Consider the following 72,089-nt stretch of genomic DNA (forward strand, 5'->3'; position numbering starts at 1 on the left):
TCCTGATTCCACCTCCATGAACATATATCTTACATCCTTAATGGTACATATCTTTTGAATATGCACAGAATGTGTTAATGAAAATTCTGGCTAGCTTCTAGTAAGGTCTTTCACTAGCAATAAATAAAAAATCCCCTGATCCTATCTCTTCGTGGAAAATAAATTTCCTTCTTTATATTCAGCCCTTTTCTTGCCTTAGTTTCCTTGTATTAAAGCCTTCTACTTTTTTTTCTCTCCAAGTTTAATAATTAAATATCCAGTCTTCTGATTTTTTTTATGGTATGCTCCCCATCTCCAAATCATACATATTTATTTTGTTCCTAATTCACTTTCTGTGTTTCCTCTCTTGTTTTATCTTCTCTGCTTACATCCCACCTACACTACTCCTATTATTCCTATTGCACTGGGTCTTCCTATTAAATCTCCAGAAGTGCTCTACTTCATTTCTTTTCTTCCCCTGGGGACTTCAGACAAAGCCTCTTCTTCAGAACTTAACATTCTGTTCCCTCTTTTCAGCAAGAAGGCTCTTCTCCATGCTGTATTCTTGTTGCCCCTCCCCTGTGGTCACTTGATTTCTTCAATTTCTTATTTCTTTACTATTCTCACCCCCCTACCACCAAATGGGCTCTTTCTCCCACCCATTCCTCTATTTCTTTATCATCATATGGTTTTCAGTAATTTGAGAAATAGAACATAACACACAACGTGACACTGACTTGCCTCTCCTTCTTACACGTAAAACATTTTCTCTTACCAGTCATTATGCTCAACCGTTTTTGTTCTTGACATGTATAGCTCATCTTTGGTTTTCATATATCCTGGCTATAATTCTTTTCTTTTTCCAAAAAGAAACAAAAAGTTCCTGGCAGTTGGAGAACCTCACCTTCCCCTTCCCACAACTATTACACAAATGGGTTGCCTCGTACATATCTAAGCTGGCTTGCCATATGCCAGAATTGCTAAAATAATGCAGTATTAGAGGTGAAAGTAAACAAATTCTGCATTATGCAAGAAAATCAGCCTACAGTTCTCAGGTAACATAGAACTATTTTATTGTGACACAGTTCAAAATAAATCAAACGTCTCTGATGATATAAATCTAACGTCAAAGCCCTCAATTTCCAGGGTCTGGATTTCTATCTATATTACACTAGGTTATAAAGCCATTTGCTTTTATTCTATTTGAATTAATAATTATAGTATTTTGTATTTCCAAAATCCTTTCAGATATTTGAATAGTACAGTACTCTTTAAACCAGGCAGAAAAAAAAAAATATATATATATATATATATAATTTCTATGCTACAGATAAGAAAAACTGGAAAAATGTTTAGTGACGTTCAAGGTCACAAAGAAGTGGCAAAATCAGGATTTAAATTTAACTTTTCTAAGATATTGCCTACAAGGGGCGCCTTGGTGGCTCAGTTGTTAAGCGTCTGTCTTTGGCTCAGGTCATGATCTCTGGGTTCTGGGACGGAGCCCCGCATTGGGCTCCCTGATCGGCGGGAAGCCTGCTTCTCCCTCTCCCTCTTCCCCTGCTTGTGTTTCCTCTCTCGCTGTGTCTCTCTCTGTCAAATAAATAAATAAAATCTTAAAAAAAAAGATATTGCCTACAAAAGGAGTTTCAGCATTCTCGCCATATCATATCTTCCTAGCAAGATTCCAACACAATTTGAGAAACAAATTAACATGAAATAAAAAATCACCATTAGACATTGTTATAAAACTCTTACGAATTCTTCTGGAAAGCTACTTGGCAATGGATATCAAATATCGTAAATGTTTTCTTAGTCTTCAACCTAATTATTCTACTTCCACAAATCCATTGTGAGAGAATAATCTGAAATACAAAAATGATTCATGAACAAATATATCCATTGTAGTTTTTTATAACTGGAATCAAACTATGGCTAAAAATGGTAGAAAGTTAAATAAATACAGTAAATCCACAAGGTGGAATTATGAAAAGCTGTTAAACTAAGTCCCATTATGAGTTTATACTATCATGAAAAATTATTATTCTATGAATGCTAATTGAACAGGATTCAAATTTATACATAAATTATGAGCCCAACTACCACATATAGTCATCCAATATATCTTTTCGCTTACATACATATTTTTTTAAGATTTTATTTTTGGGGCACCTGGGTGGCTCAGTCAGTTAAGCATCTGCCTTCAGCTCAGATCACGATCTCAAGGTCCTGGGATTGAGTCCTGAGTAAGGCTCCCTTCTCAGTGGAGTCTGCTTCTCCCTCTGTCCCTCCCCCTGCTCATGCTCTCTCTCTCTCTCAAATAAATAAAAATCTTTAAAAAAAAAAAGATTTTACTTTTAAGTACTCTCTATACCCAACATGGGGCTCAAACTCACAACCCCAAGATTAAGAGTTGCATGCTCCACCAACTGAGCCAGCCAGGAACCCCTCAACTGTATACATTTAAAGTGGTAATTTTTAAATTTTGTTTTCTGAAAATGTATTATTAAATTAATGTTGCTGGTATAATCAATGGCATTTTTTACACTCAAGGAAAAATACATCGTAAAATTCATTAAAAATTCTGGAATAAAAGTCAAAAAATATTAAAAGTTATTTGGAGCGGAATTGTGGATAATTTTCTTCTTTTACTTGATTGCAAGGCTATAATTTAGTAAATAACAACAACAGAAACTCTCCCAGAGAAGTCTCCTTGTTGTCTATTCTCTTACATAAACCAAATATCTTTTTTTTTAAGATCTTATTTATTTATTTATTTGAGAGAGAGAGAGAGAGAGCCCGCATGTGCATGTGCAGGGAGAGGGGCAAAAGGAGAGGGAGAGGGAAAGGTAGAGAATCTTAAGCAGACTTCCTGTTGAGCACAGATCATGACCTGAGCTGAAACCAAGAGTCAGATGGTTAACTGACTGAGCCACCCAGGTGCCCCCCAGATATCTTTTTTTATCATTGACCTTCAGTCTGACATCCTTTATTAATGTAGTTATTACTGAAATATTTTAGACCAACAATATTTTATTTCTTTTTATTTTCTTTTTATTTCCCAAATTTTTTCCTCCCATTTTTTTCAATTTAAATTCTCATTTTTTGTTTGTTTTGTATTGTTCTTACATGCTTCCCAAGGCTGTACTAACTCTTAAAATCTTTGTTCTATGTGTCCCTTGCTGCTTGCTTCATGGAAGCCATTCTCTGGTCTGGTCTCCCAGGTCTCCAGATTCTTAATTTCTCATACGATCTCAAAAACTGACATAGCAAACTCAAAACTCTTTAGTGCCAGACCTCAGTGCCTGTCATCCAATGAGACCAAAGCACCAGGAATCTGTTCTCCTGAGGAAATGAGGAGTCTCCCTGGAGGATGTTTACATTAAGTGAACAAAACTCCTGCTTGTCTATGCATAACAGTAAAGCCAGAACTAGTGGAAATCACATATTTGTCACTCAGAAACATGTCTCCTACTTCAGTACTCTTCTGTAAGAATGCTAGTAATAATAAAATTACTTTTTCTCTATTAAACATTCATCGTTGTACACAATGCCTCTCTGAGAAAGAAAAAAAGGTGTTTCCTAGACTATATATATATAACTTTGGGTGAGTAGCAAAGAAGAGTTTTACCTAGGATGTTAACTTAAGGTTTGGTAACTAGCCAAACCTCTAATTAAACAAAGTTAAATGACCACAGTTAGACCCAAAGCTAGAGCACAATTTCCATTACTATAAGACTGCCTGGGCAATGGTAACAAGTGAGAAGTGCTGATCAAAACCCAAACTACAGTGTATAGAAGAGTCAAAGTGGTAAAATAGGTAGAATGCGCTATACGGCTATGCTGTGCTCTGTGAGTTCACTAATTAAAGAAATGTTTTTAAATTTCTTCAAAAGATAGATGATTTGAAATTAATATTTCTTCAACCTCCACAGAAACCCAACTTCTTAAGAAATTGGAATATATCTGCACCCAGCAAGGACAGCATGGTATAGTGGTTAGTGCATTCACTCAGCAACCAGACTCAATTCCTTCTTGGTTCTGCTTCTTGGGCAAGTTGCTTAACCACTCTGTTCCTCAAAAGGTGAAATGGGACTAATAAAGGAACCTACCTCAAGGTATTACTATGCCAATTAAGTAATTATTATAATGTGCCCAGAAAAATGCCTATGAAGGGTAATGTGCCATCCCGAAATATGACTCCTAGGCATAAGGATTACTTTTGAGCTGATTATTTTTAAGAAACAACAGACACAGTAGGAGCTCTGGAAACATGGTAGAAGTTACCCTTTCTTAAGGAACATTTACACTTACAAAGGGAAAAGAGAAGGACATTCTAAATCACAAGAAACTCTTAAAAATGGAGAGGACTTAAATCTACATAACAACCTTACTCTTTCTTAGTGTGCTTTTTCTGATAACCTCACTTAAGTCCTCACCTCCCAACATCTTTCTTTTGTCCTTAGCTGGAGACAGATATTTAAGGTGGTGGCTTGGGCCATTTCAGTTTTCCTATTTCCCGTGGGGATATCCCATGTATACATAAGGTATATACGTTCTTAAACTTCTGTTTGTTTTCCGCTTGTTAATTTTTTATTACAGGAGTATCTCAGCCAAGATCCTAGAAAAGTAGAGGAAAAATTATTTTTCTTCCCCTATACCCAGGACATAATGAGTACCAAATAAGTTTTGCTAAAGAAAGAAAGAAAGAAAGAAAGAAAGCTTGAAAGAAGGTCAAGGTTTTGTTCTAAATATATTTTGTTCCACTGGTTGAGGCCGCCATCCACCGGGGTCTGGGCCCTGCAGTGGGTTTGTATTATTGGTATAGTCTACTACCAGATATGGCAAGATGACTATTGTAATGGTCAGTTTTATGTGTTAATTTGGCTTGACTATAGTAACCAGTTTTAGGGGAGAAAAAAATAATTTTCCCTTTATCCTAATTCTCAGCTGGGAACCCTGCAACAAAAGACAGATTAACAAGAGAAAAACAAATGGATGTTTATTAATACATCTACCTCATATATATATGGAAGATATTCAGGGAGGTGGCTTAACTCAGGCTTAAGTACCATCTTCAGCTGAAGACAAGGAGAGAAAGGTGTAGGAGAAGCTAGTGTGGATAGAAGACTGAAAATTATGGTAAACTAAAGTAAGGTTAATGTGTTTACACACACACACACACACACACACACACACACCTACTGGTTCTCTTATCTGGTGGAACCCTGACTAATCAGTTGCCCAAAGTGTTGAGTCAAAGAATGCATTTTTGTGTCAGACACAAAATCCTTTGCTAGAAGAGTAGAAAATGGACCAACTCAGAGGCAACTGTGCCACAGCAACTGAAAGATTACAAGGACATAATATGAAGGTTGTTTGTGGAGTTAATGATCAATGTAACCATTTTTATGCAAAAACACATCACCACCCTTGAATAATTTATAGCCATAAATGAATTCATAACCATCAATGGGCTACTTGGAGAAAACTACTACAGGTGCCATCCATGGGGTGACAGCTGATTGAGTTTCCTATGGGCAGGGAGGTGGAGTGGAGGTAGAGGATGAAAAGGGTCAAAAGTATATCACCACTGTTGAACTTCATGACCCTGATAAATCACCTGAATTATACTCTTTAGGAGAAAGTAATCAAGCTGACATGCATCTGTAAACTTCTAGGAGTCAAAATAACAAAATACACATCTAAGACGCAGAAGTAAATCGAGAAACCAGCAACATTTCAGTTTTATCTCTACCCTTAAAAGAAGAACCCAACAAGTGGGTCCCAGTGGGTGGAGTTAAATCCCTATCCTAACCTAGACTAGCCCAAGGTCAATTTAAGGTCATTTGCCTCTAAATTACTTCTTCTAGTGTGAGAATTGACCATAGGTATAAATTCTCTTACTAAGAACTTTCCAAGTATAAATGACACGCACTCAAAATAAAATTATTGTAGAATAATATTGTGATCAGGAGATTATGGGGGAAAAAATACACTTTAGAACAGAAGAAAATTCAAGCAAATAACAACTAATTCTTATGACTTGGCATATTTTCAATTGCAGGCTTCTGTAGTCTGCTAAATTTTATACTATAAATCATTTTATATTTATCATTTCAACTTTAAAAATCAAACCCAATGTTATTCAATGTAAGGTAAATTATTTGATAAAAATTGTGATAATTCAAGTTTTTCCTGAGTATATTCTATCATTTCAAACTATATGTGTATAAAAGTAAATTCACTAATAATGCTGACTTTTTCTTAACAGAAAATGCAGACTCTTTCCCACCAGAAAAACAAACAGAAAACTAACTTGCTTTCTTTGATGGTAGAAAAAAAAAAAAACCTACATTAAGTTTAAAACCCCTACCTTATGTCACAAAAAAGAAAATAAAATCTAAAATGGAAATCAAATGAAAGGTATTTGCAGAAACCTTGAGTCTTTGAAATATTTGGATTCCAAATGAACTAGACTACTTTAAAAGAAAGAATGCAAGATCAAAGTCATGAATAAGACAGAAGCCAAAATATCACCTCATATAAAACAGGCCACCTGAATTAGTATATCCCCATAGTTTAAATCTGAAAGAAAAAAAAAAAGACAAGGACATGATGCCAGCTACAAAAAAATTCTGGAAGAAAGTTGCATTTTGCAGGTTTTATAGAAACCCAAAAAGGGCAATTTGTATGCTTTGTAAAGTATGCATAACCAAAAGTTACTTTCACAGGTATGAAATGAAACAAATCCAAAGCATTTTCTGTCCTACAATGAAAAAAGAAAAAAATTTTTGGTCACTGTGAGCTATAGTTTTTTATTTGTAATAAAGCATTATGCAAGAGATCCTATATTATAGAACAGTCACTGAATAGCAAGTGAAGGTTGTATTTATAGCTGAAAATATACGACAGTAGACAAAAATTTTTGAGTGAATAAATTTGGGGTATGTTTTGATGAAGAACCAAACTTTTTACCTTTGACAAGGAAATAATGGTAATTTAGTTTATCTCACAATGTCAATGGTTTAGAATTGCCCTGTGATTCATGGATTATCTCATCTTTTCAGTGACCTGACAGGTGCTCTCAGTCAGAGGGTAAGCTAATTGTAAAATGTCACTTTCACTTTTTCCCGGTCTCTATGTGGTCAGAATCTTGCATCAGGAACTTATGTTTGGCTAAGTAAGTCCATTTCATGACTCTCTGATTCACTATACTTAGTCTGGTACTCTGATCTATTTTGGTCCCTTTATATTTTTTTTAGATGTAACATGAATTTATGATTAATATATCTTATTATATGTTTAACAAAACAGGATGATAAGGTATTAAGGTTAGAGAGCTAACTTCTGTCTGGTACCTTCCTAAAGACTATGGTCATTTTTACTGCACCTTCTATAATGCCAAAAATACTATCCCATTCTCCTCCACCAGGATTGCCTGTGGTGTGTGTCTCTCTGAGAGCTCCTATAATCACCGATGTTCCTTGCCTGCCAGAAAGTAACGTTCTTTACCCCCTCTAAGGACTGAAGTCCATAAATACCAGAGTAGTGATAAAGGAAATTTGTGTATAAGGACCCACAAAATGGAAGATGCCTCAGTGGCCTGGCCCATGTCACAAATCTAAACCTAAGTCAGCCCACACTTACGGGAACACCTGGTTATCTAGGAAACCTAACACACGCCAATCATAGTCCTCCAATTCAGCGTTGGCTAGCTCACCTCACCCTACAAAACAGGACCTGCTAGTCCTACCAGGAGATCCCCAACATCCTAGCCAATTATGCCCTGTTTCCAAGTGGCTGCTTCCAATGCTCTATAAAATTCACTCTTACCCAAAATCCCTCAGGAAGAGTGCTCCACTCCTTGTGAGGCACTGGACTCCCCTAAACCATGGATTGTTTTCCCTTGAATAAAAGACATCAAACTTGTTACTGAATTGTATTATTTTTGTCATTTGGCAGTAGATATCAGATGAGTTGCCTGGAAGGACTTTGAGGCACTGTTTCCAAAAGTGAAAAACAGTCCTGTTTCCTGTAACGTCTTATTATACTTAATTTAATGATATATTTTTACATTTTTTTCTTGTGGTAAAATACATATAATATGAAATTTGATACACTAACCATTTTTAGGTGTACAATTCAGTGGCATTACTTATATTCACAATGCTGTAAAACCATCAGCTCTACCTATTTCCAAATCGTTTTCATCATCCAAAACAAAAATTATACTCACTAAGCAATAACTCCCCATTCCATTTTCCCCTCAGCCCCTGGTAACTTTTAATCTACTTTCTGTGATGAGTTTATTTTTAAATGTGATATTTCTAGAACAGTCCTGGTTATAAATTTTGTTTTATCCAATTAAATTCTGATGGAAAAAAAGAATAGATTTTCACTGAACCTATTCAAATAACTACATTGCCATAAAAAAGTATTTTTTATAATATTTCACCATTCACCTAATTAGTTTCAAAGATCAAGCTAATCACCATAAAATCACTAGTTTCTATTCACTAACCATTCTTAAGTTCTGATGATGACCACTAGATTATAAACTATATTAAAAATTTTCCATAGAATCTTCTTTTTCCAAATTCTGAGATATTGGTTGAGGCAAGACATCTTTCAAAGTGACTTTTATTTCAATTTACACGTGTGGCCCATTAAACAGAGTATTAGAAATAGGCCAAGGAGAAAGAAAATTATTTTATAATATGTCCATTAGAAAATATAACATTAACTATAGTTAAGTATCCTTTATGTCAGTTATAATCAATCCTACATAATTAATTCTTTATAGCCAGGACTTAGCTTAATAATCTGCTTTCACTAAGTCATCTGTTTCTAGACTAAAGATCTGGATATCCTAATCCAGCCCCTTGATAAGAGTTTGTTCATGGTGGTAATATCAGCTGATACCTGGAAACCTGTAACTTCAGAGTAGGAAAGTCAGTATCAATGAGTTATCAGAAAAGATCAGTCATCATGTCAAAATCTAAAGACAAAAATGATTGTAGTCTTGAAAACAACCATAACCAGACTGTCAATGTTTCAAAAAAAAAAAAAAATAGCAGAATGTCACACTAATTATAAGGAATATGAGTTTTTTCAGAGAACTACTGATTTTGACTTTGAAAATGTTTCATAAGCATGACAAGTCAGCACAAAAGCACATAAAGTTACCAGGTCTTCAAATGAAGATGTTCTTTAACATAACTAAGACCAGACTAAAATCATACCTATGATCCCATTACAGAGAAGTTGAGCTAATCACTGGGGATTTCTCCAACTCCTATAACCATATAATAAACACACAGAGAATAAGAACAGTTCCAATTGTCATCTGCTGGTGCAGCATACTCACATAGTCCCTAAAACAAAATTAATCCAGAAATTCATGAAGCAGAAATAACCAGAAACAGACTGAGGAAGAGCAAAAGCTCTATTACCATACATTAAAAGTCACCTTAGAGACCAAATAAGAAGTCTGGACACCAGATGACCATAAGGTGCATTTACTGAACAACTTATTTTACTCAGTTTCATTGGGTAAATCTTCATGAGACAGATTCTTGAGAATGATAAAATAGACAAACAACCAACCAACCAAATAAGTAAACAAGCAAGCAGGGAAACTCATAGAAAATTTAGGTCAATCAATGAGTGAAGATCTTCTTACTTGCAATAAAGCGTTATTCAAGTCAGATCAGCTTTCAGAACAAGTAGCTTCCTGGAATAAGGAGTGAAGCTTGTATTTGTAGTATATATTCTTATATCCCAGTTGACAGTTCTGATTGGCTAGCATTTGGGTCACTGTAGACAAAAACAGAAGTTACAGTCTATCACAAGAAAAAAAAATCATAGCATATTTCAGGAGGCAGTTTTAAAAATCACTAAGAGTAAGAGCCAAATGAGTCAAAGAAAAGGAGAAATAAAGCAAATTTTAAAAAAGAAAATATATATGCGTATGTTATATAAAATATGTAATACATATACACATATATAATAAAATGTGAGTACACATACTCTGTGTATATGCATGTAGACTTTTTTTACAATTCAGTAAAAATATAAAACAAAATCTGAGCTAAAAAAATCTTAGATTAAGTGTATTGTAAAAAACCACAAATCTGTCTAGTTATTCTAGCATGAAAATATATACTGAGCATGAGAACTTTATCTTGATTTTGGAGATAAGTACATGTTTTTTCCATGGTTGTTTACAATTCTTCCATTCAGTTGTCCCACAGAACAGCTCTGGCTCTGAATGGAACCTGAATTCTAAAACCAAACTGAATTAATCAAGCTTCCTAATCACTGGAGTAAAATTAATTTTAATGCTCACTTTTGTTTTAACAGTACGTCTACTTCATTACACACTTTCCTCTAAAAATGTAACATAAGACAAACACTTTTCTAAGTATGAATTTGTAAAGCATTGATTTTTTAAAATATTCCATTCTTCTAAGAACAGAAAACCTTTTTAACACAGACTGTTCAAAGGGACAGCAATCAAAACACAAAATATTTACAAATACACAAGTTTTCATTTAGAGGACATTTACTGAGTACCTATTTTGTGCTGGCTATTATGCCAAACACCACTGATATGCAACTATGAATCTATGAACACTGTCCTTGAGCAGCTTCTTCATAGTGAAGAACACAAATACAGCCAAGAACAACCAAATTACACAGAAGGTGCCATAATGATGCCAAAATAAAATGCTATGTACATTCAGAATGATGAACAACTAACTACCCCAGCCTCATAAATTTGGAGATAAATTTGTAAGGTATTGGCGAGTAGGAAGAATACTGCCATTCAAGAATGGGGAAAAGTATTCCAAGGAGAATCTTGAAAAAAATGAAATGAGCTAAATATTTCCTCATAAAAAAAATACTTCCAGTGTATACACTCCTGCCCACAGCCACTGCCCACAGCCACTGCCACTGGCCTAATCTAGGTTACCAGCCTCTTCACCAGGGCTTCTGTGATTCTCACTAACTCATCCTTATCATCCAGTCTTGCTTCCTTCATCCCCCTGCCATGAATCCTCCATGTAGCAAACATATTTATTTTTATTTTTTAGCATAAATTGGATCTTGTCACTACTGCTTAAAATTTGTCATTTTTCCATTACATGAAAAGAAATCCAAACTCGCTTATCAGAGCCTAAATATTCTGCCCAGCTTCCCACTTAAAGCTCTGCACCAGTACCTAGCTGTGATATATTTATACGCATATTATCTTTAAACTCTTTCCCCTAACCAACTTACTAACTTGTGAAACCATATTTTTAGATGCTCACATACATTTCAGAACCAGAATCTAGTCTGAATAATATTTTTGAAGTTGGTAAATTGTCTGGTACTTTCTTTTTTATTCTATTAAAAACATACAATTTCAGAAAAAAATGTGTGTGATTTATAGCTATATGGAAATACCTATTTGTTTACTAGATGTGCTTCTGAAAAACTGAAATAAATAATTGTTCTTTAAACTTGGAACCATATTTGAATTGCAAAAGAAGTCCTGTACTCATGGGCTAAATAATTCAGACAGACCTTTCCAGTGAGGATAACTAGAAACACCATTTAAAAAAATCATAGACAGATGCTTGTAGGAAATGAAGAGCTAAAGGCCATGCAGAATTACTGAGCCAAGATTTGGGAGACAATGGAAATGCAGAGATGTGAGTCAGGCATTTGAAACTGCTTTCCTCTGAGATGTTAATTATTCCAGGGGCAATAGGGCAATGAGGCAGTAGGGAGGCTGAAAGTTTGAGCAGGAGACTCTCCATGTCTCTCTTTCCTTTCTGAACGTTCCAGGGGACCAGGGAGACAAACGTGAGTCCAAAGCAGGCAAGAGGTCTCTAACCTCTCATGCATGGGTAGGAGCTGAAAGGTTATGTAATAGGTGTCTACCAGGTGCTTCACAGGGACTGCTTCCCATCTCTGAGTCATTCACTCATTATAATTGGATTAAGGAGACTGCCCCAAGGTTGTCTGAAAACTATTGGTGTCGGGGCAAAGCAAACAAGAGAGGTCTGAAAAAGGATAACAGCATTCTACATCTCAACATTTCTATAAATATTTTTTCAAATATAATGTTAAAATGTTTGATTTTTTCAAACCCAGTACAAAATAATCAGGCTTATGAAGAGACAAGATACCTTGATTGAGAACCAGTAAAAGTAACAAAAATTAGAAACAGATCCATTTTCTGGGAATAGGGCAAAAGTACCAAAATACATTAGCCTTTGATAATAAAAGATAAATGTTGCAATTTCTAAGATAATAACTAAAGAAACAGTAAAAGCATATACATTTGACCCTTGAACAACAGGAGCTTGAATTCCATGGGTCTGCTTATATGTGTTTTTTTTGTCAGTAAATATATTAGAAAATTTTTTGGACATTTGTGACAATTTGAAAAAGGTTGCAGATGAACCACGTAGTTTAGAAATACAACCTACAAAAAAATGTGTTGACTGTTTATGTCATTGGTAAGTCTTCTGATCAACAATAGGCTACTAGTAGTTAAGTTTTGGGGGAGCCAAAAGTTATAGGCAGATTTTTGACTGAAAAGGGATTGATCAGTAATGTTATCGTTCAAGCCCCTGTGTTGTTCAAGGTTAACTATAGAAATTCCAAAGTTTATAAAGGCAAAATTTAGAATGAAAGGAGAAAACATCAAACAAATAAAACAGAAAACAAACAGTAGTATATTTAAAATAAAATATATCTGAAGCTACAATTAATGTTATAATCCATCGAAAAAACAAAGCTTGTCAAAATAGATGCAAGAAGAGAGCACAGCATGCTGGAAAAAGTGGGAGGTAGACTAGAGGGCCAGGGTTAAAACGCTTGAGAAAATTATGGCCTATGTTTCCCTTTCCCTTCTGTAAAATAGCAAGTATCATACATAGAATTCATGTCTCTAGGGACAGTTAGGCAGTGAGGTCATTTAGGTAAGGACCCTGATGTAGTACCTGGCACACTATAGGGCTTTGCCCTCCTTCTCCTGTAAGATAAACATATTAGATAAGGTTAAGTTTTCTTATAACCGGATTCACTTAGAGTGAAGTACATCTTTAATTTTAGAGTGACTTTACATTATTAGATCTACTTAGCTCTAACAAGGAACAAAGCTATTATAATATATTAATTGGGTCACTGAAGTCCATGGCATGAAGCTTGATACATAATTAAAGTAACTAAATATGCCCTAATACATCCCTTTAAATGTTTTATTGATAGTGTTGGCTGAATGTGAGAAGTAAGTGTGATTTTGCTGTCTTTATGGGTCAGATTTCATTATATAAACATCTTAATTTTAATCAGGCAGTTATTATGTTAATATATTCCATTAACAGTGGATATTTTTTTCCACACCTAACAATCTACAATCTTGAAAACTAATTTAAATAGATCTTTTTATAGCAAGTCTGTGAAAACTGTGTATATTCATTAAATTAAAGATCACTTCGCATGCCAGCACAACCAAATTGTATTTTGAAATGATGCAGGATAAACAACAGATGTGTCCAATATATATTTTTCTTCAGTTGCTAAGGCAACATTGTTCAGTCTTTAAAAGAGTGAGATGGTGCAGAAACAAGACCAGAAAATAATACCTTTGGGCACTTGTTTCAGTAAGAAGACACCCTTCACATTTACCATTACAATGTAGCCAGCATGGTTTGACACATTCTAGTATTATATTATCTGTGCTAGACTTTATAAGTTTCATTATTCGTTTTTTTAAAGATTTTATTTATTTATTTGTCAGAGACAGAGAGCACAAGCAGGGGGAGCAGCAGGCAGAGGGAAAAGCAGGCTCCCCGCTGAGCAGGGCCCTATGTGGGACGGGACTCGATTCCAGGACCCTGGGATCATGACCAGAGCAGAAGGCAGATGCTGAACCGGCTGAGCCACCCAGGCATCCCTAAGCATTTCTCAAGATAATGGTATAATTCTGATGGTGACCAAGATAAAATATTGAGAATTGTAAGCTAGATTTCCAAATATAGGGAGAACTAGACTGGCAACAAGATGCCTATTACCTCATTCTTTTCTAATTCAGGAAATCCCTCTTCTATCCATTCCCAATTACTGTCCACCCTTGTTAATATGTATTTACACTCTTCCATTCACACAAGTTCAAGCAGTATTTTTTTTTTAACTCTTCTTGGACCAAACAAGAGGAGGATCCCACTAGTAATATTTATAATAACATGGAAATCACCATTTAGTCACTATTTCCATTTTTGTTGGTGGGATTATATGAGATAATAAAAAACATGGGACCTCCTCAGAGTAAAAATGTTCTAAGAACCAGTGTGTGGCTCCAAGTTCTCTAAAAATATCAGCACTACTTGAAGAGAATTCATGAGAAGAGAACCATCTCTTTTTAAAAAAGCAGTTACAGGGCGCCTGGGTGGCTCAGTTGGTTCAGCGACTGCCTTCGGCTCAGGTCATGATCCCGGAGTCCCGGGATCGAGTCCCACATCGGGCTCCCTGCTCAGCAGGGAGTCTGCTTCTCCCTCTGGCCTTCCCCCCTCTCATGCGCGCGCTCTCTCTCTCATTCTCTCTCTCAAATAAATAAATAAATAAATAAAATCTTTAAAAAAATAAATAAATAAAAAAATAAAAAAGCAGTTACAGAGCTAGGCAATGTCAGTCAATAGAAAAGCAGAGAAATTAACTGTAATTCTAGAAAGAAGGTTGTTAGCTAACACATTTGGCCTCATTTCTTTAGGTTATTTTAATATTTAATAAATGGCATGTTAGAACTATAATATGTGAAAGTGGTAAGAAGGAATTTTGAAATGGTGTGAGGAGTCAATGTGCTTATACATATGAAGAACACTTAGGGTTAAATGTCTCAGAACACGTTTTAAAAATTACTTTATTGGGATGCCTGGATGGCTCAGTTGTTAAGCATCTGCCTTCGGCTCAGGTCATGATCCCAGGGTCCTGGGATCGAGCCCCGCATCAGGCTCCCTGCTCCGCGGGAAGCCTGCTTCTCCCTCTCCCACTCCCCCTGCTTGTGTTCCCTCTCTCGCTGTCTCTCTGTGTCAAATAAATAAATAAATCTTTGAAAGAAAGAAAGAAAGAAAGAAAGAAAGAAAGAAAGAAAGAAAGAAAGAAAGAAAGAAAGAAAGAGAAATTACTTTATTAAGGGGTGCCCAGGTGACTCAGTTAGTTAAGCTGCCTTTGGCTCAGGTCATGATCCAGGAGTACCAGGATCCAGTCCTGGTTTGGAGTCCCACGTCAGGCTCCCTGCTCAGCAGGGAGTCTGCTTCTCCCTCTGACCCTCCCCCATTCCATGCTCACTCTCTCTAAAAAATAAGTAAAAAAAAAAAAAAAATCAATTATTTTATCAAAAAAGAAAGACAGCTTCTCACAAGAGGTATTATTTTATGTGAGACTGTGTGATATAAATAGTTCTTTTCTGAGATACTTAAAACTTGAAATAAAACTGGAATGTTTTCTCAACCTGTACACATATTTAACTGTGTAAAGTCAACTTTGAAGATTTCATTGTCAGACTAAATGATCTCCTTTGTTCTTAGTAAGTAAAAAATATAAACTTTTAAAAATGCCCCTTTCTAAAATGTACGTAATGCTAACAATTTTAGAAGGTGAATATTACATTTCATTATTAAGACATTAAGAAACTTTGAATGTTGTGATTCAAGCATCACATCACTGTGAGAATATGTAAACATCTTTTCTTCATCACATATGTTTTAAATGTAGAGACTGAGAAATGCACAGCATATTTTGAAGAGTTCTCACTTAAAATGTCCAATAATGGGAGAAGAAAAATAATTTCTCTGTTCACACGGATTTGAGTTTTACAGATGGTTTAATGTGAGATTAGAGTGGGATTTTAACCCAAATATTTATGATTTCTTCTAAAGAAATTATTATTTAAATATTTGGCATAAAACAAGACATCTGGGAATAATTAAAATAAAAACATTATTATGGCAGTACTAGCAAAGATAGTTCTAATTCCTCGATAAACTATTTTGTGGGTTTAATTCCAATAGAAAAATAATTGATATCGACTAGAGACCCAAAAATACAAGAAGTCATTTCTTTGTAACAAATGAAAATAATCAGCAAAACTATATAAGAGAAAACATAATGAAAGAAGTGGGATTTACATATCTATTTGGAGGGTACTTTAAAAATTCCAATTATTGTGATTCACCTGGAACAATTTAAAAAAAACTCTCAAACCTCATCAATTTTGAAAAAAAAAAAGGTCTATAAACCATAAAGGAAATTTTATCCTTATTACTCTTGAGCTACTATATATTTAACCCTAAAGACTTGCTGGAAATATTTTAAAGTAGGGGTAGGGGAAACACTTTGGGAGTTAGTGCACCCAATTAAATCCCATAATTAAATCCCCTATTCCCACTTATAAAGGAGGAAGAATATAAGGAAGAGGGTCAAATGGAGGTGAGGGGGTAAAGGTGAATGGGCTAAGAGAGAACATGGAGAAAGAGCAACAAAGAATGTGATCATGACTTTCTAGAATACAGACTAGCTCTAGTAACCACTAGGTAATAGAGATAAACCTTCAGCAAATTTGATTTTTTTTTTAACACAGAGGACAAGGAGAGACCACAGAAAAAGGCAGACGACTCCAGATCAGCTGGTGGCAGGTTTAATGAGCAAGGGAGCTTACTTACCTACATGGGTTGTCTTGGCTGGCTGCAATACAAGTAGATCTCCACATCTTCCTTCCAGAATCTTAAAAGTTTATATAGAGACCTTAACTCGGTTCAGTCATGTATGCCTTCCAGACGGTCTCAACAACACGTTGCTCTCTCAAGGCTGAGACCTTGAAAATGGCTCACACTGTGTCAAGAGTGGGCAGAATGTACATTCCAAAACGGGGAAGGGGTGAGAAGCCTCCAACTGCCTGAGTACAGCTCACAAGTCAACTGTTGGTCACATCTTCTAGATGACCTCCTTCAACAACAATTTAGGAACTATAGAGAGAACTATCTATATTCAAAGATTTTTTTCCAAAAAATATATAATTATCATGTATAACTTTATATCAGTAAATCTGAAATTATATCTAAAGTCAAAATGTTTAGAAAAATAAAAAATTAGTCTCATGAAGAATAAGCAATCTACTCACAATGGAAAATAAAAAAGCTCAGATAAACTCTCTCAAAACCATGCATAAGAATGCAAGTTATTACTGTTATGTTCTACCAAACCTTCAGAAACAGATGTATCCTATATTATGTAAACTGGTCCAGGCTAGAGAAGTATATATGCCCTATGTTGAGTTCCAGAAGTGATGTTAAGACTCAAAGCTAACAATAAGAGGTACCAACGACCTTCTATTCTAAATTCAGAAACCTTCAAAGAAATGGTATTTGTCACTATGACATATGCCAAGGCAATAAAACCAAAAATAAAAACCAAAAAACACGTAGGCAGAAATAGTGGAAAGAAATAATCTTCTCCAATATGTTTGTTCTATTTAACAAATCTAAGAAAATTGTACATCAAACAAAATAGAATTAATGTAATATTTCAATCAAGTAACTAACTTCAGAATAAACATAAAATTGGTGAGTTTCTTATGCAGTAAGAATAAATTTGTAAATACATTACTAAAAATGAATCCATTTAAAATAGCAACAAAATATATTTAAAAAAACTTAAAGCAATACATCTAAGAAGAAAGATTCAGTAAGAATACAAAACTCAGGGGGCACCTGGGTGGCTCAGTAAGTTAAGCCTCTGCCTTGGGCTCAGGTCATGATCGCAGGGTCTGGAATCAAGCCCCACATGGAGCTCCACCTGATCAGTGGAGAGTAGGCTTCTCCCTCTCCCTCTACCCATCCCCCCACTTGTGTGTGTGTGCTCGTGTTCTCATTCTCTCTCTAATAAATAAATAAAAACTTTTAAAAAAATACAAAACTCAAATGAAGGATACTAGGAAGGTACAAAATAAATGGAGATACGAATATGCTCTGGAAAAATATTCAATATTTTAAAGATATCAATCCTCCATGCAAACTCAATGAGAATCTGAACATTTTTAAAACAAAACTTGGCATATTAATTACCAATTTTACTCCAAGAAAACCAAATAACGAAAGCCAAGCCAAAAAATCTTGAAGAGAAAAAGGAGAAAAGATTTGTTCTACTAAAATTTAAAATGGGTTATAAAATAACATTTTTAAACATATTCTGGTTTTGGTGAATATCAGACAATATATCAATGGAGCAGACAGAAATATACTTGTTGTTTATTTGAAGTTAAGAGATAATAAAAGCATTTCACATCAGTAAGAAACATAAACATAAACTAGTCAATCAATGCATTTAATAACCTGGCTATTCATATGGGAAAAAATAAAATTAGATCATCTCACTATTCACAAAAGTAAGCTCTCTATGGATTAAATTTCTAGACAGAAAAATTTGAAAGGAATTGTAGAAACCTTAAACTTAAAACATAGGTTAATTTATTTATGTCATTTATGTCAAGAAAGCCTTCAAAAAAAAACATTAAATGCAAAGTCACACAGAAAAATTTTAAACTGTATCTAAAATTTAAAAATCCACATGACCACATACATCCTAAAGAGATAAATGAAAAACAAGGTGAAAATATGTTAAACAGATAAAGAAAATACTTCCAGAGTATATACTCCATCAAAAGGACAAGCAGCAGTTAGACACTCTACTGTGAGTAAATTCACAAAAGAGGGAATATGAATTAGATCATAATGAGCTATTTTTGCCCATTGGATTGGCAAAAATGATAAAATTAGACTATATCAAATGTTTCTGAAGCTGTATGTAGTAAAAAGAGTACACACACTAATATCCTGATGGTAGAAGTTTAATTAATATAGCCACACTGGCCAACTCTGTTAATACCTAAAAGGCGTGGACCCAGTAATACAGCAGGATCTATCCCAGGTAACTATGTACATATTTGCAAATGGGAGCAAGTACAATAAAATAAAAAACAAAATAATCAAAATGCCTATCAGTAAGAATGGCTAAACAACCTATAGTATAGCCACATGTCGAAGTACAACACAGCAGTAAAAATATGAAAATGTATTAAGATATAGAACGATTCCCAAAGAAACTGTAGAAAGTTACAGGAAAAATGTATACAATATTATGCAAATAGACACAAAACATTTTTCTATATGCATTTATAGGTCTCTAAATTACACAAAAAAATACGATAAGGTGGTTCTCTTGACGGATGAGACTGGGATTTTTAAGTACTTACGTAGTCTTTTGGTTTAGTATCTTTAAATGGAAAAACAATATTCAATGAGCTATTTTTGTAGTTAAAAATAAATTTTAAAATCATTTTTTTTTTAAATTCAGGAGCCAGGGGGAACAATACAAAATTAAATCCAGCAGGCATTTTTGAGCTTATAAATATAACAAATTATATCTTACTACTTAAAGAAAAATATCAATTCATTTTTATGTAGCCATCCACATAATTCAAGTTAAATCGAGGCCATATTTTTATGCCTGGAGACTATTCATAAGTGTTTGAGGCTATTATCTATACCTCCATTTGGAGTAGACACAGCACATCTGGGACTCATCTTTAATGCTATAGCCGGGCTTTTTGCAATTAAAGAGAGCTAATGAAAACAAAATCGAACTTAAACGACTTTAAATGACTCTTATCTTTACTCTGAAAGACCCAAGAGAAAAACATACAGTTAAAAACGTTACTCTTTGGGCTAATTGACTATCGTAATATTGTTAAACAGCCCAAGACACAAGTTTGTCAACTACTTGGAGTAAGCGACTTACTTGAAGAAATGTGATTTTACAAATAGAGGTTGTGTTCCCTGAGGAAGCATAAAGGAGGGTGAAATAGGAACAGTGACAGCATCACTTGAGGAAATCAATTTTTTTTAGTGTGACAGAATTTCCCCCAGTCTTTGCCAAAGATCTCTGGGACAATTTCAATTCAAGCAATATTTATTTAATGTATCTCTATCAAGATACACAGAATTCTTAAAAGCTGGAATTTATAATCTGGCTGGAAAGATGATGCCTACAAGTACAGAACAGCTAAGGAATATTCCAACATAATAGATTCTCAAGTGTTAATCGATGTGATGAAACATAATGCTGTAATAGATCCAGACTGGGATGGGTCATTGTCATCTGAAGATATTAATTCATTGAATAAATTGAAATGAGATTTAAATCCTCAAAGTCAAATCATCTACATAAATTTTTGTATCTCTGCAGTATCCCTGCCAAGAGGACACCCATCTTGAACTGAATTTAATGTGTATCAGGGAACCCACAAACTGTTATGGGCTGGCTCAGAAGATTTTTACCTAAGACAAAATCTGCTTCTCTATGGCTCTCAGCCATATGGCCAAGGCTACCACCCGAACAGACAGAAAAAAAAAAAAAAGTGTAAAATCTTGCTTTAATAGGATAGTCTTCAAATGCTTGAACACTTCCCCACCCCTGGGGTCTTCTAATCTCCAAGATAAGCGTGTGCTCTATAATCTTCCTCAGGAGAACTTGATTTGAATCCACTCTTCATCCTATACATTCTCCTCTCCTAGGATTTTATTCTTTTTGTACCTGACCATGTTTGTTAGGACTCCCTTCACTATAATCAGTAGAAACAAACCTGAGTTTTACAACCAAAAAGGATGTAGGGGGAGTAGTTAGAAGAATGCAAAAGAATCCATTTGACATCAAGGTGTAGAATTCATCTTATGCACGGAGGACTAGGTGGAGAGACCAGAAAGCCATCATGAGCCAAGCTCTCCTGCTTCTTTACCTCTGTATATCAGCTATGTCTTCTACCTTGTTCTTCTCTCTTTATTTACTAATATGTTCTGCTTCCCAACTTTAATCTTGGACTAAAGATTCTTACAGTTCTAAGTTTAGATATTACAATTCCAGCTCCACGGGACTTTTTCACGCAGTCCTTCCCTGAAAAGGATTCAGACAGGGCCTGGTTTGGATGTGAAGGGCAACCTCTTGTCCAGCAAACCGGCTCTGGCCCTGGGGGTGGGGTTGTGTTGTTTACATGACTGCTAGAGGTGCAACCTGGGACCATGGTACAGATAAGAGAAACAAGATGGGCTGATAGCTTGAAATGTGGAACTCAGAGGTAAAATATAAAACTTCAGGACTCATCTAAGCAATACCACAGTACCATGACATGACACAAGAGATGAAATGACTGTATTTCATTTTACAGGTTAGGAAACTGAGATATAGAGAAACTGAATGTCTTAAAATTGTGTAGTTTATTTTGTGACTGAATAATGATGGCAACACATTTCCTCTGAATCCCTCTATATCCCCCTGAAGGGTCTTCATGAAGAGTCTTCTCTTAATAAAATACTTCTCCCACCAAAATCTGAGAAAAGGATGACCATTAGACTTAATGTAAAGGAAGGCCAGAGAAAATACTATGAAAATTATTTTATGGTGAAATATTACTGCTAAGACTATTTGTCAGACACATGAAAACTTGCCTAACATAAACATAGAACAAATTCTAAATTATGTTAATATTTTAATTAGATCATTGTCTCTTCTCTGCTATAGGCATTGTAAATGAATAACCTAAGTAGAAACATCCAATTAATTTTCAAAAGATAAAGGTTAAAGTGGTTTTAACCAGTTATTATCTATACCACTTTTGAACTTGATTTTTAGTTCCTTCTTGCATTGTGTATGTATTCTGGCATTTGGGGCCTTGGTCCTGGAGGGACTGCCCCTCCCAGAGCTTAGTTAATTCTCAGAGATAACAAAGTACTACCCCATGAATATGCCTTTAATATACAAATCAGTCAATGCAGAGCCCACCCCCTTGACCATCTCCTTTATCACATTCTTCCACACCAAGCTAATATTCCCCCTGCCTAATCATGCTAGGGCCAGGTACTAGGTAACTAGGGACCACCCCCACAGTCCCCACTGAAATTAAGCAAAGTATCCAATCCTAAATTTGTTCAGCATACCAACCCTGCCTCAGCCATTCCTTCCTGCAAAACTCCAATAAAGGTTCAGGCCATACTCTCCCACTCCCTCTTCCTCCTCCCAACCATTCCTGGTCCTTCCCCATGTGAACCTGTGCAGCATGGCATTCCTTTTGTCTCTTTGGATCTATGAGCATAAACTTCTTCCTCCATGAGAATCATTTTCATGTCTGCTGTTGTACCATACCTGACTGGAATAAATCCCAAGCACATTTTAGAAAACTTAACCTTAAAAATTTGAAATGAAGAAACAGTAAAATTAAAGTACTCGATGAACATTGGTCTGAAAAATATATTTTCCTGGCTTATAATTGAAAAACTCTCGAACACATTTAAAAAATATGTATCTGTTAAGTTTTTTAGGACCTCTAGAAAAGAAATTGCACCACCTTTCAATATGTTTGAAGTCTATTGACCTCTCTTTCAGATAGTGTGCTTTTATAGTTAATCTAAATCCCTCAATCTTCTACTTGTTTTTTTTTTTAAATTGGTTATGTTAATCACCATACATTACATTACATTACACGTTCCATGATTCATTGTTTGAATATAATACCCAGTGCTCCAGGCTAAGCCTTCCCCCCACCCCACCTCCAGTTTAATTGTCTCCTTCAGGCCAGAAGGAGTTTGTTTTCACTGTAAACTCTCTGATGGTAAGAAAAAAAAAAAAAAAAATCAGTTCTTCCCCTCCCCCATTTCTTTTGCTCTCCTGAGGAGCTAGCTTGAGGCTTGTGTTTTAGGGAGACAGAGTTCCTAGATGTTGATAAAAGATCCAGCCACCCTTTCAAACAAATCATCTGAGAGACTTTCCCTCTAATCACATAATGGTCAGCATTCCACCTGGAAACCATGACAGGGAACAGCTGTTCTGTGTTCCTAAGACCTGAACACATCAGAGTCATGTCAACAGGATTCTCACTCATGTCGTTACTTGGAATAAAGCTACAACACAATTCACATTAAAGATGAAGAGAAAGAAAGACTTACACAGATCAGAACAGATTTTTCTGCCCTAGCAAAATAATATTTGATCTATAAGATGTATTTTGAGCACCCATTTGATTATGTGGTAGTCCACTTGTACATTTTGAGAATTTTTTAAATATTCATTTTAAATAAAGGGAACATTTAAACTTATTTTTAGTTATTTTTTAAATTAAAATGTTATTTAGATATATTTAGGAAATACTGTAGTAATTTTTCTAAGCTGAAATCTTCCTGAGAATGCATGTAAAATTACTTTGGTAATTCTAAAACCAAGCCATGGGTCCCATCCTCATAAAGAATCCGGTCCAGTAAGTAATATGGTAAGGGATGCGAAGCATGCTGTAACAGCACACAGGAGTGGCACTTAACCCAGTGACGGGGGAGAGAAGGGACGGCAAAGAAGACTACTAAGAAATGACATTGAATCTGAGGTCTGAAGGTTAAGTAGCTGTTGGTATGGGGATGAGAAAGTAGAGAATGATATAAAATTATAAGGCATGGGGAAAGGCCCAGAAGCAAGAGGGAATGTATGGTAGATAATTGTATTAATAATCCCAATTTTTCAAGCCTCTCTGTAACCACACCCTTTGATAGTGCCCTACCATACTGAGCCTGAACTTGGACATGCAGCTTGCTTTGGACAATGGGATACCAACAAACCCAATGTAAGCAAAAAAAAAAAAAAAAAAAAAAGCAAGTGTGCATTTTTGCTTCCTCTCTTGAATCTCTGTGATCACCCGGCTATCCGGCTGGAGGATGAAACATGTGGAGAAAGTCAAGGACATCCTAAATGAGCCAGCAGCATGGAAACTGCTAGATTTGTCAGTGAATCCCAACCCAAACCAGAACTATTCAGCCCAGTCAGCTGATATTCAGCACTGCCCAACTGCCTGGTTGGCAGAACTAATATGGGAGAACTAATAAATGGATGTTTTCTTTAACCACTAAGTTTTGAATAGTTTGTTATACAAATTATTAAGGCAAAAAAATTTATTAAGCAATAGGTAAATGATAGAAAAGATGACAGAAACTGACAGGCAAAAAAAAAATATAAAAGTGTGTCATTATCTCAATGTGTATTATTAAGGCAAAAAAATTTATTAAGCAATAGGTAAATGATAGAAAAGATGACAGAAACTGACAGGCAAAAAAATATATAAAAGCATGTCATTATCTCAATGTGTTTTCTTAAATCTCTGCAGAGACTGAATCTTCTTTCAGAATTATGACACCTCTTTTGGTGCTGTGTTTCCTTGTGTCCTTTTATTTTGTTTTTAAGTTTTGTTTGTTTACATGTATTTGCCCTTCCCCCATTTATTGAAACTTAAGTAGTTCTCTTAAAAATCTTGCTAAAGCAGACTGAGTATATAGAGCTACTACCTTGGCCCCACACTCCAGAGCTATCTTCCTCTGGCTTTTCTACCATGTATGTAACCTTTGGGGGCAACATTTTATAGCTTAGTACCTTCCCTTATTCCCCAAGTTTGATTCTCTTCTATGCTCCCTTGATTTTATCTTCCAGTAAGAAATCTACACCTTCCAGTAAGGAACACACTCCCTACCTATTCCCTTGGCTCCACAAAGCCCATTTGGCCAAGCCACCTTTCAGACTCCACTCACCCTGCAAGGCCCCATCCCTTGCTAGGTGAGGAGACTGGGCAGTATAACTCCTCGGATTCTGTATACATAAGTTATTGATTTTTATTTTTGGCAAATAGTTTCCTCAATCATTTTTAATAATATCTTAATTTGGTTTGTATTTACATTGTTGGGGGGGGAAATCATATTTTAATCAATCTCCTCTGAGTTGTTTTTCAAGTTTTGAAGCTTAGAAGGCCCTCTGTTAATAGATAGTACTATTCACTATTCACAGAAAAGTAAATTCTTAATTTTAAAATAACTTTTGGCCCAGTAATACTGCTGCTAGTAATTTGGTGTTTGCATGCATTGGCTAAAGTAATCTGGAAACAATCTAAATGTTCATTTTTAAAATCAGTACTTAAATAGATTAGGTTGTATGTAATATAAGTATCATTATTTACTGTTATGGAAATATCACTATCATATCAGAAGTACACACAGCATGCACACTATGAATACATGCATGTAAAAATTACAAATTACATATAACTATTATTCATGTGATGTATAATTACATTTTATACATATGCTGTTACATGCATATTTTTTTCCGAGAACTTCAGAAAAAGAATAGCAGCAATAGTTACCTTTGGAGAAAGAAACTTGTGAGGGATAAAAATGGGAAAGGGAGGGTTGTCTTTATCATTTTATACTGTCTTGTGAAGACTGAATTACTTGCTAAATACTTGTGATATTTTATTTTTGTATTAAATTTTTAGAAGTCTTTCTATTATGCAAATATTTTATATTTGTTTTTTTCCAGGTTATTTATATAGCTTGATTTCTAAAGTTTCAGTCTAAAATCTATATTCACATTTACCAAGTACAAAATAAAAAAAAAAAATTTCCTCGGAAAGGATATCGAAACATTTTCAGGGGCATAGAGCTCCATCTATGATACATTTAAGAATGTCTTCCCAAAAAAGAAGAGACAAATGGCTAAGAGTTAGAAATACTATCAAAAGTAAATGGAGGGAGGTACAGGATTCTGGGAAGGTAAAAGAATAGGAAGCACTAGGAATCTGTCTCCTCCTGGACAAAAACTGCACTGGCAAAATCTGTCTGATGTAACTATTTTGGAAATCTGGAGTTTACTGAAGGCTAGCAACTTCCAGGGAAAGGCTTGGGTAGCAAATTTTAGTGAATTTTAGTCAATTTAATCTCAGCACAGAAGCAGCTTCCCAGCCCCTTTTTCTCTAGCCTTGTGGTAGATAGCCACACAGTTATTCCTGGAGCAGCTTGCACACAACTTGAGGGAGCCAAAGTAGACAAAAAGCACCCAGTCCTCCAAATAACAGGGATGTGGTCTCTAACTGATGGTCCTGATGACAAAAGTGCAAAAAGATGGACAGTCATTGTTGCACACACACTCTTCACCCTCCAGTTGAAGTGACTTCTCGAAATTTTAAGGGCTGGCATCCTTTTTCCCCACTTTGTTTTTCTTTTTTCCCTTTTGAAAATGGGACATTAAAAGCTAGGACATTAAAGAGCAATTGCAAATATGGAGAAAATTAGAAAGTGATTGTGCATGCCCAGGGAAAGGCTCAGGCTCAGAAAAGACTTGAGAAACCTTAAGTTTATGCCTCAGCTGACCCTTGGCACAGAGGCAACCTATATATTTACAAAAATAATATCCCAAAATCTCATCATCAGAAAAATGAAAATCAAAACCACAATGAATTATCAACTCACACCAGTCAGATGAGCTAATATCAAAAAGACAAGAAATAACAAGCGTTGATGAGGATGTGGAGAAGAAAACCCTCACGCACAGTCGGTGGGAATGTAAATTAGTGCAAACACTATGGAAAAGAGTATGGAGTTCCTCAAAAAATTAAAAACAGAAATACCATATGATCCAGTGATTCCACTATTGGATATTTACCCAAAGAAAACAAAAACACGAAATTGAAAAGATATATGCACCCCTATGTTTATTGCAGCATTACTTATAATAGCCAAATATGGAAGCAACCCAAGTTTCCTTTGATACATAAATGGATAAAGAAGATGTGTCATACGTATATATACAATAGAATATTACTCAGCCATAAGAAAGAATGAGATCTTGCCATTTTTCACCCACAACATGGGTGGACTTAGAGAGTATTATGCTAAGTTAAATAAGTCAGACAGTGAAAAACAAATACCATGTGATTCCACTTATAGGTAAAATCCTAAAAAAAATTATGAACAAGAAACTAGACTCTTAAATATAGAGAACTGGTGGTTGTTAGAGGTGAGGTGGGTAGGGGAATGGACAAAATAGATAAAGGGGATTAAGGGATACAAATTTCCAATTATAAAATACAGAGATGAAAAATACATCATAGGGATTTTAGTCAATAATAGGGTAATGATGGATGGTGACTACACTTACCATGGTGAGCACTAAGTAATGTACACAATTGTTGAATCAAGAAGTTATACACCTGAAACTAATATAACATATGTTAATTATATATCAGGAAGGAAGGAAGGAAGGAAGGAAGGAAGGAAGGAAGGAAAGAAAGAAGGAAGGAAATCACCAAGGACCAGAAGTAAAAACTGTTAAAATTAAACAAAACAAAACAAAAAGTTTGGGAAGGGGGAGAATCTGATTGTGAGAACCACCACATTATTAGATTCAAATGTCTAGTTTTCAACAAAAAAAATCACAAGGCATGCAAAGAAATAAGAAAGTTGGCCCTATTGAAGGAAAATCCATCAACCAATCAATCAACAAAAACTTCCTGAAAAAGACCTGATGGCAGATCTACTAAATAAAGACTTTTCAAAAACTACCTTAAAGATGTTCAAAGAACTAAAAGAAGATGTGGAGAAAGGAAAAAAAAATCATGTGGGAAAAAATGGGAAATCAAAAAAGATAGAAAATTTAAAAAGAAACCAAAACTAATTCTAGAGCTGAAAAGTACATTAACTGAAATGAAAAATTCACCAGAGGGATTCAGAGGCAGTTTGCACAAGCAGAAGGAAGAATCAGTAAACTTGAAGATAGGACAATGGAAATTTAGCAAGTCAGGAGAATAGAAAGAAAAAAGTTTAAAGACCAACATATGTACTGTGGGAGTCCTGGAAGGAGGAAAGAGAGAGAGAGAGCAAGAACAAGAGCGAGAGAGCACGTGAAGGAGGGGGAGGAGAGAATATTTGAAAAATAATGGCTGAAACTTGCCAAATTTGATGAAAGGCATAAATATAAACATCTAAGAAGATCAAGGAATTCCAAGTAAGATGAACTCAGAGACCCACAACAAGATACATTTAATCAATCTTTCAAAGAACAAAGGATCTTGAAGCAGGGAGAGAAGCAACTTATCACATACAAGGAATCCTCAAGGAATCCAGTAAGAGCATCATCAGATTTCTCGTCAGGAATTTTGGAGGCTAGTAGACATGCACCAAATATGTTCAAAGCACTAAAAGAAAAGCTCTCAACCAAGAATCCTATATCTGGCAAAACTGTCCTTCCTAAGTGTGAGAGAAACTCTCAGATAAACAAAATCTGAGGGATTTATTACCACTAGGCCTTCCCTGTCGGTAATTCCCAAGGGAGTCCTGCAGGTTGAAATGAAAGGACACTAGACAGTAACTTGCAACTATATGAAGAAATAAAGATCTCAAGAAAAGTGAATTCATGGGCAATTACAAAAACTAGTATTACTGTAACAACAGTTTGTAACTGTTATTTTTTGTTTCTACATAACAGGAGACACTAATGTAATTAAAAGAATTAATAGTATATGTTCAGGGGCATACTATATATAAAGATGTCATTTTGTGACATCAACAACTGAAAAGCAGGGGGCAAAGCTGTAAGGCAGCAGAATTTCTGTATGTTTTTGAACTTGATCTGTTATAAATTAAATTAAGAGAGTTATAATTTTAGATTGTTAAATGTAATCCCCCTAGTAGTCACAAAGAAAATATCTATAGGAAATACACAAAAAGAAATGAGAAAGGAATTTAAATCTTTCACTAAAATAAATTAAACACAAAGCAGGACAATAATGCAGACTATAAGAGACAAAAAAAGCTATAAGGCATATATATACATATAATATATATATATAAGGCATATATATATAAGGCATATATAAAACAAATAGCAAAATGACAGAAGTCCCTGCTTATTCATTTACTATAAATGTAAATGAATTAAACTCTTCAATGAAAAAATGAAGATTGGCAGAATTGATAAGAAGAATGATCCAAATATATGCTACCTATAAGGGATTCACTTTAGGTGCAAATAGATTGAAAGTGAAAAGATAAAAATAGATATTTCAGGCAAATAGTAATCAAAAGAAAGCCGGTGTGGCTCTACTAATATTAGATAAAATATTCTTTAAATAAAATATATTATGAGACAAAGAAGGATATTATATATTAATAAAAGATGCAATACAGAAAAAATATAACAATTATAAACATTTACACACCTAATAACAAACCATCAAAATACATGATGCAAAAACTGACAGAACTGAAGGGAAAATAGACAATTCTACAATAATAGTTGGAAACTTCAAATGTGCCACTCTCAATAATGGATAGAACAATGAAACTGAAGGTAAGTAAGGAAATAAAGGACTTAACACAATAAACCAACTATATCTAAACCACTCTCACAGAACATTCTACCCAATAACATCATACACATTCTTAAATGCACATGGGAGACATTTTGCAGGATAAACCATATGTTAGCCAACAAATTAAGTCTCAATATATTTTAAAAGGCAGATATCATACAAAGTATCTTCTCTGACCTACAAATAGATCAAATTAGGAAAACTAGAAAATTCACAAATTTGTGGAAATTAAATAACATACTCAAACAACCAATGGATCAATGAAGAAATCACAAAGGAAATTAGAACATACCAACAAATGAAAACAAAAACACAACTTATGGAATTCAGCAAAAGCAGTACTAAGGAGGAAATTTATAGTTATTTATTTATTGCTTATGTTAAAAAACAAGAAAGATCTCACATCAACAACCTAACTTCACAACTTAAGGAATTAGAAAAAGAAGAGAAACTAAACCCAAAGCTATCAGAAGGAAAGAAATAATAAAGATTAGAGCATGAATAAATGAAATACAAAATAGAAAAATAACAGAGAAAATCAATAAAACCAAAAGTTATCTTTTGAAAAGATCAACAAAATAGACAAAACTTTAGCTAGGTTAACTAAGAAAAAGAAGATTCAAATTACTAAAACAGAAATGAAAGTGAGGACATTACTATTGATTCTACAGAATTGGAAATAATTACAACATAGTACTATGAACAACAGTATATCAACAAATTGGATAACCTAGATGAAATAGACAAATTCCTAGAAACACAAAACCAACAAGATTAAAACATGGAGAAATGGGAAATCTGAATAGACAAATAATGAGTAAAATACTTAGGAATTAACAAAGGAGATAAAAATCTTACACAATGAAAACTACAAAATACTGTTGAAAGAAATTAACAAAGACATAAACAAATGGAAACACATCCCATGTCCGTGGATTAGAAGACATAATATTGCTAAGATTCAGTACTATACAAAGTGATGTACAGATTCAATGCAATCTCTATCAAAACCCCAATGACAATTTTTAAAGAAATAGAAATCCAAAATTCATGTGGAATATCGAGAAACCCTGAATAGCCCAAACAATCTTAAAATGTAAGAACACCCCAGAGGACTCACACTTTCTGATTTCAAAGTAACAGTAAACTTTACTTACTACAAAGCTACCATAATCAAGACTGTATAGTACTGGAATAAAACCAGACATATAGAACAATGGAACAGAAAAGAGAGTGCAGAAAAAACCTTCACATATATGGTCAAGTGATTTTTAACAAGGGTGTCGAGACCATTTAATGGGGAAAGGACAGTCTTTTCAACACATGATGGTAGGAAAACTGGATATCCATATGCAAAAGAATGAACCTGAACACTTACCTAACACCATATACAAAAATTAACTCAAAATGTATCAAAGACCTAAATGTAAGACCCAAAACCCTAAAATTTTTAAAAGAAAATATATTACAAAAAAACTTATGGCATTGGATTTGTCAACATTTTTTTGGATATGGCACCAATGACAAAAGAAATTAACAAAAATAATAATTAACAAAAGAAAAGATAGACAAATCAGATTTCATGAAAATTTTATTTTACTTCATTTTATTTTAGATTTCATTTATTTATTTGAGAGAGAGAGCATGAGCACTGGGAGAGGCAGAGGGAGAGCAAGAAGCAGACTCCCCCCTGAGCAGGGAGCCTGATGTGGGGCTCAACAGTAGGACCATGGGATCATGACCTGAGCTAAAGGCAGATGCTTAATCAACTGAGCCACCCAAGAGCCCAAGATTTCATGAAAATTTTAAAACTTCGTGCATCAAAAGACACTACCAACACAGTAAAAAGGCAATCCATAGAATAGGATAAAATACTTGCATACCATGTATCTGCTAAGAGATTAGTATCCAGAATATATAGAGAATTCCTGAAATTAAAAAAAAAAAACCAAAAACCCAATTCAAAAATGAGCAAAAACCTTCTATAGACATTCTCCAAAGAAGATATACAAATAGCCAATAAGTACATGAAAAGATGCTCATCATTAATCATAAGGGAAATGCACATCAAAAGTACAATGAGACACCATCTCACATCCATGAGGATAGCTACCATCAAAAAATCAAAAGCTAACAAGTACTAGTGAAGATGTGGAGTAACTGGATCTCTTGTTCTATGTTGATGGGAATGTAAAATGGTTCAGCTGAGTGGAAAACAATAGGGCAACTCCTCAAAAAATTAAGAATAGAATTTCCATATCATCTAGCAATTCCACTTCTCGATATATACCCAAAAGAACTAAAAGTGGGGTCTTAAAGAGATATTTATACATCCACATTCATAGCACCATTATTCATAATAACTAAAATGTGAAAGCAACCAAATATCCATCGACAGCTGAATAAACAAAATGTGTATATATATATATAAAATGGAATATTGTTCAGACTTAAAAAGGAAGGGCATTCTGACATATGCTACAACATGGATGACCCTTCGGGGCATTACACTAGGTGAAACAAATCAGCGACAAAAAGACAAATACAATGTAATTCTGCTTATATGAGGTAATGAAAGCAGTTAAAATCATAGAGAGAGAAAGTAGAGTGGTGGCTGTCAGGGAGAGGAATAGCGAATGGGGAGTTATTGTTTAACGGGTATAGATTTTCAGTTTTACAAGATGTAAAAGTTCTGCAGATGGGTGGTAGTTATGGTTGTATAACATTATGAATGCATTTAATACCATGGAACTGTACACTTAAAAATGGTTAAGATGGTAAATTTTATATTTTGTGTACTTTACTACAATTTTTAAAAACTAAAAAAAATACAAAATGATAAGGTTTAAGTTATGTGAGTACAAAACTCTGCAATTGTACACCTAAGATTTGTATGTCACTGTTACACTGTTATACAAATTTTACCTCAGAAGAAGAAACTACATCAAAGACTGAACTCTAATTAATGATACGCATGCTGAATTATTCAGAGACAAGCCTACTAATACCTGCAGTTACTGTGAAATGAATTTTACAAGATGTATGGATGAATGGATAGTGGGATGCATTGATGCACAGACACGTGAGAAAGCAAGTGCACTGTAGAGTACAATGTCAACAGTAAAATCTAGGCTTTGGGGGTATGGGTGTTTACTGGAAAATTCTTTCAACTTTGTTATATGTTTAGAATTTTTATTAAAAATTTAGGGGAAAAAGGAATTTAAAATAACAAATGGAGTCATTCAAACTTATTAGCAATTTGGGGCCATTTAGTTTAGGAGTAAATAATCCTTCACACTTTAATAGTTCCTGAAGCTCTGTTTATAACAGAATATACTCATCAATTTCATAATCATGAGCCATTTTATAATGATGTGTATAAAGTGCTCTCTATTTAAGAAGTCATAAAAGAGCACAATATATTTCTGGAATACTGTTATCCATAATAAAAATTAAAGTGTTGGTCCTCTAAAAAGTTCTAGTTATTAAGAAAATTCAATTTTGGTGAAACAGTTTCTTCCCTGTGATGCTGACCAAATTAAGTGTATTTCTAAATAAGAAACCTTTCATGCATTACTCAAACCATACCCATAGAAAGCTTAGTTTATTTCCATGCTTTTCAGAACCTCTGTTTCCTTAATTCATTTACATTTCTAATAAATTCAACAGCCAACTTATTTGTTTCTAATCTTTTGCTAGGGTGGAAAAATTTTAATGTAATCTATTTCTTTTTATTTTTTGAGAGAGTGTATGTAGTTAAAGGGGGAGGAAGAGAGAGAGAACCTTAACCAGGCTCCATGCCTAGCACGGAGCCCCATGTGGGGCTCGATCTCACAACCTTGAGATCATGACCTGAGCTGAAACCCAGAGTCGAATGCATAACTGACAGAGCTACCCAGGTGCCCTAGTGTAATCTATGTCAATATCATTAGGAATTAATTCAAGTTTAGATTAAATCAGTTATGAAGAATAAGTACTCTAGGTCTAATTTGGTATCGTCAGAAATAGGACAGTCTTAAAAGTAGTATCTCAGTGTATCTAATGAATTCTAATAGTGAAACTAATGAAAATCTAACATGTTTAGTTGGTTCTCCTATTTGTTGGCCTTTTTAAAATTAAATGCACATTTGTGTGTGAGTCTGCTCTGTGTAGACAGCTGCAAGTGTTCTTTTTAACCCTGTGAGAAAAGAGCAGTGGAAGATGGGTGAAAGCAATCAGGAAATAAGATAGAATTAATAAATGTGGGTAGAGGTGATGCTCATTTCACAGACCAAATAGTGTGTTTACAGATAAAATGCTTTCAGGTGATTTGCAAAACTAAATATTTTCCTACTTTCATTTCTCATTGCTCTGTAGTGAAATATCCTACTAAAAATGCCTGCGGCACTTTTTAAATGCAATTTTCCTTTCCATTAGAAACAAAAGCACATGCATAACTTTTCATTTACTTGAATTTCTTCACATGATGTAAAAACAAGTAGACCTATTGCTTATTAGCTGTGTGAGCTTTAGCAAGGCATTTAATATATCCAGGACTCAGTTTGCTCATCTGTAAAATAGAGATAATCAGATAATTAAGAGATATTAATGGGAAAGTGTATATACAAATGCTTGCAAGCTTCTGAATATACAAATGTGAATTCATGTTACTATTACTGGCTTTTCACACAGCTAAAGGGCATATTCTTGACTGACTTATAAAAAGAATCAATCCATATGTAAACACAGGTAGGTACTCACATACCTAAGCCAAGAACCGCAAAACGAAATAAGTGCAGTATAAAACAAGGCTCCTGATAACAAGTACCCTGTATTCAACAATCTCTGTAACAAGGTACCAAAGTCAAATGCCTTTGGATCTAGAAAGAGCACAACGGTATAAATGCCCAGATGTATAATGATAGTGTATGGAGAAAGTTCAAGGAAAGGGAGGAGAGAGTGTATTCCTTTTAAAGATGTTCAAATTCAATTTTAAACTGGTTGTGCTGGCAAACACAGTTCTGGCTCTGTCAGAGTGTAGCTCACATATGGTTAAAAACATAAAATGAAAACATATGAAATGATTAGAAAACAATGAAAGGCCCAGTTCAGTAGATGACTAAAATTCAAACCCAAGAATAAGCTGGAACATTCAGTAGTCAGATGGCAGAGAGGAGTAGCCAGTAACCCTGAAGACTGAATAATATCCAGATGGGATGGGAGGAACAGGGAGCAACTTCTGAGAACTCATGCACAGAGCATGGAATGAATGAGTTCTCCTTAAGGGCCATCGTTGCTTATAAGGCTGAAAGATGATTGAGAATAAGCAAGAGATAAAGTTGGAAGATAGAACACAAAAGTAAAGAAGACTGAAATGAAACTTGAACAATATGCTATAGGGTATAAGGTGACACTGCATATCTGGGGAGAGATATGCAAATGCATTTTTCTTGCTAAAATTTTTCAGTAAGAAAACTGTTAAAATAAAAATGTAACTGATTAAGAAGTACTGAGGGCTGAAAACCAAAAAGGGGACAAATATCTCAACACAGGAATTTATTTCAAATGAGTAACTTATGAGTAACTGATTAATCAATTTTCTGATTTTGATTAACTTATGAAAGGTGTTGAAATGACTAAAGAAATCAGGGTGGGCGGTTAACTGTTTACCATGCCCTTTGGGTTTACCCCAGTCTATTATGACCTGTAACTTTTCATCCTCGAGCTATTTTACAACTCTGTAAATTGTAGAAAACTGATAGTAATGTAAATACTTCTTGTTCAGAGAAATGCAAATGAATTTTATCTAGAGAGGAATTTATTCCCCTTAGAAGAAGTCACTTTTACATCTATTAAAAAAATAATTTCAGCATTGCATTCTTGACTATCTAAATAGATGTATGTGCTCTCTGCATTCTCCTTTGAATCGGTTTTTAATACTTTACTAGTTCCCTCATGTATCAGTTTGCTAGGGCAGCGACGACAAAGTACCAGAAGATTGGTGGCTTAAAATTTATCTTCTAACATCTTCTGGAGCCTGGACGTTTGCAATTAAGCTGTCAGCAGGGAGGCTCCTGGGCTCTCAGTCAGTTAAGCATCTGACTCTTGATTTCTGCTCAGGTCATGATCTCAGTGTTGTAAGATCTAGTTTGTGTAAGTCATAATTTTGCTTTTTTTTTTAAACCTATATTTCAACAAGATAAACATTTTATAAAAGAAACATGCCCCCATTCCCATTATATATTTTTCAACAGCTAAAATTCAAACTGTGGGCCTCCTGAAGACAGGTTGTCTTTCATTATTTCCTCCCCCCACATATAATATTTGGTACAATAGTATGCACTTGATAAAGGTTTGCTGGATTTAAATCAAAACATGGGTATTAAGAGTCCACTAACCCTTTTCCTTTCTTTGTAACAAAGTGTTTGGCTGGATTGGTCAGGCCCTAAGGTTACTGTAGGGCTCCAGCTGTGAAGTGACAGGGTCTGGATCTAATCAGAATGGAGGAGAAAGAGCAAAGCTGAGTAAAATGTCAGAGAAAGAAAATCCAGAATTTGGTGATAAACACTAGAAAATGTGAAGAAAGAATCTAGCTTGACACCAAAGTCCAGGAAAATTGTATCACTTTAATGTTCTGGGAGGTTAATCTTCCAATAATGAAGGAAGTCAGCATTTTGAGGGAGACTAACAAAAAAACCCAGGACATTCTAAATCTAGAGGCTCTCAGAATCCAGCCGCTTCATTTCACACCATTTTAACTGATTTTCAGAGAAGTTAGGTAGCCAGATTATACAATCCAGCTAGTGAGAGTATAAAGCATCTGTATTCTCTGTCCAGTGGTCTTCTTCCTAAATCATGCTTTCTCCCCAGGAACATATCTTTGAGTTTTATGCTCTTAAGGGACTTCCTTCACATCAACCTCTCCCAACTACTCCCAAGTAAGAAAGAGGACAGGAGAAGCAATTATTCCATACCCACCTTGTCACGCTATGTTATGAACATGTTTCTGACTAGAATGACTATATTGGTGGTGGAATCCTTCACTGCCCTCCTTCTGCATCAGGTAAGCATGACTTCACCCATCAACTCTCTGCTGGCCTGGATCAGTAGAAAAAACTGTGTTGACTCTGAAATCACAGTGGTCAATCTCTCTGTCTCTCTCTTTTCAAATCTATTCTCTACCTCTGTCTTACTGTGTGCCCCAAGCAGCAGACCCTTAGAGAATGTATTACCCAGGTTTTTTTGTTTTCTGGTTTCCAGTGGATTTGGCTAAAGGAAGGCATGGCAAGAGATCAAAGATCAGGAGGAGAAAGGGGGTACTGGGGTAATTTTTTCCTTTCCCTATAACCACATTCCAATCCCTTCCCCCCTCACTCCCCCCACATGCCAGGTCCATGTTTTGTGGCACTGCCTGCATCCCTTCATGACTATGGCCCCTAAGAGTTGGCACTTTATCCACTGCTCTCCTTACAAGGCTTTAGTACATTACTCCCCAGGACACAGTGACAGCTTCCCATTGTTGATTATCTTCGGCTCCAGCTTCCTTATCCCTGCCCACACCTCAGTAATCAGTCCTTTCAGTAAAGTCTTCAGCTGAGCCATGTGAATGGAACTGTTCCATGCTGACACACTGACTGGGGCAGTCACCATTCAATACAATTCAACATTAGTCAGCGCTGAATTTAAAATATAATGATGAACCACTTAAAACTAGCTATTTGTGGAATAAAAGGTTAAAAGGCTAAGTCAGTGTTTTCTGACAGATTTAATCACAAAATCCCAAGGCCTCATTCTTACTCCATTTATATCTATTCCTTCAGTGTTCACCACATTCGTTTTGCTTTCTAAAATCTTCTTTCATCTTTTCTATGACAACCTGATGAATCACACATGTCATTATTACAGAGAACCTCTGTAATAGGAGGTCTAAGAATAGCATATGTAGTAACATAGCATTATACAATACCCTGCCTCTTTCAGGACCATGCACTCACATACATCAGTTCATGTAAGTGGTCAGAGGACCACACAGACTTCCATTCCCACGTAGTAACTTTTTAGTGAACCGCCTACATACCTATAATATGTATCTCTGGAAATAGTATTAGGTAAAAGCATCTATAAAATACTGAGACACAGAAAATCATTTTTCATAGCTATATGCTCTGATAAATGAGCCCGTTGAGTCTCTGGTCAGTTAATTAGAAAATCAACAGACTTACTTCTATTACGTTCATTTCCTTCTTTTTCTTTTTCTTTTTTTAATGGAACAGTATTTGTTTCTCAGAATCCAGCATGGATTTAATGCTCAAGTAAAAAATATACATACCCCATGGGGATTTTAAGAAGAAGAAGTAATTTAAATAACAAGGAATCTAAAACCATTTTTGTTCAGAGTTTTTCCACCCCACTTTGTAACTTCTCAAGGGTAGAGGATATTATCCTGCAACTGGAATAAGAAATGAATTCTCACCCTGACTCTCTCCTTAACTGTGACAATGTATAAAATACTTTTGGGGGCTAGTATTTTCTCTGAGACAGTTGCATTAGAAATGAATTAAGATCGCTTTCAGAGTTTGGATTCTATATTCTGCCTATAAATTGACATTTTTCTCTTTACTGTCCCAGGAGAAGAGCCTAAGGGTTTCTTATTTTCACAGGAGGGAACTGCCTGGGGACAAAGCTATTTTTCTCTTTACTGTCCCAGGAGAAGAGCCTAAGGGTTTCTTATTTTCACAGGAGGGAACTGCCTGGGGACAAAGCGGGGAGGGGTTGACTGACAGGAATGCTGCTTTAAATCCTTAGTGTGCCCAATAACTACACTCTCTCTCAGTAAGTTAACACCCTTCATTCAAATAGTTGTGGGTGGCCACATGCCACAGAAGGCATGATGAAAGACCTTTCAGCGTCTATAACTTCAGGTCTTCATTGTGAAGACCTTCCTCAGACTAGCTCTGTTCCCTCTGTCTTTTTATAATGATGGAGGAAGTCTCTCTGCCTGTTAATGGAACTCTGAGCAAATACCCACAGCTGTCCTCAGATGGTACCTGGATCTCCTTGAAATCTCCAAGGGGTTTATGCCCATCTTGGACCTCATAAAACATATAATTACTTCACCATCCCCTACACTTTAGTCCCTTCCACATCTGGTAAATTTTCTCGTAAAACAGCTACTTTTGTTGAGTTTCCAGCCATCACTTTGACTAACTTTAGTCATCTGTGAGCGTTCATTTTTATAGTGCTTCTAGCTGCTCCCCACCTGGAAGGCCATCAGTTGTTGGTCTTTCAGACCACGGCCCTTCAGTCTTGTAGAAATACTCCTTTCTATCCAGGAATTCTAGTTTCGGTCTTCTCGTGCCCACTGGGGTAGGAAACCAGGGATGACTACGTAGTTTTGCAAGAGGAAAAGGGAATGGCACACAACCCTATCTCCACCGGAATGCTTTAAGGTGAGCAGTTACCATCACTCTTCCTAAGGGCGTTCTACCTCACTAGTTTCTCCAAATCAGACGCGAGCCCGAAATACAATAGGAGTGTAGGAAGAACCTGGTGAATCTTCACAGAGCAGTAAGTCATAGAAAACAGCAGTAATTTTAACATTAACTCAATTTTTGGTCACCTACCACAGAAAGGTTGGCTATAGACCTTGGCAATTGGCAATCATAAAGATCTTTTTCCTTTCCTCCTTCCTCCCTTCCCCCACTCACTTACTCGCCTCTCCCTTTTTAATTATTTCTCTTCTTCCCCCTTCTGCCTACGGAGCTCCTTTCCCAAACCCTTTCCTTGGGAAATTTCACTTGGCTTGCCTTCTCTTTTGTTTTACAAATTCAAGCTCCCCACTCTTTCTTGGATGCTAATGAAGTTCACAGGAAAAAGAGATAACGACTCCTATGAACATCTAAAACACTACCCTAGGTGAAAGGATCTTCTTCTTTTGTCGGGAATGAGTAGTGAGGGATCCAATAGGATGCTTTCTCATTCTCAAATCACATCCCCTCCAACAAACAGATGGTGAGATTTTCACCCTCTAACAAAAACGTGGTGATAGTGATCCTGACACAGGGAGCCTCCTTTACTACTACTCTTTTCTGACACACACAAGCATGGTGGAGACCAATGTTCCAGATTTTTCAAAAACAAATATAAGGCCTGTTAAAAGAATAAAGCATTTCCTTGATGATAATGGAATTTCCATTAAACTCACAAAAATATAATTATTTGCAATCCAGAAGGATGAATTATTTAAAATTCTATGAAACCTCATAGCCAGCCATTCACCTTATGAAGATGATCTGTGAAAAGGAAAAAGCAGACCGTGTCTTACTCATCAAGAAACATAAAATCCTCTGGGGGAAATAGGATATGGAAGATCAAAGTTACATGTAAAAGTGACTTTTATGATCACTAAAGTAAAAAGATTTTACTAAAATAAAATATAAGAGGTGTTTTGCACATCCAAAATTACTAATGAGCCATTAAAATTCATTTCTATCCTATTCATTTACTATCCTTTTGTTCACTAGATGATAGCCTTAGATTGTCTCTCACCAAAACCTTCATCCAGATTTTTTATTTTTTTTATCTTGGTTGCAGAAAATATATTTGCTTAGAAGTGTTTTCATTTTCCAGGATCTGAGATTCTACCCAAATGTTAATGGCTGTTTGATACATGGTTTAGTGTTATTAATATCCTCTGTAGTCTCTCCACAGTCCTGAAAATGAGTAATTTGTTGGAGATGGAAAAATGGAGATATCTTTATGTAATATACTCAGCTCTACTAAAAGCTATTTTTCAGCAGCTCTCCCCAACATTTGGAGTTACAGAATCTCAGCTCAGCTGAGGCTGACTTTAGACCAAAAGGTTTATTTGTAGTCTGTTTTTCCACAGAACACCCTAAATTCAATTTCTAATAATCTCAGGGCGAAGATCTAACACTCTGGTTGACCTTTAGAGCTCCCAGACTTAATTGCAAGATTCTCTATTCTTAAACTCTATTGTCGGTTTTATTCCCCATTTCTATTTCCAGTTTTTCTCTTTTTCTAATTGTTCCCCGACAGAAATGAGTCATGATTTTGGTAGAATCAAAATGCTCTCAGCCATGGAAAAGTAAATAGAAATCCTGGAATAAATGTTTCTGCTGAGTGGAGTTATATAACTGTCACTCCAGTCTGTGCAGGGACAGGGAGGTTAGGACAGCCCAGAAGGTTTAGAAAGGAGCTTTAACATTAGTTTTCATAAAGGGGCCCAGGGGAGAGAAAACTGATGGAAAGAAATGGATATTATTATAGGGCATCTGCTCTCTGCCCAGTCACTTGGACAAGTTTTAAGCCCTTTATGAAAAACAGCATAGGGCCAGGAAAGAGGTTGCTATTTCTAAGAGACACCAAGGAGAAATATTGCTGTTTCTGAACTGAGGTGAAACAAGGCAATGCAGAAGGGGAAAGAGTGTAATTTCTCCTCCTCTGCGCAGAACTCAACCCATCTCCAGCCCTACCAGGAGGGACAGCTTTGGACACAGCCTTGGACAGTATCCTTGATGTGCACATTGATGTTCCTATAATATTCTCAGTGGGCACTTTGCCACCAACCATATTGGTGCTACACTTCTAGAAGCTTCACAGAGAAGTCAGAACAGGAAGAAAAGGAGTTAATGGATGCCATCTGGCACTGCAGAAGACAGGTGCGTGAATGTCCATAATGGCACCCCTGAGGTCCCGCAGCAATACCAGAGGGAGCTGTGTGAAATTTCTGCATATGCAGTTGGTAAGACTAGACATTTGAGCTCTTAAGATGAATGTGATTTCTTCTGTGTCCATAAATAGTTTAGGATTGGTGATATTTAGGTAATAATTACCTACCAACAAAGAGGGTTCCAAGTTGAGGAGGAATTACTCTATCTGGGATGTTTCTATGTGAGAATTAGTTGGAACCTTGAAAATCTTCTCATAAATGTATCTATCACTAGCTCCAATTTAAGTAGTTTACTGCAAAAAAAAATTACAAAATTCAGGATTTTAGCTTTTAAAAGGCAATCTGAAGGGCGCCTGGGTGGCTCAGTTGGTTGAGCGACTGCCTTCAGCTCGGGTCATGATCCTAGAGTCCCGGGATCGAGTCCCGCATCGGGCTCCCTGCTCAGCGGGGAGTCTGCTTCTCCCTCTGACCCTCTTCCCTCTCGTGCTCTCTATCTCTCATTCTCTCTCTCTCAAATAAATAAATAAAATCTGTAAAAAAATAAAAGGCAATCAGAAAAAAAGTCAGATTTTGAGTAACCACTGAAAAAGCTGGGAAGTAAAGCTAGAGCTTTACTAGAGAGAGAATTACCTAATTGGAAAAACCTGCCCAAGGGAAATGACTTTTAGAAGGAAAGTGGAGCTCCAAAAGAAATGTGTTATATCAGAGGAACATTGCTTCAGATTGCCTAGTTTGAAAACTAAAAAGAAAACTTTCATGATGGATAACTTCATGATCAGGGACCTCCTTGCAAGGCATTGCTCAACAGAGTTAAAGAAAGAAAGAATGAACCTAATACCTAATATTATCATTTGACATTTATTAAATGCTAGGAAAAAATAAAAATAATATGTTTCATGCTGTTAGGGCATTACCATGTTTGTAAACCTTTGCTGTTGGCAATAGGGTTTAAAATTAAAGAGCCCATTTTCTGGAACCAGACTGCTTACACTTAAATTTTATCTCCATCAGTTTCTAGTTGGATGTTCTTGGTTTCTTAAGCTTGTAAACGAGAGATAGTAAAAGCATCAACCTCACAAGTTTGGTATGATATTTAAGTTAACTAGTACATGTAGATAGCATGGAATATGGCCATAAATAACAACTAAATCAAATTATTTCTTTAAAGAACTTAATAATTATGAATTTTTAAATTAAGGATATATACATTAGACTTTTAAAAGATGGTTCCTCTATTGCCAACCTAAAGCATCATCTTTACTATAGTCTTTTCATATTAATTAATAAAAAAAGGACATATGCTCACTTTAATCAGACTTGCTTAACTCCAATACAACAACAAAAAAAGTGAGACATTCTTAAATATATCTGGCCCAATGAAGAAGGCTAATAGCGAGGATATTTGCAGTAACTCATAAGCATGTATTCTTGAGTGATATGTCCTAAAAAAGCACTTGCTCCTCTACCATTACTTGGGAACAGTAGCTTATGGCAGTCAAAAACCTGAAATTTCACATGGTCGTCATTATGAACAGGAAATGGGGAATTAAGCAGAATCAGAAAAGCAGATGTTGACTCTGAGTCAAGAGTCAGTATAAGACCTCACAGAAAGATAGAATGACTCATGGTCCTATGCCTCTTAGAACAATGTCCAATGTGACTAACATACTACCAAATTAAATGCCTGCTCCAGGACAGTAAATGAGATGGCCTTGGATTTTCTAATGGACATTTCAATAAGCAAGATTGAGGTAAGGCAGAGAGAGATCCCAGAAGACTGGGACGTTAGGGGTTATGATGAAGATTCTCAGCAGGGAGTGGGGAGGGAGGGAGACTGGAAAATAATTCTTTAAAGCTGCCTTCTTTATATTTACATGTCTTCTGACTCTCAACTCTGCCCTGGAATATAAGATGGTGCCAAAGAAATGAGGATGAACTTCTGCTCTTAAAAAGCTATATAGTTTGCTAGTTTGCTAGTGATTAATAGATAGATGGATAGATAGATACTAGGTTATATAGATAGGACATGTATCATTTAATATTCAGAGAGGTTATCAATTAAAACATTAAACTCAGTGAAGAATAGCTCTGCCTTACTGATTTTCCATGTCATTGTCTCATAATTTAGGGGAAAATCTCACCTATGATCTGCTTTCAGTCTTTATTGAGTGATCATGACATGCTGAGCACTATGCTAAGAGACATGTATGCATTGCCAAGAGATTTGTGTGCATTCTACAAATTCAAAGTTAAGTGCTATTTTTATCCCCATTGTAGAGATGGGAAGACTGAATCTCAGAAAGAAAAAGTGAATCTCCCTAAATCACACAATTCACACGTGTGGATTTGTGATTTCAAACTCAGGTCACCCTGATTCCATCCTGAGTGCCTAGGCTTTACCATGAAGCCACCCTCAAGTCAAGCCTTGAATTTTTGCAGTGGATGCCACCTGGGTAGCTTTCATAAATCCTGGTGCCCAGGCTGCACCTGACACCAATTCAGGAGGAATATCTGGGGTGGAACCCAGGCATCTGTTAAGTTTTTAAAATTCCCAGATGAGTCCAATGTGCAGCCAAGGTTGAGAACAACACGCATGTATCCCACTTAAAATTTCATAGTTTTTGAATATTTTCTTTACATAAATTTTCTTCACATAAAAGCCTCTCACTTTCATAAATGAAAAAATATTTTTCTTGGAAATTTATATCCAATTTATGTCTAACTATTCTCAAGACTCTGGAATGCTCCTAGAGAAACCTAATCCAAATGCTTATTTCCTACTATCATTTTTTTCTTGGTTCATTACTTTTTATCTTATGGATCAGAGTATTTCAATATATAGTAAATTTACAATTAACAATAGTATGATGGCTAAAGGGTTGAGAATTTGGAGCTGGCATGTTTAGGTTTGAATCCTAGCTCTATCACTAACCTTGTGCCTCTTTGTGCCTCAGTTTTATCATGTATAAAATGGGGCTGGTTATAACAGCTGACTTACAGACCTGTGTCAGAATTAAGTTGCATGGAAAGAAGTCCCAGAATAATTCCTGTCACATACTAAAAAACTCAACAAATTTTAGTTGTTATTTTGTGCATAACAAGAGAATGTGTTTTCCTTTGTCATGTGCATATTCATGTGATAAGGACCTAATCATACCTCACATTTGACAACTCTCCCCAAATCTAAAAAGTCGTTTTTTCTCATCTGAACTAGGCACACAAGGACCCTCTTTGCAGTGCTGGAAAACTGACTGCAAGCTTCTTTTACTTTTGTCACTGAACATGCGCCCCAAATACTTGTCTCAATTCTTCTGATCTGCAGCTATTACTGTGCACCTATTTTGTTGTCTTAGAGCAACACTCAAGCAATTCTGCTCCACTCCCAACTAGACACTGTCCTAATTAAGACAAGTTCTAGGTCTGGTGTAGCACCTGGAGCTTGAGTCTATTTTCACCTGTGTCATTTTATCGCTGCCTCCCACAGGATCAGAATTAAGGGGCACTTTGCAGTGGATACAGTGGTGAAGTTTCAGGCCTTCCCATATACACTCAACATAACTTTGACTCTCAACTGACACAGTAACATTTGTATCATAACCTTAACAAGGTTTCTCAATTTAGTGATGAACACTGTAACATATATTTTGCAGCTAGACTCTCCTTTTTCTTCTGGTTTTCTTTTCCCTATAGGTCTCAGCCTAAAGGCTATAGATTTTTTTAAGTGAATGACAAACTATTTTTTATACATCTTTTCTTATCTCTATGCTGCAGTATGTTTTGTCCAAGCCATTTATTTTCTTCCTTTCTCTATTTCTGTCAACATATGCTATTCCATTTCACCTCTGAGAGGTACATCTTTTAAAGATGGCTAAGAATATTTTTAAAGAGAATGCGAATTGATTCTCACATACAGAAATGATTCATTAGCTTTATTTTGAAATTTGAGAACCATAATCAAAATCCACACAGAGAAAAAGATAGGGATATTCACAGAGGGCCTAGTCAAGTTCTAAAGGCTTGAACAGAAGTGAGAAGATGAACCAGGGAAGTCCAGAGTCTACACCAAAACAAACAGATTGTGGAGCATAATATCAATAAAGGCCATGAAATAGCCAAATGTGATATATTCTCTCAAAGTTCAGATGCATATGGTAGCTGAGGGATATCTGATACCACAGCCTCTGACCAGAAGGGCAAAGCCAAGACCAAGGTGGCCTGCTCAGAGCCATGGCAGAAGCCTGTCTGGGCTCAGCCAGAAGTTTACCAAAGCAAGATGAGAAAAAATTTCCCTATTATTAGGAAATCAATCACTTGGCATGGGGGATATTTGTCATACATCATAAAAACAGTACCAAGGAGTACACGGCGCACATTTGGAAAAACACATCAAGCATTAAATAGTGCCTTGGTGCATTAACATGTCCTGGTAACCTTAAACACGTCACATAATTTCCCAAATTGTTTACATTATATACAGTGAGTAGCTTGACTTGCTCACACATTTAGACAAGAAACTATCATTCCAGAGATATATGATACAATAATCTCCATTGTTATATGTGTAGTCGCAGTCCTTGCAATTTTATACTTTAGTGCCCATTCTTTAAAAGTACACATTTATATGCTATTATAAGAGAAAAGACTTAAAATCATATTATTCTAGTACTCACGGCCAAAATTCCTATTGGAATATATATCAGATATTGACCACATTATACTAAATCAAAACCTCTTTATGGTTTGTACTAGTTATAATAGGACCCAATGCTTTTACATTTCAAAACAAGGGTGGATATAATGGAGTTTTTATACCAGGACGGAGCTGAGATATTACTACTAAGCCTATTATTCTACAATGCAAGAAATTTAGGCCCATGTCAGAGTTGGAAAAAAATCCCTCTAACTCAGTGTTCTTCAAACACTTTGAATGGTGTGACCTGTTTAAAGGAACAACACAGAACCTCAGTGTCTTCAATTCTAAATGGAATAGTGTCAAATTGCTTTCCCTCAGAGAATTGTCATGAGGTTAAAATAATATGACATAAGGAAAGATGATATAAAATAAATGGAGATTTATAACAGTAACATTATTATTTCTGGCTCTAGTACTAAAAGAGCTATCAGATATTTCCATAAATATTTTTTCTCCAGCTTCATTAAAGAATCCTTAAAGCCATAATTATCTTAAATATTATAACCATTATAATGTTTTATGAAATTATTTTTATGAAAATTTTGCCTACTTTATAGATGTCAATTTGCCAGCCACGTTTTCACAGGTGCGCTCAGAAATCAGATACAGACTTAATGCTTTTCAGTCCTTTAGCCCTTAGCATAAACTACGATAGCTAACAATTACCTACTAAGAGAACATGGTTTCCATCTAGAAACTTGATCTTAACAACTAGGACCTTATAATCCTCTGAGGTCTTCTGAAGGTTATTAGCATACCCACACCTTGCTGAGGAAGGAACTTAATGATAGAGAGTGGGGACTAGTACCAAATCCCTCAAGTTTCTAATTCAGCTGCTTTCAACAGCTCCTCAGAACCACTCAGATTTGCTGCTTCTTTCTCCTTCAGTTTTTACATTTATAATTACATTATTTAAGGTTATCAATTAACTCAGCCAAAATTCTTCCTTCATTGCCGCATAAGTGGATAAGGAGTCTTGAATTATTAACAGAGACTAATAAAACGATGTCAATTGTTTTTGTCGGTGGTTTAAAATATTGAGAAGTCTCTCTCCAGAGATGCCTGATCCATATTTTCTTACTTCTTGGAACTGTGTTTCTCTCTCTGTGCCAAACAGTCAACCAGAAGTGAGGAATGGTGAATGCTGCCACTAGCTTTTTACCCAGCTGTGTGAGCAGCATGATACAAGTTCCCTTCTGTGTCATTGGCTTTACCTTGTGCAAATCCCAGTTTCTGTCCTCAGTGCCCTCCCATGAATACCTTAGGGAGGATTCACTCAAAACAATGCTAAAGACATTCCAAATCCAACGTGTTATCTGAATTCTCCTCGATAATCGTACTGGATAAATTTGAGAACGTGCCAAACAAAAATGGTTTCTCTTCATAAAATTCAATGATTAGTCAAATTATAGGGGGAAAAAAAGGCAGAGACTGCAGACTTTCATTAATTGATTTTGAGATTATTCATTCATTTATTCATTCATTCAATTTGGACAACAGCTATAACAAAGTGATTTGATTTTCACTTCTCACTCCACAGCACTTTATTATTATTGTTCTGTACATAGCTATATGTTCATGTTTCCTCATTTCCCCTTCATCCTCCATCCCCAAATATTATTCCTCTTCCTTCACAGGCACCCACACTGACATATTTAATGTATGTCCCTCTAAGCTATCTTCTCTAAATTAATTTACCTGTATATATACCTGTAATACTTATGATTTATATGTTTATAATGTACACAAAATTTTTGTTCTGGTTTTTTTTCAACACAATACTTGGAGCTCTATTTATATTATAATATGCAGATCTGTATCATGCCTTCTGACCACTGAACAGTATTACAATTATTTTGTGGTCCTTCATTTTCTCACCTACTACTTCATGATTTAGAGACAGTGAAGCTCTGACTACAATACAACAGGTATACTGAACACACTTGTCCTCCCGGTGGAGGCTGGGAAGTGGGCAGCAGTTAATGAAAGTTAAGAGTAGAGAAACTATTCTTTTCAACGGGAGGAAGAAAGAGGAAGGCAAGCATCACTCATCAGGGCTATGCTGGCTGAAATGGAGACAGAGGACAAGAACATTTCCCCAGATTAACTACTACAGTTAATCCACCGCTCTGTAATTTGTGTGAGCCCTGCCTGGCCTTGCCCATGAAGCCCATCCTATCTAGTTAGGCCGAGAAGATAACATTTAAGCTGCTTCTTCAACCATCTTCATTTTCCTTTTTCCAATCTGTTTGGAATTCCATTCCCCATATTTCACTTACAACTTCGTGCATGCACTTTGAATCCCACACCTGATAAAGCTCTGGCAGGGCTCACATAATCCCCCTTCATCTGGGATTTGCGTTCACCCTTCAGACCATTGTATTAAGCTGCTCCAGGAAACAAGTCTCAAATTCAAGCTTAAAGGCCATCACCAGTAACCGGTATTTCAACAGAGTTTGCTTTATTAAAAGGAATAGAAAAATATGGATCAAATAAACAAAACTGATAGTAATTAGCTGTCAAGTTTTGGGAGATATGAATGGTGAGATGCCATTCCTCTAGCAAAGAAAATCAATGGGTAGTACATTACCTTCCAAATATCTGATTAGCCTACCCTAATTAAACTATCACAAATCCACGATTTATTACAGTACCCTATATTTCATCTTTACTGCCCACATTAGACAATTTGATTAATTGACCTATATATTCAGTCATCCTTAAAATTTTTCTAAAAATGGACTCATTTCATTGTGGTTTTTCACTAAGGATTTTTCTTCCCTGGATTTTTTCAGTGATGAGGCTATACCTGAAAATTGAAATAGGATGCACTAATACAAAGAACATTAGATAAAAGGAAATGTTATTAGTTTTAAATGAGTTCGGGATGCAGCACTTCTCTCATGTGATCAATAGGAAACATTCTAGTTACTGCGTCTTATATACAGACCCTGTTTTGAATATGAAGAGTACAGTGATAACTAGTACAACATGATCAGATTTTCAACTCATTGTTTCTATTTACTTTTCCTAGAAATTTCAAACCAGATTATAAGATTTATAGACTATTATAATGCAGATAGATGCTATGCAATTTATTATTAAATATCAAATCACAATTTTTGCAATAAGACACAATTAAGCAAAGAGACGCATACATGTTTTAAAGTACACACATGCGATATGCAGAAGAAAGGAACAGAATAAAGAAAATATGAAATCAAAAGAGGAATTAGGAAAAATTTGCAAGTGGCTATTGCTATTCACCATCTATCATGGACCAAAATGTCAGTTGCTTTGTGACAGAGGCATATTAAAATAAAAATTTAGATCATATTATAGTCTTATTATCTTAGGAGTTTTTTTTCTATTCATTTTAAGTGAAGATTAAGAAACTAAGTCCAAGGCTTCACTATTTCTCTGCCTGCTTCAGTCTGTGCTCCATTCTGCCTAGTATTTCTCTTTTACTTTCCCCTGTGATTATAAACCAGGAAAGTTCCTCATTCCTTAGAGGATAAGGCTAATCTTGAGCAAACTTGTTTAAACTGGGACACACACTTGTCTGCCTGGCTCCCTCTCACTCTCCATCACGTGCCCTACTCTACAAATACACAGATTATTTAGATTCTGTAAGCAACCCTTTTTTTTTCCTCTGAAATTTTACTCACCTTATTACCTTTATACGTCCTTTCCCCATTGTCTGCCCCACAAAATCTTGTCCATCAAAGTTTACTCCAAATGCTACCCCCTCTGTATGACATTCTTAGAAACTTCCCCACTTCCCCCTCCTACTGACAGAATGAGTCACCTTCCCCTTGCATGTACTTGTAGGAGATAGGCAGTTTAGTAGTGCCACCATGATAAGTATTAAATTAAGTATTAGAGTCAGCAACTATATGGTCCCCCGTAGCCATAGTCTATCTACCCTCTTCCTAGACTATATAATAAATACTGAGCTTTGAGTTTCTGTGCTGAAAGAAAAGACTGTGACAATCATTTATCTTTAGTCCTAATAAGAAACAGGATACAAGTTTCCAAGTGGAGGAATTATGTGCCTTATCAAATTGTTGAGAAAATCTATTCGTCACTTTTACCACCAAAGACACACAAAATACCTGGGGACTACAGCTAACTGCAACAATTTTTAAATACCCCTGAATTTTGCTCAAAATGTTAACCATGGTGCAATGGAGATCTAGACAGTTCATATTTCAAAAATGTCCTAACTCTCAATATAGGAGATTTTATTTCGAGAATTCTAGATACTCTACAACCTTTTATCACAACCCATGGGCCATGTCAATGTATAAACAGATTAGCATATTCAGTTTTGTTTATATTTGCTTCCTCGAGAACATTAGACATCTGGGTTGAACATCCAGGTTATAGTTACAGCAAATATACAAAATCCATACTGAGAAAGCCTAAAATACTTCTTAATGCCATAATTTCCCTATACCTCTGTGAGAACTGGGGACAGAGTGTTAGCTCCCTTAAAAACGAGGGGATCTCAAGTGCAACAGGGGTGAGCCAGCTGGGGCCTGGGAATTAGCATTCCAGGGAGAGTTCTGTTTACACGGAGGCTGTCCTCCTCTTCCTCCTTCTCTATCTAGTTCTCTCTTCCTTCTCCTTCTAAATAACCATATTCTATTTATCACTCTTGCTAAAAGATTCCAACAGAGCAACTCATCTGGAAACAGTCGTATGTTGGCTATTACCGTGCTTTCCAAAAACTTCAACGGTCCTGTGTGTGTGTGTGTGTGTGTGTGTGTGTGTATACATTACATTACATAAAATGCCTTTGATATTTGGGAAATTGTAGCTATGAGGAAAAAGAAAGCCACCAGGACAATGGCAGCTCTTGGTATCATTTATCAAGAGGCTACAGGGACATCAATCCTCTCACGGGAGCTATGAAAGTGTTAAAGTGTTAGGTTTTAACAAAGGGTTTGGAGAGAACCTGGTGCACTTTGCTTTCCTTGGCATGATAGGTAACCTAGGAGAGGGCAGAGCTGTGATCTGAATGAAGATATTTGTACTTAAAAATCCCAGTGCCAGAGGAAACTTAACAGGACATGAATATCCCTCGGTCCTAACCCAACTCCACCTACCATGACAGTAACCTTACCCAAATGTGACAGCATTAGCTACTACTTCTGAACAAAGCACATGTTTGTCGACTTGAAACAACCATCTATTTGGCCACAATTCCCTAGTTCAGCAATTTAGGTCGAGGTAGGCTGGGCAATTCTTCTTAGCTTGGCTGGGCTCCCTCTCTCACGCATCAGCTATCATCCGGAGGCATGGCTCTGATATCATCTAAGCTCTTCCACATGTCTTTGCCCTCTGCTGGGAAAACTGACTGTCATTACTCGATTGAGGCAGTATCTCATCCACAGCGGGCTCGCCCACTCCTCTCCATAGGGCACAAGTAGGGTCCCAGGGACTAAGTGGAATCATACTAGACTTCTTAAAGCTTAGTCTCAGACTGGCACACATTTTTACTGAATACATACTGTTTGAATATAATCCATACTGCTACCCAAATTTAAGAGGAAGGGAAACAGAATCCATCTCTAGCTAAGAGATGCTGCAAAATCATATTGCAAATGGGCATGAACTCAGAAAGGAGGGAAGGATTGTAGTCACTGTTACATTACTGTTACTGTACATTAGTACCACTGTGTGGCAGAGATGTGTTGTTTCTTATTCCTAGGGAATCACTGATTTCATCTGGGTATGATTTAGGCCACCATATATATATATATATATATATATATATATATATATATGAATGCCCGTCCTTAATGAGCTAATGCTGATGTGATGCATCCCTTTTTGCATCATTGTGCCACATATCTGTGGAATGCTGTGAACTCTAGCTTTAGCTACCAGCTTCTGTTGACATAGGTTTAAGGGAAAAAAAATTCCACTTGTTACTATCTACTTGCTTGATCCTACTCATCAGTGGCCCAAGAATTTATATAGATATTTACAGGGTTTTCAAACACAAATTCTTAATTCAGATGCTAATGCAGCTTCAGTAGTTGCAGAAAAGAGATGGCCTATGATGCTGTATATGCTGACCTGCTAGAAGCCTAAGCAGAGATACTAATCAGCATCAAACACACTTCAGAAAATAATCAGTGGCCACACACATTTACCTTCCTATCAGACTCCAGCAGTGATAGCATTAAGAGTCCCAGAATGTTGAGACAGAAGTATGCCACATGATATGGAACAGGCCCTATACAAAAACCCTTGGGACACGCAGGCTTGGATAGGGGTGCATGGTACTGGGAATCCATTCAAGAATGTAATGATTAATGTTATGGAGAGTGTTTCTTAAGGATACTGATGTTCAAATGAGAAAACTGACCCAAACATGGGCAACCTACCAGTTTGGGAAATAATGAGATTAAAAATAGGATTATCCGTTGTGCAAAGCATGATCTGAGATATGAGGAAGATTCTTAAGCCTCTTCCTACAACATATCTGGGTCTGTCAAGTTCTGTAGGTCCTCTTTTCCTGAATGTAAAGTCATTGTTGAGCTACAAGGGGAATGACTGTAAATTGGCCAAGAACAAATGAAAACACAGGCCACCTTTCTGAGGTAAGGAACAGAGATTCTATTACGAAATGGTTATCCTCCATTTTCTTAGTGGATTTTAACTCAAGGTACTTTAAAATATACTGATGCCTGTGACCCACTCCTAGAGATTCTGACTTAGTTCTTCTGAAGTGAGACATAGACATGTAGATTTATATATATGCATATATACATACATATATAATTTATTTGAGAGACAGAGAAAGGGAGAAAGAGAGAGAGAGAACATGAGCACAAGTAGGGGGAGGCAGAGGGAGAAGCAGGCTTCCCGCTGAGCAGAGAGCCCGTTGCGGGACTCGATTCCAGGACTCTGGAATCATGACCTGAGCCAAAAGCAGACGCTTAAACAACGGAGCCACCCAGGTGCCCCTGACATGTAGATTTTAAAGACTGCTTAGATGATTCTAACATGGATTGATTCCTCACTTGAATAGGGGAGAGGAATTATAGAAATTGCTGGAAGTTGTAAAGGGAGTGACTTCCTTCGTACAAAAGTTTCAGAGATGCTTGCTTCAAGTTATAAACCGTTAGACATCCAGGGAGTAACAGACTATAAAAAGACTGACACTACTTACTGGCTTGCAAACCTGTCAAAACTGACTACTTCCTGAAAGCATTATTCATACTTGTAGAAAAGGTGCCCTATTGGGGCTATACTCCCTTGTCAGAAAGCAGACACAGAAAAAAAAAAAAAAGTCTTAAGATCCCAGGTTTATATTGGGGCAGGATTGTCATAAAGGATGGAGTATTTAATATTTAGACTATAATTCAAGAGTGCTTTATTTGTGGGTTTTAATTTATACTGAGAAATTTAATAAACAGAAGGGTTTCATATTGATTTTTATGTTGCTGCCATTGTATTTATGGTATTTATGTCATCATGGGTCACCTACACAGTCTCTACTAAGCTATTTTGGAATGTATAACTAAGCATAATTTAATGTGAAAGATAGAATAGGAATAGGATTTGGGGCTCAGATTCTATGTGGCAATGGGTTAAGAGGACACAGCAGTGGGGATACAGGAGGACCCAGATCTTACTACATTTCCATTGTGATCCCTAACAGGAAATTTTTACCAATAATTCCACATTCTGGGGACAAGTGTCTACATTTATCTTTATCCTATTACGCACCCCTCCCCAAGAGAGCGAGTAATGATTGGCGCCAGCTACCAGTGAATTCTGCAGAGGTAATGCCGAGGGCACTCAGCCTTTCTCCTGCTTATGACCTTCTGGGCCAAGAGCAGTTGAACTTGTTCTCACAGTCCCCAGACGCTGGGCAGACAAAATGCCCCTCTCCCAGTAGGCCCACCCAGGGCTCAATCCCATCTCGCCTTCTGTGTCTGACACTCCATAAAGAACAGGGTCAGCCCCACTCTATAGGCTTGTTGTCTTAAAAGAGAGCCTTAGGTCACTCACCACACTCTACAATCCAACTTTACTGGCAGTAAAGCTGATGCAATAATTTGCCTCATTTCACTCTTTGGGTCAATTTTTTGATTTGTCACAATCAAGAAAGAAAGATGAAAAAGCGAATAGTCCATATTATGACCCCCAGAATGTTGCTAAAAGTAATTAAATTAAACTAGCAAAGAATATGATTCCAGTGTTCTCATCACTAAAATATCTTCAAGTGCCTATACCACTAAAATTTGCTTTGAAAGATCCATATGTATATATGTGTATGTGTGTGTGCATGTGTGTGTGCATGTGTGTGTGTGTGTGTGTGTGTGTGTGTGTGTACAGGGAGAGAGAGAGAGAGAGAGAGATTGAGAGAAGGAGAGCACTCTCAAAGCAGGTCAAAAATATAAATAAATATATATGTATAGTATATATATAATATACACACTTATATCATATATACCATATATGTAAACTATATGTTTATAATACATATAAATGTGCATATATATGTATGTATATTAAGACAGTTTATCAATTAAGCTTATTAATTAAATATAAGATTCTTACTTTTGAAAATATTTTTTCATAAACACTAGGAATCCCGAGTGAGTTTATAAGATTTTTCAAGAACATAAGAATTTTAGTGAATAAAGCAAAGGGAAAACAAACAAATAAACAACTCCATAATTTACTCACCATAAAATCTGAAGTATATCACTTGAAATCTGTTTCCTTTGCCTGATCTGTAAAAAGAAATAATATTAACAGATGCCCTTCCAAAAACAATTATTTCAAGGCTTAAATAAATTGAAAAGAATTAAATCCTTATGTGAAATTCCAAAGACCATACAATTGTTATTGTATTTACTTTCATTAAAAATAAGTAAGGGCTTAAAATAAAAACCAGATTCTTCTCCCCAGCTGTTCATGATTTTATCAACCATTGAGAAATTAGAATACAATTTAATAAACTTATCTAGAAAATTCCATGCTATTAACAAAAGTTATATTCTCATCAAAGTTGTAGTAACATCTGCAAATATTTTTAACCCATTCCTGAATTAAATTACCTAATAACATGTTCACATTAGCACACGCAGGCACTGTGGAGTTGACCAGGTCAGAACAGAGGCCCTAGAACTGGAAAGCTTGGGCTCAACTCCCTTATTAGTTCTGCGGCTTGACTGATCTGCTTAACACTCTGAGACTCAGTTTCACTCATCTATAAAATAATACCTACCTCATAGGGTTGTTTGAAGGATTAAATTTGATAAGTATATTTTAACAATTTAATGCAGTATCTAGCACATAGTACTCGGCTCTTATTAATAAAGAAGTGTTTATTTTGTTTTTTTATTAATGCTGTTTTTCATTTATTCTAAAATGTTATAAATATATCTAAAATGTTAATGTCTTTATAATTTTGCTGCAGTCTTTCTTGAATATTTCTGCCAAATCTCAGCTCAACTCATAATCAGGCAGTAAAAAATATATAATAGCTCAGAAAATATGACTGAAATGTAAAAAGAAATAAAAAACAACCATTCAGCTAACCAAATATCATCTTGCTTTTTATATCACCAAGTAGCATAACTGAGATTTTGCACTAAACTGTCTTTTCTAAACTTACATGACTAAATTGAATAGCTCTTTTTGCAGCTTGTAGGTAAATCCTTAGATATAGCTGTGAATGGCCAAATCACAAGTCCATTTATCAGTCCACTTGTGTCTTTATTTTAATCATATATAATAGATTTATGATCCCTTCGATGCCAAATAAGCATTTCTGAAAGTCCTAGGAGAAGATCCAAGCATCTGTCTTCTCTAAAAGTAATCACATTAGGGGCGCCTGGGTGGCTCAGTTGGTTAAGTGTCTGTCTGCCTTTGACTCAGTCATGATCCCAGGGTCCTGGGATGGAGTCCCGCATTGGGCTCCCTGCTCCGCGGGAAGCCTGCTTTTCCCTCTCCCTCTCCCACTCCCCCTGCTTGGGTTCCCTCTCTCGCTGTCTGCCTCTGTCAAATAAATAAATAAAATCTTTAAAAAAATTAAAAAAAATAAAAGTAATCACAGCACACTGATGAATAGTAAAGGACTTCTGACAACTTAAAAGAAACAAACTGAGGGTTCTAGAGGGGAGAGGGGTGGGGGGATGGGTTATCCTGGTGATGGGTATTAAAGAGGGCACATTCTGCATGGAGCACTGGGTGTTATACGCAAACAAAGAATCATGGATCATTACATCAAAAACTAATGATGTATTGTATGGTGATTAACATAATAAAAAAATATATGTCCAAAAAAAAAAGTACTAAATGGCAGAGACAGACAGACCCTATCAAGCCCCTAAGAATATAGTTTTATTACAATTTATTATGGATATACCTAATTCAAAGTGCAGATTTTCCCAACACAACTTTGTCCAACAAGATAATGTATATTGTTACAATAGAGCCAACATCTACAACACTATTTCACAGTTTCCAAATTTATTCCTAGAAAGCTAGAACTAGCTCTAAAAGGTATTTCATCACCATTTGCAATTTTCAAAGCTTGGAAATATGAAATAGTGGATGAGTTTTTTGACCTCATACCTTAAAAACTCATATTCAGTGATAAATGACTATAGTGTGGCCACATTTGAAATCCACTATGCCTTTGGGCTGAACTCAAATAATCTTACTGAAGTTAAAAACCAGGGCTAAATTAATAAAATTTTGAAAACCATACTGGGCGTGGAGCCTGCTTAAGATTCTCTATCCTTCTCCCTCTGCCCCTCCCCCCTTCTCTCTCTCTCTCTCTCTTTCTCTCTCTCTCTCTCTCTCCCCAAAATAAGTGAAACCCAGGATGTGCTAAGAATAGCAAAAGACAGTTAGGAATAAAGATACCAAACAAGAAAAGGAAATTTCTAATTAATATTTTTATCTGGTTATACAAAACAGCCACAGGGTTAAAAAATAAAAACAAAAAACCCCACATATTAATGCAAGGTTCCAGAATATCAGCATCAATATATAATTAGTATTATGGGAGTAGATGTATCATGGAAAGTGAAAAACCGACATAGACAAATAGTACCCAAATTTAATCTAGTGAAACACTAAGTCTGGGGCACTATGGATAGAAATGCTTTAATCCATATGCACAAGCCTCCAAAAAAGAAAGTTTTGCATATATATATGTCCAAAGTGCTTTTTAAGCATATACTTAGATCCTCTTAAAGTTAACAATATGCACTTTCATTTGAATCCATTATTGAATGCATTGCAGCTTTTTGCCTTTGTGATTTTCTTTTTCAAAGAAGTGATACTCAAAATACAACTAACAAGAAGCGGTAGTTTGTGAGCCTGATTTATATGCACGCACACACACACACACACACACAGATGAAAAAATAAAAAGATTGGGAAACATTGTTATCAATAAAATCATTTGGAGTTCAAAGGCAAGATAAGATATTATGGGCTAGGATGACCCATGAAAATGTTCTGGAAATGGAAGAATTTAAATAGATTATTCAGGGATGGATTGAGGATTCATAACAATTTTATAAAAGAAAGGAACGTATTTGATATGAGGGCAATGGCTAATGAAAACATTTAACTAACTTATAAGGGAGCTATTTATAAGACTAGAATACTGTAATTGGACCAAAGTTTTAGGAAGTTAAAATGATCAGATATAACAGTAAAATTTTATCCTGAAAAATGGGTATACTGACAGAATTTTAGTAAGAAAATGCCCATAATGAATACTTTCTTAAGGGTCACATAACCATCCCCCCGTTTTGAAGATCAACAGCTGAATTTTCCTTCGAAAACTACCCCTCCTGGACTCTCAGTCCACAGATCCATGATAAATGTGGAGTTCATCTCATCCTCCAGATTCCAGGTATGGGCACTGGTCCCAGGCCTGGCCAATTAATTTAATTACCACCCCTTGGCCAGGGATGAACTCTTAAGACTTGCAAGGCCAGTATGACAGGATGGGGAAGTTTGTTGGAACAGTTGAAAAGAGAAAGTCTCATTCTGCTGGGTCTTCGAGACTATGAGGATGTAAGCTGAGCAATGCTTGGAGTCACCAATGAACCTGCTTGAGAATGAGGACAACACAGAGAAGAGAAGAACTGAGAGGTGGGAGAAAGAGCTTACAGGTAACAGACTTCTTTGGGGCACCAGGATACATCTGTGCCTGAATACAGTTTGATGCTGAGGTGATCAATTACATCAGTGAATAAATTCCCTTTTTGGTTTAAGCCAGTTTTCAGAATGGTTCTTAAATCTTGCAACCAAAAGAGGTCTTATTCACTAATAGAATGAACATGTAGGGTTGTGTCAACCAAAAGAGGTCTTATTCACTAATAGAATGAACATGTAGGGTTGTGTCAAAAAACAAGGTCTGTAACTATGGAAAGGGAACACCCCAAGTTACAGAGTCAGCATTGCTCCAATGATTTACCACTGAGCAAGAAAAACACTTCCCCAGTATGGTACTTCCCTCAAAAGGAAAGATGGGTGGAGGAGGAAAACCAGGGAATAAGGAATTAGTTTAACAGACAGCAATGGAAAGCAAAACAGCTGACCTCATAAAACTACAACTAAAGATGGGTCCTGAGCTATCATCCAGGGAAAGTGGTGAGCCATAAATTCATGGTGGAAACATACAGTTTACTGTTAAGAATATAGTTTTTGAATGTAACAAATATCATTAGAATCTAAAAGGGACTAAAGAAACATCTTGAAAAAAAGGCAATGTAGTTTTTGCACACAGAAAAGAAGCATGAAATGTATGGTTCAGAGCATGAAAGTGGATGAAATGGCTTCAGAGGAACTGATTAAATCTATAAAACTGTAAAATTTTTAAGTCAAATATTTCTGCCACCCATTCCATAAACCAAGTACATAGGATTCATTGTAACCCAGCCTTTAAAAGAAAACTTTAATAAATTAAAATTGTGATATTATTTCCAAGAGAACTTAAAAAAAAAACTACTACTACTATCCACCTGAACAGGTTTTATGTAAGAATTTGATATATAATGGTTTAACAAAGTACCTTCCAATAGGGAGATGCCAGTATTTTAAAAGTTGACAGAGCTGTGTCCATTTGGGACTTTATGAGACAAACTGAGGAGCAAGTGGAGCTACTGTGGACCAAGTCAACTGCAGATTAAGCAGAGTATTTTTTACACTTTTTGCAAGGTACATAACTTGGCTTCAATGTAATGATGATATAAAAGAATGTACTTCTATATGTGACCTCAAAGTTTTTGTGCTACAGAATTTTCGAAAACAACAACAACAAAACCCAGAAACCTACATAAAGAAGGAACATTCTTAGAGGGGAAAGAAGCTCCAGTGGCAGGGATGGGACACACCTTCCACCCAAAATAATTTCTAGACATCAGAAAAGGAGGCTTCAGGGAAAGCATGAAGAGGACTCTATCTGATCCCATCCAGGCACAGTAGTCTCCAGAAATAACTGGTCAGGCCTTACATGAGGACCGTACAGGGATGCAGATGGGGACAGCCTAACAGCAAAATGTGGGTATTAATAGGATTGTTCAAAGCCAGTGAGTACCAGGGAAATTCTAAAAAAAAATATATATATATATATATATATATTATTAGCCTTTAGTTAACTAATCACAAATGTGTAGACCCAGTTTTCATAGGCAGAGAAAATTAGTAAAGGAATCAGACATTCCACACAAAAATTTGGACAGCTGATAAACAACTAGAATATACTGGGGAAAAAGGCATCTATTTTGGTAGTAAGTTATATATTAATAGGACTAAACATGCTATTTATCAATTGTCTGTTTAGTCTTGGGTAGATAGAAATTTTATTTTCCTCACAATATTGCATTTAGAAAAAATTTCATCCGATTCGAAAATGCTGACACTCTCTCTCAATCATCAGACAATATATCTTCTGCAGATACTTATATCACAGACATAAATATAAATGTGGGCAAAAATAAGATGCCAACTCAGAAATGCCTTGAGTTTCTTAGCATCTTTCTTATTTCTTTCAATATATTCATCTTCAAAGTTTATCTTTTCCATATTTCATGGTTAAAGTCAAGCTTCCAAAAATATTGGGCCTGTGAAACAATTGACACTAAATGTGAATCGTTTCTTGAGAAACTTGGATTAAACCAGGAAATAAAGTTCTAAGATTAAAATGGAAACCTAAGCCCACATATTTTACTATCTCCTTCTCACAAAGGCAAAGGTCCAAGACTATTGTGTTATCAACTCTGTCCAGAAGTAAGATAAAGACAAGAGTAAGTAGCCAGGAGCCCTTTGAGCTTCAAAACTGTTTTGCATGTACTGTAAGACAGATGATGCAACAAGGGACAAGGGTCCCTTTCATTTTTTTCAGTACTTGCCAGTCTCTGATCTCTCAGTATTTCATCTTATATAGGTTTCTGCTCTGCAATTAGTCCATTCTTAAGTAAGGATAGAGAATTTTGAATAACATAAGACAGTTTGTTCTAATGATCAGTGTTCTTCACCATAATCTGCTGAAGAATGTTCTATTATTTACATCCCTCTTAGATGGGGGAAAAAAAGTGTTGTTCATAGAGATTACTGCACTAGACAGTTCAGCTAATGAGTGCCAGAACTGGAATATAGACCCTGAACCCATGTTCTTACCTGCTACAAGTCCCTACAACCCACAAAGTCACATGTAAACAATGGAAGGAACATGGTTTTGCTTTGTAACAATTGGGCATAAAGATATCAGATTGGATTTTTTTTCTAAATTAAACTACAGATGACTTTGAGCTTCCTCATATCATGAAAGCAAAATGCCAGCTTTGTCCACCCCACTGACGAGATACTCTATGGAATAGAAGAACAGATTTTAGTTGAGAAGGTGGAAAAATATCTCAGTCAGATGATCCAGATTGAACATCTATAAAAGAGGGGAAAGCATTACAGGAAAATGGAATTAGCATAAATCGACAGCAGCAATAACCAGCAGTGGTTAGATCATAACACCACTGGGGGGGGGGGTGAGAAGAAACAGAGAAGGAAGGGAAAAAAAACAAAACAGAAAACAAGAGTGAAAACATTAATCAGGGTCATATTGCTACCATACTAAGAAGTTTGAATTTTTTCCTATAAAACATTGGTTCCCAAATTTTTCACAATTTAAGAATCCTTTTTATATCAGAAATCACTGCCAACTCAGCTTGCGTGTTTTATTTGCACAGCATCTCTTCCCTTAGGAAACTCACCTCCCTGCTTTCCATTGGAAAGATGAGACTGACTTATTCTGTCCAGCCACATATCCCAATGCCAACTACCTCAACAATTATTCCATGAATAAGCAGGGGAAACAATCAGAAGCCTCTTTGAGTCTTTTTTTTTTTTTCTTTCCCTTTTTTGCTGGAGCAATTGGGAGAGGTGCACTCTTCCTTTGGAATTAGAAGCTCTTAGGACAATGTAAGCTGGAACTCCTTATAGCCATCTTCACAGCCATATGAAGAAAGTCTTCTGCACTAAGAAAGAATGAGGCCAACAAAGAAGAAGCAGAGGTCAAAGAAGATAAGAAAGGGGCCTAAAGCTAAGATTAGCCTCCAAATTCAGCCATTATGTCATCTACTTTGCCTACTTTGCCTACATTTGTGATACAATCTTGCCAATATGTATTAGGCATATTATTTCTTTAGCATACAGACAATGCTTGATGTGCTTGCAGATCTGTGGCTTCCTCATAATAAAACCATTATTCTTCCTGACATCAGGATTCCATGGGTTGGAAATCAAGCTACAGGCAACAGAAAGAATGAGAAGCTAACACAATTACCAAAGATAAATAAAATGACTAACTGTATTTTTGAGGTCAATTCATATTTCAATAAAATAATTATGGTCTTTTTATGTAAATTTAGTATTACTTGACTTCACTCCTTTTCCCTCAATTTTTGTCTAGTTATGTATATATTTAATACATTTGTTGGCATAGATTTATAATATTCAGCATTGTTCTCGATTTATTATGTTGAAAAAGGACTGAATTAGTTGAACTACATAGACATATTAATATACAAGTGTGGTCAAAATGGAGAAGCAACTTCAATTAAAAAAAAAAAAAAAGCAGAAATCTATAGGAATGTGGTTAAAATTCACCCAGGCCCTTACAAAATTATTTGCTTGGTGTCATTGTTTCTTCTCACTGCTATTCTAAGTAAAAGTAACTTTTCTTTAATTGAAAACTGACATTTGGTGAAATTATTCATTTTGAGAATCAAAAGTCAGCATTTGTCAGATGCATGGTTTCTCTGGAAATGAGATGAGTCTTTTGATGTTGCCACCCTTAATTTTCTAAAGTGGAACATATGTTGTCTGGATATAATAGGTATGTGTCTATGTGAATCCTTCATTTCTGAAAACAAACTTCCAGAAGTACTTGTCTTCATGTGAAAAACAAAAACAAAACACCATTGTTCCTCACAAGTACTATGATGAAACTTTCTCAACAAAAGTTGTTTTAAAAAAAGTTTGAAGTGTTTGTTACTATTGGCGCTGTTTTGTGATGGTTACTCTGAGTTCATGTCTCTAAATTATCATCATATCAAAAAGATGATGCTCTTTGATATAGGTAAGGTGGCAAAACTTACAAGAGCTGAGAGACCAAAATAGAGAAATCTCTTTTGTTACCAAGTGCTGTCAATTCTTTTAATGCCATTCAAAATACTCCCATTTTGCCCCTATCTGATTTAACTGCCACCCCATAGATTGATTGTCAGACCTTTTCCATCTCACTGTCATCACTGCCACCACATCCTCCTTGTTCTTCCTGCATCTCTATACAACGTGGTCCAATCTAGCCTGAATACTGCAATCAGATTCATCTTCCCAAAATACTGTTTTGAGTAAACTTGTGCCACTACATGCTGTACTTCTAAAAATACAATGTGTAACTAATTTACAAAGCCCAGCACAATGTTTTCAAAATTCTCCCCAGCTCCTTAATTTGAAGACTCCCGCTAAAACATGTCCATTTGTCATTTCTAAAAGACTTGTCCTTCTCCAGTGTTTTCTCCTTCCTTATTTTCTTTCTGCCACTCAACTGCTATCCACATATTACACATCAGTCAGCCCTTCAGAGTTTATAAAAAGTACTAATCTTCTGCAAGACATTTAATCTCACTTTCCAGCTCTTATTGGCCATTTCTTTCTCATTACATTTTTATATTTTATAAATATTTGTGTAAATATAACATATTATATTTATATTATACATACTGTATAATTTGGTGTATATGTATGTTGTATTGTATGATAAGATTTTGAATAATTCATTACAATTCCCATGATGCCATCACTAGTTTTTTTAATAAATTTATTTAATTATTGAAAAGACAAAAAGTAAATAGATGATCTTTTTTCTTTTAATCTATGTATTAAGCTAGTGGGGAGAGGAATATAGAGTTTCCAAGATAAATGTCACAATTTGAATCCCAGTTTGAAGATTTTTATTTTCAATAATTCCCAGAGTACACATGTATAAGTTGCCTTTTTAACTGAGACAAATATCAGGTGTTTGCTTCATCACCATCTCTCATCAACCTATTGCACATATCCCATGTATAATCTCTTTAATTGTGCAAAGAAAAAAAATCAGAATGAATAGGTTTTTGGCATATATGCCAGACAAAATACTTCCTACAGTCATAGACACATGTAATGCCTTTGAATATTTCATTCCATTTATATGTTCCCATTTCAACTCTATGACTCAGAGACTTTGTTTAATCTATTTGGTACTTCTTTCACTTCTTTTGATTCAGATATAAATTACCAGATTCATTACAAGGGCCTAAGTAGTACTAACCAAATACTGGAAAATGGAAAATGTGAGTTTCATATTCAAAGCACTATTGTTTAGATCCCAACTCAATTTTGTCTCCTCTCACCTCGGTAACTTGGAATTTCAGGTTTCCATTCTTAGAAGCTCCTTTAGTTAACTCATCACTGCAGACTTGGTATCTGGCTACAGTGAAGGAACATCGGTAATAGTGACAAAAATGGCTTCCAATAGTTAATACTAAAGGCATGATAGAAAGATCCTTTTATAGACATTATAATGCTGTCTTAATTCTTTCTGGAACAAGGTGTGATATAAATGAAGTCATCTTATTTCTTTCCTTAGGGAAGGAGTATATGCAGATCATTTTCTCATAATTCAGAAAAGAAATTTCTTCATTAGTTTTTCATGAAGGGCCTTGTGTTTTTTTTTTGTTTATAAAAACAGTTGGTGGTGCAACTTTCACTGTAGCAACCAAATTTTGAAATCCTTCCTCCTTCCTACGAGTAAAATATGCCTTGATATTACCATAGCACAAAGATAAAAAATATAAGCACTGAGATGTCAAAGAATGTGAGATACCCACAGAGACACTAACAACCTCCATGAGGAAAGACCAAACCCTCTTTCCAACCCGGCACCAACTTTTCCTTCTATGAATTGATTATAATGGCTCTGTGAGGCTATAGCCCCCAGAGTATTCACTCCCAACAAAATGGATTTAGGCTAGAATGTGAAAATTATCTCCTCTTTCCTCAATACTACATAGAGAAAAATCTGTCATCCTAATTATTTTCTCGAACCAGAAGAGGTGGGGAAAGACATGTGCCTTTAGCTGAAGAAATTTTCTTCTAACGTACCTGGAAAGTCATATGTGTGAAATGAACACACACACACACACACAAAATACTGAGGAATCTTAATAGAAAAATTGGCTGGTATTTGAAATTCATCACCATCATTTAACCTTAGTTAAATCACTTAATACTTCAGGATCAAATATCCAACAGAAACTTATAACCACTTACTCCTTCAATAAATATTTATTGAATACCTAAAACATTTCTGGCAATATTCTTTGAACAAAGCTGAAAATGGTTCCTACTGACACAGAGCTCAGTACTTAGCAGGGAAGATACATTTCCCATATTAATACCTCATCCCCTCCATTTTCTAGGCCTCCTCCCCACATCTCAGATACTGATCTTTCTCCCTGCCAAACACCTGGGACCCATTACATACTCTCCCTTTTCTCTCACTCCGACATTCTCTTAGTAATCAACTTTTGCTGATCCTAACACCTAAAGCTGCTGTCTGTGCAAACAAATGACAAATGGGAAGCTCTACCTTCCCAGGTGAGATTGGTGCCACCTGGAATTGAATTTAAAGACTGAATACATAGTCTGTTTTCTAATTACATGGTCACATCTTTACTTGCGTTCTTGTCAATGTAGGGCAACTCATGAGTGGTGTATTTTAACTTTCAGTATACCTCATGCCAATAGTTTTGCATTTTTCTTATTTCTTCCTTTTCAATTTTGACTAAGTCCTCATTTATTTTCTATGACTGCCTCAGCATTCTTTCCATTTTCCTTTGAGTATAGGAGTCTTCATTTTTCTGTCTTAGCAGCCAAACCAGGTTAAGATAAAGAGAAGTGATTTCCAGAAGGAAAATGTGATAGGTTGTGTTTGATGCTTGTTGCCCAATCACAGTGCTTTGGTAAGTAAATATTTCCAATGCCTCTTTTGGTTTTCCTGAAAATTTAAAGCTAAAGAAAAAGACAAAATCTAAAGTGAGGTTGGACTTAAAAGCCTGCACTTTGCCAATTATCATTCCTATATTTCAGGAAGAATTCTACAGAAATAATGCTTGAAACTTTTCACAGGAATATGTAAAATAAAGGGGTGAAAAAAAGTATGTATCAATGGATTGGAAAGAAACTTTCTACTCTCAGCCCAAGAACTGCCAAAAATATGGAAATGGAGGGAGATAGGACTAAAGATGAAAACCTAGAAGTTGCATAACCATATACAGGGAAGCAAGTACTCTTTTCCAATTTACAAATGCACTATTGATTTTGGGTGGCTATACATTCCAGGCACTGTTCTAAGCGTTGGCAATACAGAAGTAAAAACTCTTGGGGTGCCTGCATGGTTCATTCCATTGAGCAGCTGGCTCTTGGTTTTGGCCCAGGCCATGATCTCAGGATTCTGGGATTTTTTCCCCATGTCAAGATCTGCCCTCAGCAGGGAGTCTGCTTGAGGATTCTCTCTCTTCCTCTCTTGCTGCCCCTTCCCCAACTGTGCTCTCTCTCTCTCTCAAATAAATAAATCTTTAAAAAAAAGAAGTAAAAAATTTTATGCTTTCATATTCTATTCTAGGAAACAATTGCTAAACAAGTAACCATACCAAGATGTTCATATTATTTGTCCAACACCATTTTAAAATGCTTTCAGTTTTTAATTTCTAAATATGCTACAAAATGTGATTTCCAGGTAAGAAAACAAAGAAAAATTTATCATGCATAGCAAAAGAAACAATCAACAAAATGAAAAGGCAACCTATGAGAGAAAAAAATTGCAAATCATATATCTGATAAGAGGTTAATACCCAAAATATATAAAGAATTCGGACAACTCAGTAAAAGGAGAAAAAAAAAAAAGGTCCAATTTAAAAATGGGCAAAAGGTCTAAATAGACATTTTCCCAGAAAAGACATATAAATGGCCAACAGGTACATGAAAAGGTGCTTGACATTACTAATCATCAGGGAAATGCAAATCAAGACCACAATGAGATATCACTTCACACCTGTTAAAATGGCTATCATCAAAAAAACAAAAGATAACAAGTGTTGGTGAGAATGTGGAGAAAAAGGAAACTGGTAGGAATGTAGACTGAAAGAGCCACCAAAGAAGTCTCCTCAAAAAATTAAAAATAGAATTACTATATGATCCAACAGTTGTACTTCTGGGTATTTATCTAAAGGAAACAAAATCACTGTCTCAAAAAGGTATCTGTAGTCCTATGTTTATTGCAGTATTATTCACAATAGTCAAGATATAGAAACAACTCAAGTGTCCATCAACAGATGAATGTATAAAGAAAAAATGTGATCTTTAGATATAGGTATATAATGGAATATTATTCAGCCCTGAGAAACAAAGGAATCCAGCCACTGCAACAACATGAATGCACCTGGAGAATATTATGTTAAGTGAAATAAGTCAGGCAGAGAAATACAAATACTGTATGATATCACATATATGTGGAATCTAAAAAAGCAGAACTCATAAAAATAAAGAGTAGAATGACGGTTATCAGGAGCTGGAGAGTAGTCAAAGATGAGAGTGCTGGGGAGATGTTGGTCAAAGGGGTACAAAGTTCCAGTTATAAGATGAGTAAGTTCTGGGGCTCTAATGTGCAGCATGCTGATTATAGTTAATAATATTGTGTTACAGACTTGAAAGTTGCTAAGAGAAAAGATCTTAAATGTTCTCACCACAAAAGAAAATTGGTAATTATGTGATGTGATAGAGGTCTTAGTTTTTGCTATGGAGGGAATCATTTTGCAATATGTAAGGGAATTAAATCAACATGTTGTACACCTTAAACTCACATAATGTTGTATGTTGATTATATCTCAATAGACTGTAGAGAAAAGAATTTATCAAAATATAGCTTAAATATTTCTAATGCAGAAACAGAAATGGGAGGACACAAAATTAACATTATATATCTGCCTTGCAACTGCATTTGGTGTTTCATTTAATTTTCTCATCACTTCAAATAGTAATCCCTACAGATAAACTATATACCTGTTCTTTGAACTTTATGGAGACTCGTATTAAGACCCACAAAGTGATATCAACTTTTGTGAATGTTTTGAAAATATTTGTCCTATATTGACATTAGGTTAAGCTTGTTAATGTTCTTCTTCAATGATTTATATTATTGATAATATAACATATCCTTATTAAAATATATAGAATATACTTCAACAAGTTTTAATCTATTGATATATTAATTTGAACAATACATAAAAGTTGTCAAACATGAAGGTGAATTAATCATTTTTTAGTTTTGTCAATTTTTGCTTTATATATTTTGAGGCTATGTTATTAGGTTCAGACAATTTAGAATTTTAATGTGTGATCTTGGTTAAGTAAATTGAATCCACGTGTCTTCATTTCCTCCTCTGTAAACAGAAGCATTTATTTCTGCCATGTGTCAGGGCCATGAACACTCTTGATTCACTTTAAATCTTAGATCATGATCCTCCAGATCATAATCTTCCAGATTCTTATTATGTAAGAGAAATCAGACAACCAAGTTTATCTGATGAATAAGTACAAGTAAATAAGGTATTTAGTGAGAAAAAGTGAGTTCTCTTTTGAGTATAGTACCTAAGTTTTCTTGCATGACATATGTGAGCATCTCTTTGGTAACACAGAACCCTCTATTACTAAACTTTAGTTACTGGAAAAAATATTGGAGAAAAATTATATTTGCACCAAATTTCTTAAATTCAATATTTGTTTTTAAGTGGCTATGTTTCTCAAGTAGCAAATGGCACACAAGAAAAGCAATAGAGTCAGAATGGCTAAAATTAACAAGTCAAGAAACGACAGATGTTGGTGGGGATGTGGAGAAAGGGGAACCCTCCTACACTGTTGGTGGGAATGCAAGCTGGTGCAGCCACTCTGGAAAACAGTATGGAGGTTCCTCAAAAAGTTGAAAATAGAGCTACCATACAATCCAGCAATTGCACTACTGGGTATTTGCCACAAAGATACAAATATAGGGATCCGAAGGGGTACATGCATCCCATTGTTTATAGCAGCAATGTCCACAATAGCCAAACTGTGGAAAGAGCCAGTATGTCCATCGACAGATGAATGGATAAAGAAGAAGTGGTCTATATACACAATGGAATATTATGCAGCCATCAAAAGGAAGGAGATCTTGCCATTTGCAATGACGTGGATGGAACTGGAGGGTGTTATGCTTAGTGAAATAAGTCAATCAGAGAAAGACATGTATCATATGACCTCACTGATATGAGGAATTCTTAATCTCAGGAAACAAACCGAGGTTTCCTGGAGTGGTGGGGGGTGGGAGGGATGGGGTGGCTGGGTGATAGACATTGGGGAGGGTATGTGCTATGGTGAGTGCTGTGAATTGTGCAAGACTGTTGAATCACAGATCTGTACCTCTGAAACAAATAATGCGATATATGTTAAGAAAAAAAAAAGATAGCAGGAGGGGAAGAATGAAGGGGAGTAAATTGGAGGGGGAGACGAACCATGAGAGATGATGGACTCTGAAAAACAAACTGAGGGTTCTAGAGGGGAGGGGGGGAGGGGGATGGGTTAGCCTGGTGATGGGTATTAAAGAGGGCATGTTCTGCGTGGAGCACTGGGTGTTATGCACAAACAATGAATCGTGGAACACCACCCCAAAAACTAATGATGTAATGTATGGTGGTTAACATAAAAAAAAAAAAAAAAGAAAAAGAAAAGCAATAGAGCAACAAAATACATCTGGAACTTTCAATCAACAAACTTTTCTGTTTACTTATAATTTACTGCCAGAAATAAAAATCTCCCTCAAAGATTAAGAGAATAACCTTATATCAATAGAAGTCAGGAGATGATGAATTGTGTATTCCCACACCACTGCTTAGCCAAAAGTCAACCAAATGGACTTGTTGTCATTTATTAAATCAAAATTAAAAAGCTGTGGAAGTTGTGTGGGACATGCTTTGGAATGGGAATATTTCCCATTTTCCACCCAAAGATATGAGAGGAATGATCATTATTTTCCTCAATTGAGACATTTTAATGCATTAAAGTGTTTTCTATAGCAACAACTGCATAATATTGAGAATATAGCCAGAAATATAATTAGTTAAGGCAAAAAAAAAGCCTGAAAATATTTGCAGATGTTGGAGATATAACTTTTATAAATTTAGAACAGGGTAATTCTGAAGAGCAGAATGTTTGCTCATGAATTCCAAACTTTAACTTCTTATATGTTTATATTCAAGAAAACGTCAAGAAGAGAAAGCCCAAGACTTATGTACATTTCATTTTAGATATCATAAATTTTATCCATTTTTATGAGTTGTGTTTCATAAAGTTTATCTTTTCATAACAGTTAAGCCTCTCAATATAACTTTCCCTTGACTCATACAGAGATAATAAAATTATACTTAAAAATATCTCCTTCTTACCTCACTCTAGAAACCATGGTGGTAAAAGAAAAGGATTTTACAAGTTTTCCAGGGATTGTGTTTAAAGTTAAAATTGATGGGAAACAAATTTATTTGCCAGTAAACATTCTTCTAAGACATCCTAATTATTAAAGTTTCTATGCATGGTCGTTAATCAATATGACTACCCAAATGAATGATTTGTAGATTTTCTGTCATATTCAGATGTAAGGCAAGGAATTATGCATGTTACTTACACCATGTTTAAGTGGTAATAATTACAAAGAGTTCAAAATTGTGAGAATTGTTAAAAATTTTTTTATAAAACCATCAGATATATTTGATTGTTCTGTACCCTGTCTTACCAGCCCTCTTGTATCACTAGAAATTCAGATTTTAGTTCTGACACATTTGGCTGACATTATTAAAGTGAACCCAAAACATGCCATATTTTGATGTAGAAGTATGCATTAATTTAATTCATCAGGCATTTATAGAGCATTTCCTAAGGGTGAGCCAGTGGAAAATCTTTTGTAAGTTTAGACTTCTGTGAAGTCTTCTTTTCTCATTTTCCTAAATTCCAATTATCCTTCAAGTTCCTGTTTGGGTCCCACATACCTGAAGTATGTCATAGCACAATAAAGAATGCAGACTCTGAGATTAGAAAAGCCTGAGTATGAATTCTAGTACTTCTTATTAACTTACTAACTGAATGACCTTTCACACTCATTTAAATGTGCAGGGGCTCAAAGTCCTCATCTATGCAGTGAGCACAGTTGCAATCTACCTCAGGATTGTTCTCAGGATTTAACAATATAAAACAGAACCTCAGAGATTATATATTTATTCATTGTGTGCTTTCTTTCAACTATTATTTGAGAACAATACTATAAAGTATTAATGCCTAATTATTATTAGTTTCTATATTCATTAAGATCATTTATTATTACTTCTCAGCAGGCCCAGTGCTATTGGCTATGAACCACAACTGTTTCGTCCTCCACTGTCAGCACAGCATAGACCTCAAATCTGACAAAAACAACCTCAAGAGATTCTATTCCCACAAATTTTGTCATTCATAAATGAAAATATGGTTTCAAGTTTAAAGAAGGTTATAGGAGCTCCTGGGTGGCTAAGTTGGTTAAGCATCTGACTCTTGGTTTTGGCTCAGGTGATGATCTCAGGGTCATGAAATTGAGCCCTGCATTGCAATAGGCTCTGAGCTCAGCTGAGGCGTCTGCTTAAAGATTCTCTCCCTCTGCCCCTCCCCCAACTTGCACTCTAGTGCTCGCAACTCTCTCTCTCAGATAAATAAATCTTTTAAAATAAAGTTTATAAAAGCTTTTGTAACACATCCAAAGTTAACAAGGCCATTGGTGTTTGTGTATAAATGTACAATGGGACTTCATTCACTGTGCTATAGTATGAATATTCCTTTAGACACTTATTCATAAACCCTCTTGGTTTTTTTCCAAATTTTCTCATTTTATAACATTGTGTTTAAAATTCAGATACAGTTACTAAAAAATGAGATGATGTTTTGTTTATTATATCTCTTTCTGCACCATATAATAGGGACACAAATATTTGACTAAGGATTTAGCCCATGTTCAAGTCCACGGCAGAATTTTCAAGAATACTTTCTCAGTATGATCTACTTACAGTGAAACTTTGCTAGTTCTTAGAGCTATACACAATCTTTAAAATCCATATTTGGTGAAGTCTAATAGAATAATTCAGAGAGATAAGAAAATTCCCAACAGTATGTCACTAGCTACTTCCAGACAATGTCAGGGCTCAACAGATGATGCTCTAAGGAAGGAGAGAGTTTGGTGCCCCCCAAAATGGGAAGAATGGATGTTAACTCCACCTTCCCAAGTCCAAGGAGATGACTGAACTGAATGGAGACTGAAGAAGTTTACAATATTAAAAATATTTTACTTCAGGAGCACCTGGGTGGCTCAGTCGGTTGAGCAACAATTCTTGACTTCAGCTCAGGTTATGATCTCAGGGTCATGAGATTGAGCCCTGCTTCAGGGTTTGTGCTGAGCGTGGAGCCTGCTTGGGATTCTCTCTTTCCCTCTGCCCCTCCCCCCCCACTTGTATGCTCTCTCTAAATATATATATTTTACTCCATTTAGTGGAAGATAATAACTTCTAGGTGATTAAATAGAAATCAGAATTTTTCATTGTTAAGATTTACCACGAAGTGATTAATTGGATTCAGGAAACCAAAACAACTATAGTATTTAAATATTGGTTACTTGAAGTAGAAGGAACATGTATCTTAATCATATTCAAAATAGTCTCTTTATCATTAAGGATCATTAGACACAAGCAATAGAAAACAACTAGTTCAATTTTGCAAAGAGAAATTTATAGATGTTTACTGAGTTTCCAGAGAATCAATGA

This window comes from Zalophus californianus, chromosome 1 (assembly GCF_009762305.2).
Source record: "Zalophus californianus isolate mZalCal1 chromosome 1, mZalCal1.pri.v2, whole genome shotgun sequence".
NCBI lineage: Eukaryota > Metazoa > Chordata > Mammalia > Carnivora > Otariidae > Zalophus > Zalophus californianus.